This window comes from Glandiceps talaboti, chromosome 3, assembly GCF_964340395.1.
Source record: "Glandiceps talaboti chromosome 3, keGlaTala1.1, whole genome shotgun sequence".
In the NCBI taxonomy this organism is placed as follows: Eukaryota; Metazoa; Hemichordata; class Enteropneusta; family Spengelidae; genus Glandiceps; species Glandiceps talaboti.
The window spans coordinates 15428375-15493587 of record NC_135551.1 but is presented as its reverse complement, the minus strand read 5'-3'; the positions used below and the strand labels follow the sequence as shown (position 1 = coordinate 15493587).

Sequence of the window (65213 nt, the reverse complement as noted above, 5' to 3'; positions counted from 1 at the left end):
GCAAAACTCTAATTTCAAGACAACACGGCTCCAAATATTGGGGTGATGTGTTTTAATTAGGTCAAAAGACAGATGGGTGAAATACGTTACCATGAACCGCGCTAAAAATCTTACTTAGTATTTCACGGGTTTGCGAATAAGTTAGTAATAATCTAAATCAATGACGTAGACTTTGTGTAACATGTAGAGACAACAACAACAATCATGACATTTCGATGATTGAAATTAAAACGTCAAAACGGTGAACGAACACTCCTGCTGGTGAACTTTACAAACGATAACTTTTAGTATTTCACAACTCACAGTGAGTTCAATAACACAGGTTGCCTGTTATGGTGAAAAACACAGTTTGACATGCACATATCCAAGATGCAGTCTTCAAATTATTGGACAAATTACAAATAATCGCAAAAAGTTCCTGACGACTGCTTCCTCCGGGAGGTCGCCATTCTTCCTCCAACGACCTTTGACCGATCTTGCTCAAGCTCACCGTTTCAGCAACAGAGGGCGCACTATTAAAAAAGAGGTAAAATAAAAGAGTACGCATTTTCTTTGAATGTGTAGCTTCTTTTTATTATCCTTTGTTCAGGGAAGTATTTAACGTTTATATACGTCCCTGGTATGTTCGACATAGCGCCCCTCTATCGCGCATGTGGCACATATAAGTGATTATCATACGAATCCTGCTGCTACAAATGTATCAATCTCTATAATAGTAGATAGGAAATTATAGTCAGATGTTAGGGAGCCTTCAGTATTTACAAGGGGGAGGAGTCGGGGGGGGGGGTCACATTTTACAAACCTGTTCTTGGGGGAGGGTCATATTTTGTATTACAATGTTTGGGAGAGGGTCACAATTTACAATCCGTAGTTTTGTGATCAAATTGAAGATTCAATTATTGTAAATTGGTTTTGTGTGTTTTGAGATTTAAAAGTGAGATTAGCACTCAACATTTATTTTTACAAGTACTTTGCATGCCAAAATACAAAAATAAAAATATATGTAGTGTAAGAAGATTGTTTTATAAAAGCATTTTGTTGAGTGTACCATATATCACCTTTGATATCACTCACACTGTCCATGAATGTTGTTGTTAAAATACGATGATGATGATGGTGAAGGTGATATCAGTGATGATGATGATGATGATGGTGGTGGTGGTGGTGGTGGTGGTGGTGGTGGTGGTGGTGGTGGTGGTGGTGGTGGTGGTGGTGGTGGTGGTGGTGGTGGTGGTGGTGGTGGTGGTGGTGGTGGTGGTGGTGGTGGTGGTGGTGGTGGTGGTGGTGGTGGTGGTGATGATGATGATGATGATGATGATGATGATGATGATGATGATGATGATGATGATGATGATGATGATGATGATGATGATGATGATGATGATGATGATGATGATTTAGTTTTGAATGTCATAGAGAACACGGACAGTGATACATGTACTGACTCAAGTAGTACCAGTTAGTCAGATTAGAGTGACACTGATAATGCAATACTGAAGATGAACGTGATAACAATGATATCATGGAACCTTTACAAGTGACCAGATCAGGCAGAGTATATATGGACAACATGAAAAACACGTTTTAGATACTAACTAGATTATGTATGATTATACGAGAAATGTAGCTAGACAGTCTTTTACTGTTTGTCACTTTATATGTACACATATTGCTTTCTAATAGCTTGAGAGTCAAAATGATTTAATTTGTATGCATACATATTATGGGAATATTGATTAACGTTCAGTATATGCAATTGTCATGGGGAGGGTCATGTTTTACAAAATGGGGCAAAGGGGAGGGTCACTTTTTACAAATGGAGAATGGGGGGGGGGTCGTGTTTTATGTAACAGACCATGTGTGATTTCCTCCGGCCCTCCCCCTTATAAATGCTGAAGGTTCCCTTACCGTTATATTTATAACCCGTAGACAAGGAAAACAACAATCTATTAAACACTATATACGCCCATAGTGCTTTCACAGTCACAGGAACGAGCAGTTCTGTTTTATATTTATTGATTTTTTTGTCACACAAAAGGCTTTTATGCGTATCTATATATATAGTATGAATTATGAGTGAAATGGTTTTTTACTAGCTCTGGATGTATACGGGTTTAAACAGGTCTCCCCCCCCCACCCACAGCGTATCCACAGCTAGGTGTTTACGATTTAGGACGTACGATAACACCATACCAGCCACTTTATACCAGCTAAGACTCGTTTATTCAACAAGTTAAGCTTGTATGTGGCATTTGTAACGTCATCCGAAACCACATTGAAATCAAATGGGGTTTGGTGAAAAAGAAACAGAGTACTCTAACTTGAAATTCAACTAAAAGTGTTCAAATACAACGGCAGAGGTTTTAGATTTTGAAGGATGCAATTAAAAGACTATGAACTGCATGCGACGAATTCAAACCTTAGGAGAACACATGTATTAATCTAGCGCTGTGAAGAAGTTATAAGGAGCTTAGATATCTACTGTGGACTTACGGAGGGCGCTCAAATCCGTCAAAGGGTTAAACTGAGAAATCAAATTTAAAGGGGGAAAAGTATTTCTTGTCAGTTGAAAAGTTGAATGCCGATAAAAAGAAAACCGGCCGGGGTCAGTTTTTAATCTGCATGGTACACGTCTGATTGGTACGTAGGTAAGATCCTGTGTGTGCGAAAATGCGATTTTAATTTCATTTGTATGGGGAATTTAACCAAAATGTAGACGGTCTTCTGTTTGAGCAGATCGAAGAATCATTTCGAAAGGAGGGCTAGAAATGGAAAAGGATACGTCGTAGCTCGGCTGAGAAGTATGTCCAAAAAGTTTATAATTCCCAAAGGTTCTAATGGATTGACAGCATTTTGACTTTTTCTTTTGTCTTAGTGTTTGTCATCTAAACGCGCTTTAATTTGAGATGTCATAAACTGTCACCGTCTCAGCGACGTGGAACACACACACACACACACACACGCACGCACACGCACACACACACACACACACACACACACACACACACACACACACACTCTCTCTCTCTCTATCTGTCTCCCCCCCCCTCTCTCTCTCTCTCTCTCTCTCTCTCTCTCTCTCTCTCTCTCTCTCTCTCTCTCTCTCTCTCTCTCTCTCTCTCTCTCTCTCTCTCTCTCTCTCTCCTGTTCAAAAAGAGAAACAGATTTGGTAGCAATATCAGTTACAGCTATAAACAATGGATTGAAATGCTTTGCAATCACTTCCTCGCATGGATGCCGCTCTAGTTTCTATATTAATTTGCCTACCGACATTGTATGGGCTTTATTAAAGACTTTGTATTCAGATTCAGAATAATACTAACCCTTTTTAAAATGTTGCAACAGGTTAAAGGGGCGTGGTGTGGTACTTGTGTACATGTCACTGTGTCATTGTTTTTGTGATTTAAAAACAAACAAACAAAACAGGCAAACAAACAAACAAACAAGTTACGTATGTTTTATTACCTACTGACATATGTCTAAAGATCAGCAATTATAGATATTCCTACATTGTCATTGTAGGCTAGCTAGCCCATAGGGGCGTGTAAGATTTCTAAGATTGTTGTTATCCTGGTCTACAGACTAAATATAATAACCTTTTGACTATATATTCCTGCCTGTAATGAAAAATACCGCCAATGGCGTTGTAGCACAACTGTAGTTTTTAAAAATGTTTATCCATATGCTAGTCAATGCTAACAATAGGTGTTTATTTGCTGAATAACTATCCAGTTGCCTATCCAACCACGTTGCTATCTTTACGATAAATGCTATCATTTGGCTGTTGCTATGGGCGTGGTCATGTTGTTAGATATATTTGCATACATTTGTATATGTTTTTGTTCACTTGTGTATGAATTCCTGATATTGTCTTTGCAATATACGTGATCATTTGGCTGTTGCTATGGACGTGGTCTTGTTGCTAGGAAAATTTACATACATTTTTTGAATGTTTATTCAATTGTCTATTAAACCCTGTTGTTATCTTTGTGAAATACACCACCGTTTGGCTGTTGCTATGGGCGTGGTCATGGTTACTAGGGTATTTGCATACATTTTTTGAATGTTTATTCATCTGTCTTTCTATTCCTGTTGTTATCTTTGCAATATACATGATTATTTGGCTGTTGTTATGGGCGTGGTCTTGTTGCTATGCAAATTTACATACGTTTTTAGGATGTTTATTCAATTATCTATTAAACCCTGTTGTTATTTGACCAAAATATACTGCCATTTGGTTGTTGCTAAAGGGCGTGGTCATGGTCGCTAGGGCCAATTTTGTCAAAATGTTTTTAAGAAAATCTGCAGAATAACAGTTTCAGAAACATCTCGCCAAGTTTCAGACTAATTGACCAAGTACTTTTTGAGATATACTAGTAAGTTTTTGACCAAAAATGAACATTTTTACACCTAATTTGCATATCACTCATGGAATCATGGTATGCTTAATATTTCTTCGTCCATACATCCCTAGATACATTCCCATTAAATTGCAGCCCAATCTGCTCAGTAGTTTTAGAATTATAGATTTTTAACCAAAAAGACACATTTTTAGCCCTAATTTGCATATCACTGATGGAATCATCCCGTCATGAACAAATCTTACTTTACACCCCCTTAAGAATGTTCCCACCAAATTTCGCACCAATCTGCCCAGTAGTTTCTGAGTTTAAGTTTTTTGACCAAAAATCACATTTTTTGACCCAAATCACACACCTGTGATGCGATCATTTTGATTTGAACAATTTCCCAACTAGACACCCAAAGTAATGGACCCACCAAATATCGTGGCAATCGGTTCAGCGGTTTTTGACTTTAAGTTGTTTACACACACACACACACACACACACACACACCCACACACACACACAGACAGACAGACAGACGCCGGGCGATCCCTATAGCACTACTGAACAAGTTCAGTTGTGCTAAAAAACAAAAATATATCTACTAGTATAGAGATTGATACATTTGTAGCAGCAGGATTCGTACGATATACGAAGAAAACGGCAATCCAGGGCGACAATCCCGCCCTGTGAGCTAGCCTGAATTGTATAATGCGACATTTAGATACTAAAGCTGTTCCTCACACGTCTTTTTATACGTATACGTAGCGATTGGTCCCAACTCAAATTCAATATGCTACAAGTACCGCAAAAAAAACCCGTTAATTAGAAACAGACCATCTCTACCTACAAGAGTTCAAGGTGTTCATTTCTTATTATCAGACACAAAGTTCGTGAACTTTATGTACAGTTCACTGCACTATATATAGTGATTCATTGCAGTTCTTTTGTTCCGCCCGATGTGAACTAAAAATTTGTTGTGTGGAAATAACTCGAGGACACCTATATTTGTACAATATAGAGATCATTATATATTCATCACTAGTATAGCCCATCGCACCTGGTCTAACCAGGTGCAAGTACTCATTTACTGTGACAGTTTCAATAAATTTCACTGTATTCATGTCACAGTGATGTTTTTTCGCTATAATAAACTAGAATCCACATGAAATACTTTCTACTCGGTTACCAGTGTGTCTATATGTCTTACTATTTTAGTTTGCATGTAGACTGAATGAAGATGGGAATACAATTCGATTTCTTAGATAATACAAACTGAATCACAAATGTGCTGATTACAAACTAACCATGCAAACCATTCAACTTATTACACCTTCACACACATTACACATACACAGTGATAAATAAACTCTGAAAACACCATTTCAATAATTGTGATGTTTGTTTTTATTACAAATACACTATGGATGACAACTTGGAAACGACAAAGATGTGGTTTCCCCTTCTTGGTTCAGTGTACATACAATTAGAACATAGAAAATACAATGTCACCCTACTCTTTTATAAATTACTAATGTCAAAACAAATTCTTGTAACGAAAAGTGCTTCACTAAAAATATAACAATAACTTATGGACTTTTGTTAGGGAGAAACAAGCGAACTGTCAATCGTTTGGCAGACTGTTCTAAGCTTAGGGAATGATGTTATTGCTATGTGGGGCAAACGCTGGAGATCAGTTGACACACAACACCTATCATGGCATTAGGTAACCCTAACACCTAATGTGTACTGGTTAAATCATTCAACAGTTCTATTTTGGTTGATTTTCATAACGAATCAGGTGTTACAAATCAGGGACTTTGCTGCACTCAATCCCATATTTCGGTCTGTAAGATACATGTCCATCACCACCACCTGTGAGATGGTCAACGACATGTTTCTTGCAGTCTATTCTTGGGGGTTGTTGGTGTGAAAGCAGTTACCTTGCACTCCTCTTATACAGTCTGGGTTAAAACATGTCCAGTGTCAGCTGGGTCTGATTAAAATGTAACCAGGTCTGTTTGTAAGAAGAATGATGCTCAGTTTGACCCTGCTGAAGAATACAAGTTTTCCCTGGGTACTCCGGTTTCCTCCTGTTTCAACAACACTAGGGTGCTGTTCCCTGGCAACCACCCAACAAATTTCCGATTTTTTTGAATGAATGAATAAAGATTATTATTATTATTAAATCCATGCAACAGATCTTATTTGTGTCCACTAATCTTCAGCCTTGCCCAATAACTTATAAATTCTTGTGTTGGCAAAAAACAAACCCCTAAGGCTATTCCAAGACTCAACAGCCCTCCCACCTACATACATGTTCCTCTTCAAAATATTGATTTGTGTCCCCTACGAACTATAATCAGTAAACATATTTACATATCTTTTTAAGTCTGGCGTTAATTACAAAGCTATTAAAACAAAATTTGTAATTATGAAGTATGAGTACTCTAATTAACTTACAGTGTGAGAGACATCATGGGTAACACTGAAATAAAGCACTTTCTCTGTGTACTACAAATATTTATAGCATTCATATCAAGTGTAAAAATATACAGTTTATTTACAAGCCTAGCATTTGGCCTTTCTAATGTGGTCAATTAGCAAATGAAACAGTATAGTTTTACACTTGATATGGATGCTATAAACAATTGTGATACATACAGAAAATGCTTTAGTCTGTTGTTATGGGTTTGTAGACATATGAAATGAACGCAGTCAGCTGTTTTGATTCCATCTTTGGTGAAATAGACATAGACAGCAGATACATGAAATCAACACAATCGTCCAAAAAGCTACACTGTGACTCAACCCTTGTGATATAGACTTTGGTAGCACTGTTACTCCTTGCTTTGTCAAACAGACACAAAAAGTAACACACGTGAAATCAACACAACTATCCAAAAGCTACACTATGACTCCATCCTTTGTGATGACACAGACTTGTAACTGGTAGTGCACTGTTACTCTTTCCTTGGTGAAATAAACACATAACAGGCAGGTAGGTATTTGAACCTAACAATATCGCACATGAACTAAGTAATATGTTGCTATGCCATGCCCACCCTTATTGGTGATATTCATGTGTAGGACACAGGTACTTATATATTTGAAATCAAAACTACCAAAAGTGTCAGATACCATAATACAAGTACTTTGATGGTTCTCCATAAGTTAGATTTACATCAGCTCCCTACTTTCCCAACAGTTCCCTGGTGGCTTTCATCATAACATTTATATTGTCTGCAGCAGAACTATGACTGTAATAGATCATACTCTTCTTCTGTGTTGGTGAGGTTCTGAAACCACTGCAAAGACTTGAGTTGGAATAGTATACCAGATAACATGGTAGAAAGCCTTGTTTTGTATTCTGCATCTTTAAATATCAGGAATGACATTATTGGTGCTAGACAATCCAGACACAGACGGAGGTGGGCTTTGGATTTGTTATATCACAAGAGAACAGAGACTGAGTGGAGACCCACTATGTTCAAAAGCAGAGAGTTATGACAACTTCACGTCTCAGAAGTTGTGTGAAAAACTTTTGTTTTTGAATCATCATGACTCCAAAGTATACACTGAATTAAGTATACAGTAAAATGCAATGAACAAAATAATACTGTTTTCACAAAACATGAGCTCCTCATACATGCATATCTTAATAAACGAGAAGAGTAACATGTGAATTCACTAATTTTTAATAAAAACTTGAATGTTAAATGAGATACAATGTATTGGTTTCATTTACTTTCACTTATCAGTACAGAGTTGGCTTAGATCTGAAGAGTGGAAGTGACATGGCTTGGTTGGGGTTGGGAACTGCCTTTACAACCTGTAACACCAAAGTAAAGCATTTTCTGTATGTACCACAATGTTTATAACATCCACATCAAGTGTAAATGTATACCGTTTCATTTGCTAATTGACAACATTAGAAAGGCCACATGGCTAGGTTTGTAATAAACCAATTGAAACAATATACTTTTACACTTGATATGAATGTTATAAATGAGTGTAGCACATACAGAAAGTGCTTTACTTCAGTGTTACTTGTTGTAAATGTATACAATAACAGTGGAAACAGTTGACAACACTTTTACTGAAAGTTGCCAAACAACAAAGCAGCCAAGGAAGGCCAACACATGAGGTCTGCCGAAGTTCCGAGTGATTTTCATTATTTCATTTTAACATCCAAGTTTTTATCTAACATAGTAAATTTCCCTGTAAGATCCCAAACACTGCTTGACTAATTCTGCTTAGGAGAGTCTCTCTCTCTGTTGTTGGTTTTGTAATTTGTCTACTTTGCAGTACCAGTTGTGTGATATTGAAACAGTATGTATCATACACTATAAACAATGCGCAATGAAACTTTTTTGGTCCACTGGATGTTGACATCATCAAGTAAGCTCCAAAGGCTCACTGATGTGCTACAGGGGGTGTCTGTCTAGGCACTGCATATGGGGGTCCGAGGAATTGGTCAGCAATTCGTCCTGCCTCTCTGAGACCACTGAGGAGGGCTCCATGAACTGTAGCAGGATAGTTTCTTATTGTGTGTTCACCAGCGAAAAAGACCCTAGGTAGGTTATTGGGTTGGGGCATTGCTCCTGGTACAACTGGTGCTGGGGTAACTGGTATTGCTAGTAAGTCATAGTCATTGCCTGAGGAGCCTGCAGCAACATAGGAGTAAGACCCCCGGGACCAAGGATCTGCTCTCCACCGAGTAACAACAGTTTCTTTGGGCTGCAACGAATACAGAACTAAAATTGTATCTTTTGTATGACAATGAATGTACACATGGTTGGTTTACCTGTTTGATCAGGAAAATAGTTTTGGTGCCTAGAAAACAGATTTTGACAATTAACTAGATAGACAAGTATACATAATTTTACTGACATTATAGAATTAACAGGTTTTGGCCAATTTACTTTTCTAACTACATCCCCCATCTTCTCACCAAGCCATGTTGACCTCAGTGGCAGAGAATGTACAATGGTTTACCCTCCTTTTATCAAAGCAGACTATTTCAAAATTTAAGGTTAATGACTGTCTAGATATCGACAGAGGCATTAGGGTTAAAAATGCTGTCATCATAACAGGTTTTTTCCAGTAAATATCTGCAGGAAATCCCCAAAATGACTGAATTTGGTCAGGTTCTATAAGACTTCTATACAAGATTTCAAAGTTGAGTAAATTACAAAGGTGCTATTTTATCACTCAAAATCATATTTAAAGTTGATGGCAGTAATCAAATATAAGTATTCGAAAGATAGAAATATAATAAGTTTGACTAGGCTTTTCATCAAATTTTCACTGTTCACCTGAATACATGTACTTTACCTGTGGGACAGCATTATTGCCAAAGATTCCCTTGAGTACAGCTAACGTTCTACCAACGATGACATCATCGCTGACATTCTCCATGATCTGGGCAGCTTCTCCAGCCACCAGTGCTATGAGTACGGGAGCTCTGTACAGGTTCCAGAACAAGAACAATTCCCCTCTACTGGCTGTAGTACTGCCAACATGACCAAATAAATTAACAGTCTGATCCCAGAATATTCTATCAAAACATAAGACAACCTGGAAAGAAAGAACAAGCCTCAGTAAGTCATAACTGTTGATATATTTCACTGTTATGAATCTGGTAACAGGTAGGATAAAATCTCATGAAATTTCATTGTTCAAATATACATTACTTACTATATTTTGGAAGGGAATATATTATATTTACAAACGCCTGGAGAAGTTAAACTTTCACTATTAACAAAGACACTCGCATGACATAGCCAATGGTGTATTCACGATGAATCTAAAATGATTGCATTTATTATCATATAAAAAATTGAAGAGTAAACATGTTTATTAGATGGTCCAATTAAGATGATTATATGTATATCTATTGGGTTGGTACTACGTAAGTTGTGTTGCCTTTGCCAGCTGCACCAGTATACATCAAATGTAAACTGACAGTACAAACCAAATGATATAGGACATATTACAAAAACAAAGTAAGCATTCACTACTGCCACTAGAGGGCATGATTGCAAAGTCAATGTCAAGTTTTCTAAGACAAAGGAAACTTCTAATTTTGTCAATAGAGGGCACTTTTTACACACGAGGTTTATATCTGGATAATTTTAAATGAGGTTACAACTCACTTTGTTGAGATTGCCAAATCCTAATCTTTGTATGGCAGCCATCTTCCAATCAGGTAATGGTGGTACAAAAGTAACAGCTGGTGGTGACTGTTTCAAGACTCCTAGTGGTAACGTCACTAGGACAGCATCAGCTTTGTAAGTATAGTTACCACCCTGAGATTTAGTATTGGTAGTCACTACTTCAACACCTGCAAAGATAAACATAAATTTTCTTTCTTAAAGCATCCAGCTTCCACTTTTAGACTGACAGATCAGTCGTTGATGGCGCTGTCTAATCTCCCTTTCCGGCTGATAAGATCAGACTGTTGATATCATTACAGTATATTTCCACTTTAAAAAAAGATTGATATAGAGTGGCACAAGCAGAGTTTATCAGTTTTTTTACTCAAGTGAAAATACTGACATAAAAGCTGAGTTTTTCAGTTTTTACTCAAGTGAAAATACTCGCATGACACCTAGATTAAACTATTATAGTATAATATGATGAAAATCACAAACCCTGAAACAAAACGTTGCCTGGTTCAACAAAAATCTCACTAACATTGCCACAGGTTTTATCTGGCTATACCTGTGCTTTGATGTTGTAAACGTTCTCGTCTGGCTCGACAAAAAATCTAATTAATATTTCCACATGTTATCGTCTGGCACGACAAGAACTGAACTACAATTGATACAGTTTAGTCAATTGACTGTCTCAAAAATATCAAAGAACATGCCAAACCTTAGGTTTACCAGGCAGAGACATATGAATTTGGAGTTGATCTCCTAAGATAATGGTAGCCCACACAAAGAAAGTGTAACAATATCAGTAAAGATGTTTGTCTTGCCAGACGATTGACAAAATGCTGTTGGTAAGATTTTTGTCTAGACAGCCGATAGAATGTAGCTTTGTTAATGAGATTTTTGCCATTTTTTAATGTCGACACATGTCTTCTATGACATCTCATATTATCCTTAATCAAATCCCAAGATCTCTCTTTGAGATGATTCGATACCACGTTGGCATCCAGACTATCTATAACATTCCAATCATCTTCTGGCATTGTTAGAATAATTGACTGCATAGTAGTAAGGATATATCCTTGACATTTTTTCATACATACAAAAGATTACATCATTGAATCATTCTTATATCAGGTTTGTAGTCAGTCAATTTCAAGTAGTGGTTAAAAATGTAATTCAGTAAATAAAATACTGCAAGTATCTTTCAATATCATATATGCTCAGCTTGTGAACTTCCAATTTTATTTAAAACACCCTTTGAAGGATTGAAACACTGATACTAACTAATGGCTGACTTCTAAGTCAGTTAGACTTCGATAAGAGAGTTTGGCTCTGCTGAATTCCATCCATCCAAACTCATCCATGAAGGTCTCTCTCTTACTGAGCTCTAACCTATACTTTAAAGTAAGTGATGACATCAGACCTGAATCTAAGTCTTTCACAGTTGCTTTCTCACAAGGTCAAAAAAAAAAAGTTGTTTGGTTCCGGTAACCCGACCCAACCTAGATTTTTACTGCCACCCTAACCTTTTTTTAAGTAATTCAATTTTTAAAAAAAAAAAATTGAAAAGTTGCGTGAGAAATAGTGAGATTTGAAGACATCATTGCCTTGTGTAATCAAAAAAACATGGTGGAATACAGCTTATCACATGATGTCTTCTGTGAATAGTATAGAAAGTGTGATTATATTGATGAGAAATCTGTTGACCTCTGTAAATATGAAGAGAACATTTGAACAGATTCTCAAAGATAAAAAAAAAAAAATCCTACCTACCTACACACATTCCTTTGAAATTAGCGGTTATCAGAACCACACAATTTTTTCCCCCTAAAGGTATGCATATATAACATGTGTATATATCATATTATGACATATTTACAAACATATAAAATGAGTAAATAATGAAACCTTACCTGAATGGCTGTACCTGATTTGTCTTACAGCTGTGTAGAGTTTGATGTCTAGTCCCTCTGACAGTGCAACTGGTACACAAGAGTAACCATTACGAACTGTCAAATGATGTCCTGAGAATTCAAAATCATCGTCTTGGTCCCAATGTTTAAGTGACAGTGTTGATAGTGGTGTGGCGTTGGCAAACTCTAAATTAGCAAAGTGCCAGTCTAAGATTTGTCTATCTCTTGAAGACAGGTAAACATCGCTGTCGAGAAAGGACACAAAAAACACTTTACATCACATTATCAGAACTGATAGAGAATTTGCCAGTCAAGTTCTTCCTTTACACTTTTTTTTTTCAAACTAAGCACACCTGCACTTAAAGTGTGCAAAAGTTGTAGAAAACACAGTCCCTACACAAAGATCTATCACATGTACTCAAAAAAGAAACCCAAACAAGTGCATCTAAGAGACAGAATTAAGTGGTAAGTTGTTAGGGAATGATATGCTAGTTATATACCATTGCCCTACACTGGTCTAACCATACACTGTACGGCTGGGTACTTACTGTTTGCTTACACATATGGTTAAGGAACCCCTGAACACAAGTGGTCCATTATAATGCAAATCTCTCCCTCATTCCCATGCCAAACTTTTGATAACATATTGTTCTATACTGCTCACTTTCAAGGTCATTGTTTTGCTAGGGACAAGACAAACCACAGTGTACACGATACAAAGAACATATTTTGATTGTAATCTCACCTTGGTGGATTGTTTTCAAGTTCTGTAACTTTCTCTTCTGATTCTTTTAATTTTTCTTTATGTTCTTCATAGTCCTGTACACAGAAATTGGAATGAAAACACATTAATGTCAGTACTGATGGTGGGGATATTTGTTTCGTATTCCAATACACTTTCAGTTACTCTTACTCTTATTCCTTTGGACATATCAATAACATTTCAACAGGTTCAAGAACAATGAACAATGTTTGGGCACTGAAATTGAGTCTGTATGTGAAAGATTAATAAGTAATAATATATGGGGTGGGGGGGGGGGGGGCTTCAAGTTCAAGTGTTTGCACTATCTTGATAACAAGGTGATAAAATTGACATAACTGATATAACTCATTCCTGTAATCTCCCATACACACCACTAACAGTTTAAGTTTGTGTCTGCCTTAGGTTGTCCAAAACAACTGCACTGTCACTCTAACTCTCAATACCTGAAATAGAGCTTACAACTTACTTTGATTGCTTGCTGTAAATCTCTCTGTTTAGCTTTGACAACAAACTCTGATGTGATGTCTCTTGGTGTCTTCACTTCACTGGCTTCTTTGTATTGCTTTTGGAGCATTAAGATGCTGTCTTTCAGACCGACAAGCTGTAGAGATTGATCAAGGATTTACCAAACTTGTTATAACTTTGGTTGCAACAGAATATTTAAGAAATGGAACCCTGATACACTTGTACTATCTATCTCCTTCCACCAAAAATCACATACATGTACATCTGATGCCAATGAAAATTAGTATTCAGAAACTCATCATTGGAAATTCCAAATTCCACAATTTGACAACGTTGAAAATGTTTTCACAAAACAATACATGACGTACATATATATACAAATAACATATGTGAACAAATAATGTTGACATACACATATATATATATACATACATACACACACATTACATGTACATACACATATACATATGTAGACATACATACACACACATTACATGTACATACACATATACATATGTAGATATACATATATACACCCACACATACATACACTTTTACACACATACATAAACACACACACACACACAAACATACACATATACACACACAGGTACATACACATATACACAGGTACATACACATATACACATGTACATACACATATACACAGGTACATACACATATACACACATATACACAGGTACATACACATATACACATGTACATACATATATACACAGGTACATACACATATACACACATATACACAGGTACATACACATATACACATGTACATACACATATACACAGGTACATACACATATACACATGTACATACATATATACACAGGTACATACACATATACACAGGTACATACACATATACACATGTACATACACATATACACAGGTACATACACAGCCAGTTATGTATATCCAGAAAATGTGTGTGCGATGTATGACTTACTCTGGGTTCAGAGACTCGTCTTCTCCTTTATTTAAAAAGCTGGGTCTTCTTAATATTTATAAACTTCATAAACTTGGTATAGGAAATTTTATTTTTGATTTGTATAATAAGAACCTTCCTCATGATTTAAGCGATTATTTCCAGGAGATCGATCATAGCCGAGATACAAGATTTAAACTTAGGCGAAATTTGGCAATTCCGAAAATACGCACAGCTGCCGGTCAATTTTCCATCAGGTTTTCAGGCACAAAATTGTGGAACAGTTTGCCAACAGAAATGAAATGTCTCACATCAAAACATCTGTTCAGGAAAGCTTTTAAAGAGTATCTACTTGACGAAATTTAAACTAGTGAATATAATACATATTCTTGCATTGTTAGCTCGTTTTTGAAATTTTCTCCCATTATATTTTTTATTCTAGTTCTGTGTAGCCCTTATTGTTATTGATGCATATGAACTCTGAGGTGGAGCCAAACTTGATTAGCGAAAAGCTATTTTTTTGACTCCAAATTGCCAATCTGTTTATTTATTTCCTGTCATTTTGTAATTGTAACTTACTTTAAAAATTGGCAATAAAATGAATGAATGAATGAATGAATATACACAGGTACATACACATATACACAGGTACATACACATATACACAGGTACATACACATATACACAGGTACATACACATATACACAGGTACATACACATATACACAGGTACATACACATATATACACAGGTACATACACATATATACACATATACATACACATATACACATGTACATACACATATACACATATACATACACATATATACACAGGTACATACACATACATATACACATGTACATACACATATACACACACATACATATACACAGGTACATACACATACACACCGGTACATACACATACTGAAATAGACAGTATTAACATGTCCCTTGACCTACCTTGTTCTGAATGGTTTTCATTTCTTCTTGTAACTCAATAATTCTTCTAACATGTTTACATTTCTGTTCTTTCACCTGCTTTTCTTGAAGTCTGCAACAGAAAAAAACAAACAAATATTCATACATACAAACACACACAGATAAAAATGTGAGACTAACATGAGCCTAATGCTAGTCCAAAGATAGCTAAATATCTCTTGACCTGTACTAAAATATAAGCATTTGTGTTTACATTTGTACTTGAAAAACAAAAGATTACAGAGTTTGGCCACCAGAGTGCTATTTAGTCAGTAGCAAGATTTGGATTGGACGCAGGGTCAATGATAAGTTTTAGCTTCCTTTAACAAATGTCATCTCCAAGTATTTCACAGCTGAAGTCCAGTGAAACATTAAAAGATTGAGGCCTACTTACTTTATGACTAATTCCAATGCCTGGCCAAGAGACACTGGTTTTGTTTGCATGTAATTAAAGTCCATTTGATGTGAGAGAAATGATGTAGCTTCCAGTAACCTGTTAAATTCTCTCTCCACCATTTCATCTTTCTCCTTGGGTACCTGTAACATGACAACCGGTATGACATTCAGTGTATTCTCCAAGTCAATTGAACACACCATTGATTGATACACACACCAATTATGTATGAAACACCAATTAAGTCTTCTCTTATCCCTATTATCCTAACACAAAACATTCCCTCCTAAAGTGGTATTGGGCAATGTCTGTTGGATGGTTTATATATAAATAGTTTTTTTTTTTTTTTTAAATGAGGTGATTTGCAAGAAAACTCAGTTTTAGCAAAATGTTGTCTTTTACCAGAGGACATACTGACATGTTTGTATGTAGATTTTGTCAAAGAGCTGGTTTTCTAGACAGAGAGTCAGTAAGTATACCTTCACATTGTTCTTTTTTCTAATTTGAGAAAAGGTGGCAACCAGATTAAACCTATTAAAGGCATACTTCAGACGATGATTAAAACGGGAAAGTTGGTGTTTGGCAAAGCTACACAAAAAGTTGGTCCAGTACAAAAGAATGGTCGTATCTTATCCTTGTATGACTGCTGTGGTGAGATAACACTAAATTCAATTGCCCTGGGATTGAAACATAGCCATTTAAATTACAGTGTACCGGTACTTGGGAAAAATTGGGACATAGTATTTAGTGTGGGTGCCAGGTGTCTGGGATTCTCTGGGATTCTCTGAAATCTGAAATTTTAGAGAGACAAAAACTGTGGTAACTCAAAAGATGAACTCTGTCTGACGGGAACACTGGCTATGTCCTGTGTCACAAGCTGAAGTTTACATAACTTTGAGAAAAACGGCCAATATATTATGGGAGTGGATTAATTACATAGGGAATATGACAGGACTTGTTAGAGCTGACTAGGGAAGCATTAGGAATTGGGAATGTACAGTGGTATCAAGATACAGATCAGTGACTGAAAATAATAGGTACATTTTTGTATAATTGTCACCTTTGATTCTCATGGGGCTGAATGTAAAGAACTGAAATCCTGAAATAAACATGGTCCTAGACTAACACTGGTGATTGCCCGAAAGACTTACTACTATGAAAAAACCTTGAACTTTGGTATGTACTGATCTCATGGCTCTAATAATATCACTATCACACCATATATATATACAGGTAGTTATACATTATTACATAAACATACATGGCACATATGGCTGTTTTGTGTGTATCAATCATCAGTATGCAGAACTTGTTTCTGCGACAGAATTGTGTTATAAAGTTCATAGTTGAAAGGTTGAGAGAAATAGATGAGAAAGCTATATAAATAATGTACCCTTTACACCAAACACCCATTACTGTGTATAAGATAGATGGTAAATAGAGTGTGTTGTGATTGTGCTACACTTATTAAGAAATGTTCACTGCAGATTCAAGAACATCCTTGACAACTGATAAGCCACTTTAAAGTTGTAGATTTGTGTGTCTGTCACACCAACTTGTGATGGTGTGTGTGTGTGTGTGTGTAATAGGTATGTAAGTACATGTATGTATGTATGTATGTATGTATGTATGTATGTATGTATGTATGTATGTATGTATGTATGTATGTGTGTGTGTGTGTGTGTGTGTATGTATGTATGTATGTATGTATGTATGTATGTATGTGTGTATGTGTGTGTGTATGTATGTATGTATGTATGTATGTATGTGTGTGTGTGTGTGTGTGTGTGTGTGTGTGTGTGTGTGTGTGTGTGTTTGTGCATGATATTCTCCACACTGTGTTTATAGTAATTAACCAAATTTCTTGTGGCAGACACACAAAGCCTGCAACTTAATAACTGTGCACCATATGGTGTTCCTGAACCTATTGTAAATCAACAAAGAAAGTGTGCAAGCATTCAAACAATCTGCATAAAGGATCGTATGTGTAGACAAAATAACATAAAAAGAGTGAAATGATATAACACTAAAAGGGCAAAAATACTACAAAACATATACCAATTACATATGAAAATTATAAATACCATACCAAACTGTTATTTACTATCAACCACCACCAAGACTTTATGAAATGATTTGACTAAAATAGTCATTAAAAAAAATACTACTGCTGTTGCTGCTACTACTACTACTACTACTACTACTACTACTACTACTACTACTACTACTACTACTACTACTACTACTACTACTGCCACTACTACCACCACCACCACTATTACTATTACTACTACTACTACTACTACTACTACTACTACTACCACCACTACTACTACTACTACTACTACTACTACTACTACTACTACTACTACTACTACTACTACTACTACTAAAATCACACTACAGGCAAACTAAGATAGACACAAACTAAAACTATTGACTGTGTTAGGTTATGTTAAGGGATGAAAGCAGGCTGTTATGGAGATACAAAACTAGCAGTATAAACACTAAATATGGAGTTGAGTGTGTGACCACAGGAGGAAAACATGCTATCACAGACATCACTCTACTGTGAGTGTAATTACATCAATGTCAATGGAGAGCTTTCATATATCAACATGTTTTATTAGTGTCTATCTCAGTTTGCCTATAGCTTGATTTTGGTAATATTAAATTATACTAATACACTACATTTGATGACATCACTATTAATGACAACAGAGAAAAGATGAAAGTCAAGAACACAGACAACAAGAAAGTGTACAGTTTGCGTCTAGGTTTACAATATAAGGCCAAAAAAAAATAAAAATCTGGTTCTGGTCAGGGTAAACTTTCTAAAGTGGTGCGACGACGCGCGTTTTTTTTTTTTTTTTCCTAATTTTTTTTTTTTTTGGCAAATTAGTAAATACACATTTTTGACACTTTACATGCTCTCGGAAGATGTCATACAACTCTGGAAGTTGGCACTGTTGTATGGCAAGTTTTATACGATGCGGATCAATCATCCATCAGGGCATCACTAGTCACATTTACAAATTTATCTTATCGCCCAGTGATTTGCAGTTATAATCCCGATTTGCAGTTATAATCCCATCCAAGATAATGAGTCTTGCCTTGCAACCACTGTATAATGTCATTGTGCAACTTGCAACGTTAAATAACGAGAAATAGGTCTGTCCAACGGACGTAGAGGAGGCAGTGTTTTCTTTCGAGCACCGTCCATCATCAGTCTGATACGCAGTCTGTATACGGTACGATGTTTGACACGTCTTTCCAACTCATCGCAGATGGAAAGACGTGTCGAACATCGTAGCGCATACATCCAGAGCTAACTGCTTACGCTACAGGAAAATCTTTGTATTCAGAAGGCAGAACGAAACGATCACCAGAACTAAGAACACCTCGAAAGTCAGCTGAATTGATATCAACATTTCGATTGCTCACGACGTACTCAAACTTCTGACATTTTCGAAACATGTGAGCGGTTTACCACCTAGCACAGTGAACACACTATTTCCCGTGATTGCCATCAACCACGCTCATCGTACATATTACGTACACATATCGTACGGGGGATTATGGGTATGCAACAGTACTAGAAGAAAAGGGTACCCGTTACCAAATAGAAGTGCGCCATCACACGAGTTAAATTTTTTCCGCTAGCCTTGCATACAGTGTTGATCGACGGGGAATTGTAAATAAGGAACGGGAAAGCAAAAATTATCGGAAAAAAAGGATCGACGCGGGGGTATTCAGGGCACGCGCGCGCTGACCAGAACCAGACATATTTTTTTTTTTGGCCTAACATAGGAAACTTAAATGTCTTTTTGAACTTTTTTGCAATTCTCTTAAGAACTGAATATTCAATATTTGTTATCAAAGATTCTATTCCTTCCATTCAAAAGCGTTGCCTAGATAGAGCTCTTTAAAATACATTTATACGTATGTTTCACCAGCTGTACTACAACCCACTTTCCTAAATGAATAATCATGTTTCTAATACTGCAGAATATTTCACTGTTTCCTGCAAAATTGCGACATATCAGACCTAGGGATATTCAGAATATAGGAGAAGAAGGGTGGAACTATCAGATCATAAGGGGAACAAACTTTACAATGGCAGGCTGACTATGTCTAGCCGCTATTTTTTTATGCCTAGGGACCCAGACAAGTAGTTTTTACAATTTTTTTTTTACAAATCATGCGACCTTCCTATTAAAACCTAGCTTACAATATGCCTTCTGTACACTGGGTGAGGCATTCTGGGAAATTTGAGGCATTCTGGGAAACTAACAAAGTTAAGAGCTCATGATCTCTTTATAAAAGAACAGCCTAGATATTGTTCATCAAATCTATTTACTTCCTGTAATCTAAATGGTTCTATATTTGACTTCAATTCCAGTATAGAGTTTGTACATTTTGTATCTACATATACTTATGAACAAGACATGATTATTAGACAAACTTAGCACAAAGATGTTGTTTTGTTATGTGTGTGCATAGTAACTATCCAGCTGTCTAACATATATTTTTGAGAATACAGTGGAAAGTCCAGACAACATTACAATGAAATGATATGTATGTACATGTGAAAACACCATGAATATTAGTATTATTGAAATCTGGAAATAAAGATGATATTTGTTAGTATGAATATCTACAGATTTCTGTCATACGACTTATATATAAAATATACAGAAAGAGTGCCAGTGTTATATAATTGGAGTGTAATGTGAAAATATGTACATGATATAAAGTGGATACATACTAGAACACTTAGGCCACTCTTCAATGTTGTCCAACAGCAAGTTACAGGTATTAGATGAATAGAACAGCAGAAACAGCAATTTACATGAAATACAAACAACAACACAGTCATGTGATTATCAATCAATAAAGGTTAAAGTTCATTGGAGATATACTAAACAAGCAACGGGCAGGCCAATTAATAGTAGTAGTAGGTACATGGCAAACATTGCTTGAGAATGAAATGCAATGACCATAAACAACCAATGTTCTTAATTTAGGTACTATACATGTACTCAGATAGTGTGATACCTCACATACATATACAGGTACATTACATCATATTAGCTATGTTTTACACTCATGGAAGTTGATCCAGAGAAGCAGCAGTGTTCAATACTTGTGTACATGTACACTATGTTCCTACTCACAAGTGAATCTAGAAGAGAAGTACAAAGTAGCATCTAATACTTGTGTTGATAAAATGCTCTTGCTCTGTGTTCGTCTGTACATAACATCTGGTAACGTGGTATAATATAATGTACAATGTAACACTGATAACTAATTAAAAAATAGCAGTCACAAATATGGACCAGCGCAGAATAGTCAGGCAATTTCACAAATTTAGGCAGGAGTACCACTGCTACAAAATACTCCCCTTCATTTTCACATTGTCCATTTGAGCTGTATTAACACTGTCTCTAAAAGTTGTAACGCAAACATGGCTATGGACATATGGCACAGCACATCCTATAGCATGATTTTGATACTGAATTTGGCAAATAGTTTGATTTGAACAAGACAACATCCGTAGAACTTGTAAGCAAACATGTTCTGTATTTGTACTATAACGATGTACTTTCATTACTGACAGGGGTTACCTAAAACACCTTTACAAATGTTTGAGACAAAATCTTCTACTGATTTCCATTTACTACACTCAGAATTTGACCACAAAACTGACATCAAAAAAGTGGTAAAAATGTGTTGATTGTGATAGTAAGACAATTATTATCCAGGGCTTGGACTGAAAATCAATCTGATATGTTTCATTCTGAGATACAGTACATATTAAGAACATTGGTGTACATGTAGGAACATTTACTGTAGTAATTTAGTTCATGCAGTCGTTAAAATATGAATGACAGCAGGCCAAACACACAAACTCATTCACTTTTCCAAATTCTGAGTCAAAACTTGAGATATACAAGTTTTGTATTTCTGATAGTGTTGTTGCTTGCTTAGTATACATGACTTCAAACCAAGTTTCAGTGTTAAAACTTACAACTGTACATGTTTGATTATTCTGTAAGTTCTAAAACAAAAAGATGAAAAATTATATTTTCATGAACTGAAATAATAAATCTCAAATTACAAAATATGTGTAAATATTATATAATATAAATACTATATAGGAAACAAAATCTTAAGAGGTACTCAAAAAATATTCAAAAGTTACACAGTGACTATGCCTCTGTACATATACAAGAATACTAACAACAACAGCCTGACTACAGGTAAACTTTGTATACGCTATTACTCTGGTAATTGAGCCTTCAGTTTACAAAGATAGACACAAACTAAAATTTGATACAACAGTGATAAGCTACTGCATGGACGTTGATTTAATTATTATACTCTCAGAATAGGGAGGCATCCATAGAATTTTATTGATGGAGTTCCATAAACTTGCAGTGTACTGTTTTAGTACTTCCAATGTTTACACTATCTTGATCACAGGGTGATTAGAATCACACAAAAGAGGAACCGCTATCACCCACTCGTATAATTTACCACATCGAAGAACAGTAGATTTAGTTTGCGCCTAGTATCTTAGTAAACTGATGGCTGGATTACCAGAGTTGTAACATGTTTAAACATCACTATCTCACTCTGACTTTACATGTATACATTATAGATCACTCACTACCTCATCTTTCTTATCAGCAAAGTTACATAAACAGTAATCGATAACATGCAAACTAGCTAGAAATCTTAAAACATTATTACATACAGATGTACAGACATCACAAGTACTGGGTGTGAGTGGTCAGTGTTTTTGTTAAGGACAGTAAGTAGCTCAAGTCTAACTGACTTCCTCAAGTTTTTGTTGAGTTTTTGACACAAAATTGAGGGTACAAGGTATGGATTGGTTATGTCATGTGAGTTGTACCAGACATTTCAGATGATTGCCATACCTTACCAAAAACACTGGTGGTGTTTGGGTCATGGTGTTTGGGTCATTGGTTTATAGTACAATAGAAGATATGCAGTATCCAAGGGATACGTTCAGGGGAAAGTGGACAGTTTTGATACAAAGAAATATATCAGGTATAATCTATGAAGGAATAGGAAAACAAGACAAACAAAGCTCACCTCTAAATATCACAATACTGATATTTACATGTAAACTACTAATTTTCTACACTTTATCAAGCATCATAGCAGAAAAAACATTATGAAAATCATTTACACATAAAAATAGTTCTAGTAGTATAGGTTATACCATATGTGAACATGTGTTGCTCTTTAGACTTTAAGTATTCACCAAAACTCAAAACACTTAATTTCTTCCAAATGAAAAAATTGCATTTGTCAATATGTGCTTCAGACATTCTACGTGTATACACAGGAGAAGTAGTTACATTCATGGGAAATATACATTACATGTATATGAATGAACTTGTCATTAATCACAGTGTGGTTGATGATAGGTCTGAATAGGATACAGAATTAGAACTCCTGAGGTATTTCCAGCAGGATTAGATTCAGATTAGACTATAAAATACGTTGTGACGTTCCGCCCTCAGCGGCCTCCTCTCACCGGAGGGGTTGGCCGATGTGTGAGGGCGCCCCATCGCGGCGTACCTTACATTACAGACTAGATTCAGATCATCATTGTAAAATACTTTATACTCTGAGAAATGTCCATTTGTTTGGAGAATTTTGAGTGGAAAAGTGGAAAAATAGGTTACAGGATTATCTTGTACATGTATAAATAAGAGACATGAGATTAATTGCCTTACCGTGTTGCCATTACTTTCATACAGTGGACATTTTTGTTTTATCTTGTGTAGTTCCATGTTGACCTGTTTACTGATTATTGTCAATGGGTTGCCACCTGTTATCAAAACAACATATACTGTAGCAATTGCACAAGTAGTAACATAGGTATCAGTCTAACAGCTAGACCATTGGGCTTCTTTAGTTATTAAGTGACTGAATGTTGCATTGCACCAAAGGTGCTGAAACAGTTCACCAGAGGTATTGTCATCTCTGCTTTTGCTCAGCAACCTTCTGAGCGCAGATTTGAGGTCTTGTTACAAGACTACATCATGGATATCTGAAGTTTTATAATATTCTGGTTCTCCCTAAAGATGAAAGATTGTACAGTTTTGCCACCGGGGCACTTTTAAAGATTTTGGTCAGAAGTGTTGGCCAGAATTGTTCAGTGTAATGGGAAAGGAGTTTATCATCCTTTCCCAACATTTCATGATAAATTTTGATAACATTCTTAGACAACTGAAATAGGTATGTTTTTGCAAATGCATGAATTTCATTTAAACCCCACTTTTTTCCCACATTGGTACTACCACTGACAGACATTTGAAATACAAGTGCATACATGTAATGGAAAGTTTAACCTAGTAAGTTTCCTTAATCTGTTGTGCACATTAAAGTGCTACATTCTTTGTTTCAGTTTGTACGACAATTCCATTTCTATGATTCATCACTTTACATTAAATTCTTCTATTCACTCTTAATCAGTAATATAACAAGCAATCATCTTACCTAGTCCAGTGACAACCATAGCGCCAAGATCTGCAACATAGTTGTTTTTCCGGAATGTTGCTACTCTACCACCTACACGGTCCTACAAACCAAGTAACGACAACGTGTCAGTGGTCTTTACAACACACTCACTTTTTATACTTGTATACTTGTGTCTTTCAACTATTGTCAAACCAACTACACGTATCAAACATCTACTACCGCTACATGCACAAATACAAAATGTCAACATAAAGAGATTGTGGTATTAAATGTGATGTCATCAACAGCTGTTTTCCCCTAAACCATTGCAGGAAATGCTCAAAATTGTTGAACACATGTCAGGTGCAGTAGAGCTTGTTTATGAGACTTCAAAGTTTGGTAAGTATTGGTGGTACTATTCCATCACCCCAATTCATAATGTAATTTGATAGCAATAATCAATACAAAATAATGTACTAAAGGTAGAAATAAGACTGACTGGACTCTTCCTTTAATGAGTGTTTCTGGTTTGTATGTTGCACACAGTGTATAGAATATGTGTCTAAATGTTGATATACATGTAACATGGTAAGTGTATATGGCATACAATATCTTTCATATACATGTACTATGTAGAGTGTCAGTGATAGTTTTCACAACTTGTGACATTTGCATAATCTTGTTAGTTGTATATTCCTTGACAACAAATGAAAATAATTGTCTTTGACAATCAGACCTCTCTACTTTTCAACATCAATTCCTATGGAAACTTAGGTTAAAATAATACAACATCTGTGAACAACTTGTTTAACTTACTCTTGCTTCTAGTACTGTGACATCCATACCAAATGTTTGGAGTTGTCTGGCAGCAGCAAGGCCTGATATCCCTGCTCCTATCACAAGCACCTTGCCAAACTTCTTAGCTGGGGATCAAGACATACAGCATAGAAAACGTGATGAGAGGTTAACAAAAATTTTGTGCTGTAAATATATCTAACAAACTGTTCCCATATTATATTTTGCTTGGACAGAATTAATCAGGAAAGCATCAACCTTTCACATTATAATCTCACACAGTATTCAGTGGCCATTTACAATTCTAAAATCTAACATCATTTTGAGTTTACTTTAAAAATTTGCATGGCGTCCCATCAGGGTTTTTTCCCTTTGATTTTAACTAAAGAATGCTTTGGCATTTTCTTTAAATAAGTACAACATGTAACTAAACACCAAAGTTTTTAAAACTTTTAATTCTACTCTATATACCTTGTTACATCAGAATATTTGAAGAAAAAAGTTAAGATCATAAAGAACCAGAGAAATAGTTGCTCACATACATAGGATTTAAATACTAAAACTGTGTATTACCTGGAAGGGGCTTTAACCTTTTGTGTACACCAAAACTGATGTAACCATGTCTTTCCAAATATGCATGGACACGCATTACCAGTGGGCCATCACCTACAAGATAAATTTTACTGGAGGATAAATTTACTGTCTGAAGAATGATGAGAAGCAATTCAAAGATGACTTAGAGTTCAATGTTAGGAATAAAAGAGAAATAAATTGATATGTGATTTGGGTCTGAAAAGAGTACAACAATCTAAATGAATATTTTATTACAGTAAACAAGCTTGAATGATATTTACCCCCTACCCCTGTCCCCTATGTCCCCTCCTGTTGTCAATAAAATACATGCTTGTCAAAAGGAAACGCTTGATGAAACAATCCTACATACATGTAGTACAGGTTAAGAATTCCTTTCTGTGATATGCTACCAGGTCAAGTGTCTGCCTGCAGCAAACACTAAGCTACTGCAGGTTACAATTAACCCTTTCACTTCCTTCCACATACTTAGGTGTTAGTACCAGCTCAGTGTTAGAACAAAGCTCACCAAATGTGGGCCCAGTCAGCAAGCAATGATTGAGCTGTACTATAATATAAATTCAAAGTGACTTTGAAATAGCAAGTACATGTGCATACTTTATCAAAAACTGACCCGCACATTGCGAAAGTCAAGAAAAGCTATTCTACACGCAACTACTGAGTGTATTTGTAATATGCAGTGTTCTCTCCCATAATAGGGAAAGCAATGCCCTCACACCCCAACTGTCACGCTTTGCAGTACTCTGCCACACTTCACAGGTACATTTGTCCTCTACCATCCATTAGCTAAAATGTTAGTCATAACTCTCTCTTTAAATGACAGTACTTTATCATAAAAAGAAACAGCTACTCCCATGTGTGTACAATGACTTACAAGCAAGAAATAGTGCCATGTTAAAGGATTACAGAAAAATGAAATGGATAAAAATTCACGACACTTATGGTTTTACAAAATATTACATACAAACTAAGAAAGATAATTCAGCTAAGGATGATATATACAGATACTTACTGTTGTACGGTGCTTCAATCTGAGGTAATGCATTTTCAAAAGTTAGCTGAACTTTAGGGTTTTCATACCATAGTTGTAACTTGAGAAAAGAAAATCACAGAATATATTTAATCTTTATAAATTATAAATTACATAGATCAACATATTTTGTATTCAGGAGTGTATACTGGGTACAAGAAGCCGTGGTAAATATACATATTACATAGAGCTGTAAATGAAATTTCCATTCATTCATGTTCATACTGTTTAATATGTTCACTTCTATCATGTCACTTATTACCAATCTTGTAAATGCTGATTTGTTGTGTTGACAGACTAGCACATGTGTCACGGTATTTTTCACCGAATCAATATTTTTGGCTTGTTTTATCATGTTATCACTGCAATTCCCTTGTCAATAAATCTCAGAAACAATCAAAATTACAGTTACAACCCAGTATTTCAAGTCCCAAATATACGAGTATACGTACCCTATAAAAATTCATTGTTATGTACATAGTAACAACATTTTGAATCATATTTCATTTCACATGATGGAGATGGCTCAATGTACGAGGAAGTGATTTAATTTGAAATAGACCTATTTTCGGATATTCAATAATGAAACTGAAGCTGCAGGTGGCATAAAAATATGTTATTTACTAAACACTATTCCACATCTTGCTAAATGAGATTTTTCCCCTGGTATAACAGTGGTTGTTCTATTTTGACCATATCTCATTCAAGATGTAAAAATATTACAGGTACTCAGAATTTACTTTGGAGCCAACAAAGCCTAAGGCCAAATATAACATATCCATGACATATTCCTTATAACTTACCAATCTGTTCCTAATATACAAAAACAACTTTTGAGTTTGTGGTGGACTTTGCACTATATCTGGAAAACAGGCAGCCTCCTGTGAAGTCATCTTATCTGCAGGCAGTCTTGCAGAGAAAGCAGCCCCATCTAGACCAACTAGAAAGGTGAAAATAAACACCTATGTTTAATGCATGTACATGTATATGTCACTCAACTAGACACCAATATGATGCCATATTCCACATAACTAGCCTGCAGTCATGTTTTGAAAGGTAGTAGTATGTCAACAAGATCAAAGGTGCACCCCACATGAGGAAAACTGAGGGCTAAAATCACACGGTAATACATGAAGCAATCAACAAAACATGGCTAAATCACGTATATGATATAGTGAGTGTCTAAAAGTTCTGTGATCTGAAATGACATGAAAAGAATGTTTTCACTGATTGAGAATGCAACCAATTTTTGCCATGAAATACAAGGAAATTATGATATTTATTCAAAGAACAGCCACACTGGCTGAAATACATTGATATCTTTTTTATCAACTACCCAATACTATTTTGCTGTTTGTATTTTGAATTCATGTGATAATTGGAAGGTTTTTTTTGATGAGATTTTAATTTTTTTTGTTCTCTGGAGTCTGTAATAAAGTGTTAATGATATACATATGTGTAGTACTTAACTACAGTCCTCATTTAACTACAGTCCTCAATTCTGGTTGAAAGTCTGATTCTGTTAGTGCTCCTAATGGCCAGACTACAGTATTTGTACTATACTGTATTATTTGAGAATGAATGCTCATAGACTCTGGGTTCATACATGTACTTTTAGTAATGAAATTTCTTCTCACAGCCTCAAAATCTTTGTTGGAAACGAATTCCAAATTTTGCCGACATCTCATCATTTACTCATACACTGACGAAATGTTGGCAAAAATTTGAGATTCTCTTCCAAGAAATATTTTGACTCAGCGAGTTAAAATTTCATTACTAATGTATACAATTTGTTTTTCCAATACATTAGCCAAAATATGGTATATTTGGACACTCTTCAACTAGAATAGTGGACTGACAACAACACAGAATGATACATATTAGTATCCAAGCATGTTATGAGTACATCAGTTAAGATAAAGGTTAAGGTTTGGATTTCTTTGTACATAAATGTTGGGAAAAACAGGATTCATATTGATGTATAAATTCTGTTGAAGTTTTCTTAGATCAAGAAAAGAAAACATGAATGAAACTGGAGCCTTGTCATTCACAGTCTAAGAAACTTTCTCTCTCCACTTTAACTTATTAACTGTTGATTTTATCAAGATCAATTCTCGCTACCTGCAATACAATTCTACACATCACTGTGGAGTCAAATGGAACGAAGTCGCGCGACAACGCGTTCTAATGTCGACAACTACACTTCCGGATGGCTATGCTAATACACAGGAATGTTTCTTTCCCATTTTCAGTTGTAGACATCTCTTGTAATTTTGCTCTGGAAAGATACTGTACATATTTAAATTTCCCACCTTCATAATTATATGAGCTTAAAACTTGCGTTTATCTTATTTGTTACAAATTAAACTGTTTGGAAGGACATTCACGTGTATTGACATAGGCGACCGGAAGTGTAGGTGTCGACAAATGCAAGCTCGGTCGCGAGACCGCGTTCCATTTGACTCCTTAGCGATGCATAGAATTGTATTGCAGATAGCGAGAATTGAAAATGAAGAAGCAACAGTGGGACAAATAATAAGGCCATTACCTTGTATAAATTCAATGTGGGAGGGCTGAAGGATTTGCGAATTGTAAAACAACTAATTTTATTTTCACACAATTTGCAAAAAAAAAAAACCAACAACAAAAAAACATTGTATACCCTTTGTTTTATACATGTAGATAATTACATCAACTTACCAAAGTATGCTTCATGCAAATTAGAAGAGAAGAAAAATGATTGTTCATGACAACTAGATGTACAAATGAAAAAATTCTTCAAAGACCACACATTTTATTACACATTACAGAAGTAATTTGATTCCCGTCTCTATTCCATTGCTTGTAAATAAAACCTATGGTGGTAACTAACATGTGTTTTCAGACAGCCACATTCAGCCAAGCATGACCAACTAAAACTGACTGTGACTTGCATATTATTCAAGTTGATAGATTTAATATTTTCAGTGAAAAAAATACTGAAAAAAGATCATAAATCAAGACTCTATGAGTCAGTTTGAAGTACTGCTCATTGTTTTGAGAGTAATTTGTTAGGGTAAAGTTACTGAACATACTATAACCTAGATTTTTTCCCTATTTGAAAATTTTGTGATTTTACAGTCTTCAGCTAGTTCTAGAGGACTAATTTTTACCGATAACCAGACTGGTACACTGTGTTCATGTACGAAAATATATTTTCGCTACTATATGTATATATTTTTTTTAGAGAAATTAGCAAAAATAAGCCTTAAGCAAAAATGTCCAGGTTTTACAGTATACAAATTTGCTGTTATTGTTAAACAGACCATGAATATTTGTATTGATTCTATGCAATTATATAATCATTTAATCTGTCAACTAGTTGTAAGGATTCTATACTTTAATACCCTTAGTCTGAAAAAAAAATCACAGCAGGAAGATACCTAGATGTGATGCTCTAATACCCTATTCCTGTATATCTCTCTCTCTCCCCTGTGTGTGTGCTAGTGCTGCTACAAGTTAGTCAAGTAGTCATGTACAAAAGTACTAAACATCGAGTGGACATGTAGGGCATCATGTGTCCAGTCACAAATGGTGATCAAGCATACACATGTATGCAAGCAACACCTTAATTTCAAATAAAAAACATTGTGAACAATAGGATTAAGTGGATTTTAAGATATCACAATCAAGGGATTTTAGGCACACCTTCATACATGTAAGAGTAAATGGTGCCGTGATATGATTTATACATTGATACATATATTGAGGTCATTTATTAGAATTTTTACTGATTTTATTCAGCTGAATGTGCCTATCTTCTAACATGTTTGATAATAAAACAGCAACACACTTCTTCCAATCAATGTCAGCAACCTGCAGTGTACATAGGAAACCACTCTAACACAGAACAACAACAACAACAACAACAACAACAACAACAACAACAACAACAACAACAACAATGTCAACCATTTGCCCTCTAATCCAATGTCTTTCAGCACTCACAGACAGAAATTTCTTGTCCATGATGTAACCTGCTAAAAGTTGGCTTTCCCCATTTCCCTGATTCAAAAGAAAACCCAGGCTTTATCATTTTGACCGGAATTCCCCAAGGAGGAAGGAGGTCACCTGATGTATACCTTGTAAACAACAAACAAGACAAACACAGTACACTGTGAAACAAGGTAAATAAATCAAATCAAGCCTTCCCCTTGATTAGATTTTAATCAGATTGAACAAACAAATATTTGTCTTTGATAAAGAGGGCACACAGTTAAGGACTGTGTCCAAGGTTGTCCATACATGTAGGTCTGTATAGACTAGTCAAGTTCCAAAGTTCTTGAAACTGCAGAAACATATTATTTACATAATTAATAATACATTCTTTTCATATGTAAATTTACTGTATTATGATTCTTGAGGGAGAACAGTGGTAAGATGACAAACCTGTTGGTTCTTCTGGTTCACTTTCTACTTCCTCTTCCTCAACAGGTTTTGGTGGTTCGGGTGCAGGGGGAGGAGGTGGTTGTTTGGACATTTTCTCCTCTTCAGAGAAATACTCATCTTCAGATAAATTAGCTAGTTTATCATCCATTTCTTTGTACTCCACCTGAACAGACACAGCAAGTGTGATAGATTCATTATAATACCATACATAAGCCAGGTTCCAACAAAAAATATGGGTTGTATATCCTGGTTGTACAACATGATGACTACATGCGTGTATGTCATTGGTTTGTGGTACTCTAGGTGTGCGTTAAAATGATCCAAACTGTCATTAATTTTGCTCATTTTTTCATAAATTATGCTGGAGGAGGTATAGTTATATTATTCCTCAATATTTTCCTTCATTTAGCAAGACAATATTTGTGACTTGATACAGGCCTGGGCACTGATTTAGTAGGATAAATCTATATATTGTATGAATGGTAACTTATGTGAGCAAAATGTATTTTCACTGGGAGTTTAATTTTGTGCAACATACACACCAGCCAAACATCTGAAAATAACTCCTGCATGAAAATTTTGTATTTCACTGTAATTCACATACACAAGGTGACATGTACCACAATTATTATTGTGCACCCTAGTTAAAAATCAAACACATTCAAATCTTCTTACTTTACTATAGTAATAACCTTTCAACAAAAACAGTAATACTGCACACTGTGCTGTACTACATTGTGTTGTACTGAACGGTACTGTAATGTAATGTACTGACCGATACTATATACTAGGAAATAGTAATATATTCATTTGAGGGCTTTTTTAAAAATAACATATGCCTTACTTTCTATCAAAATGTGTATTTGTAGTAGGGGATCTCTTTTTAAGACATGCGAGCAAGAGTAATGAAATACAATTTCAGCAAAATGCAAATTATTACACACAGCCGACAAAACAAAACAACATGGAACAGAGAACAGAAAATTGAACACCTCACTAGTCACAATACAATGAATCTAGGTCAGTGGAAGAAACCACACAACATTACACTAGGAATAAAATGTAACTTTTTGCATGAAAATTCACTTATGATCATAAAATAAAGAAGGTTTTTGGAATAAAGGATAGAGGCTGCATTTGTAGGTCATTGATTTAAAGCACATTCTACATTCTACTCCAGTATAACTTTGTCACTACACATGTTAAGTTGGAAGACATTTACATGTAGCTAGTAACAACTAGTACAATTCATATGTATTTTCATGTTTGGTTTCTTTGCAATCTTCAAATGTGCCTAACTCTTGTTGTCTACATCCCTAACTCTCATATACATGCCAGTCCTTTTCAATTTATATTTATAGAAATGTTTATGATCATGTATAAATTAGCCTAAATGTCTCATCGTCAACATCCCTAACTCTCATATACATGCCAGTCCTTTTCAATTTATATTTATAGAAATGTTTATGATCATGTATAAATTAGCCTAAAGTAAATGTCTCATCTTGCAGGTACTTCATGCAGTAATGTCAACGACATCACAACATCTTGGCACTGAGCCAACTAACAGTATAATTGTGTATTATAACCTTGACATTTTGGACTCTCTGTGCTGATTTCATTTTGACCTGAAGGTCAAACTTTCACAATGTTTTTCATTTTTACTGCCCTCCTACTAACTACAGGAAATCTCATTCGATTCATCATATTTCTTATCATGAACTTTTTCACTATGATTAGTTTCCTACCCTGGTTTTCTCCCTCAATGCTCTCATTAAGGCTTATCTGCATACATCATGTAAATTAGCTTTTAATATTCTTGTCCAAAATGGCATAAATGGCTAACTCCATGACATATTTGGGACCACTGTCACAACTTGTAACTTTTTAATTGGTGGCAGACTTCACCTTGTTGATATAAACTTCAGCATTCATGTTGTCAACATTTCTATGTACAGTACAGTAGGCCACTAGGGCAATGATCAAGTAATATATACTAAGCAGAAGTATACATGTAAACTCGAATTTCACTGTTTCATACACATACATGTAGTAATTAAAATTAGTATACATACATGTAAGTTGTGTTCACTTTTGATTCTACTATATATTATTACATATACATTTGTTGCTACATGTATTATATCCCTTAATTTAGAAGGTTAACATGCAAGATGGATGAGAATGGCATATATTTTCTTGTTTTGTTATTGTTATGGAGTCCATACAATGATACATGTGTCTTGTTAAGTTATTTTGCCATGCTGTAGTCTAGCCATGCTGTTCACTGAAAAACAGTATCCGTAAAGACAAGAAGTTGTATTCAGTGCTCACAGTACTACTATTATGACTGAATACAATACAAGGGTATACTATTATTTATCTTAATACACTCTATACTGTATACCTCTCAAGTTACATAAAATCATACGTACATGTACTAGCAATAATAGCTTTTGATAACTGAAAATTCTTTCTACTTTCCTTCTTTCAAATAACTACATTATTTCCTGAGTTAAATTTCGCTATGTCCTTGTTTAGAAGTTGATCACCAATCTGACCAACATGGTTGTTAAAGATAATTTTGGTACTATGTTTAGAATGGACAAAATATAAACAACTACAAACTGAGACTAAGTTTAACTGTTTTGTACTATTTGTAGCCGTGCATCTAAAATGAGAAATCAAGAAATAGCTTTTTAGACTTGATAAAGTAACTTTGATTATTGCACACAAGAGCTACATCTATAATATGAAGAAAAAAAAATGTATAATCAAGGCATCACACAATGAATTTCCCCAAATTAAACAAACACCATAACCAGCTGATGCTAACAAAAAAAAATGAATTGTATGTATTTGCATTTTGAAAATATTACGCTCACATGATATGGACGTCTAGTGTGTAGAGACACCAAGTTTCTTGTGTCTGTTCCAGGTAAGTTTGTCTGAAAGTGGGTCTGAAAGAACAAGTTGTATAAAGTTGTGACTTCGAAATAAGAAGCATGAATTTTCCATGTTGCCATGGTAATTTGTCGAAACATCAAAGAAACCCTATACTATTAGTAATAGTTGAATAGTTGTAAAATACTGTTTTCAAGTGAACAACTTACTATTTTGCCTTGATAGTCTGGTGAATATTAAAGGTTTTTTTTTTTGGAGATCAGTGTTGTATATCTAGGACTTGACATTACAGGTCTAAGTCTGTACCAAAACTACTTCAATTTTCAAGTCCAAATACTAAAATTAAATTTGCAAAAAAGTATGATTCACTATCTTATGGACCTTATGCAAAGCACAAACACAAGTACACCACACAGACTTGTACTTCAGTGCTACGAACAATAGCAGGCATAATTTCCTAATGCTAATGCACAAATAACTTTTATACACAATGTAAGTTCTAATTTCTAAAAACACTGCCAGCTGTTCACAGTGGTGCTAAATATACATACAAAATATAAAAATTTAGCAGGTCAACAAGCATATTGCTGTGTTTGAGTACAATCTCTAAACAAGCCATTCTCATCCATGTCACTCTACATAGAAATAAATTAATATAAACATAAATGATAAACATGTCAGCTGATTAATTGAGTCAATATATCCATGTACATGATGACATTAATACACAGGACAGTACATATAAAATACCAACATTAATAATATGCATGCGCTGGATAGGTGAAGAAGTCAGTTTTATTCCTGGTTGAGCATTGAAATTGATACAATCTTGCTCAAATTGTTGGAATATTATTATTTAGCTTCACAAAATATAAAAATGTAGTGCAGTGTGCTCTAATTTTATTGTATCAAATATTCTCTATACTGGGAGATAATATCGGCCGAGTAATAATCTTGTCGAAATGACTAAAATGAACATATGAAAATCACAAACATATACGCAAATGTGAAATAATAAAAAACCAACTTATTTAAGAATTTGTAATCAAAAATTCCATATTGGATGTTAGCCTACATTGATATTGTATCATGTCAGTCACGTGTGTAGGTAGAGGAGTTCTTGAAACAGTTACATACATGTGTAACAATATTTCGATATCTCTCTGGTATAAATGACTTTTTACGTTTCAAATTCATTCAAATTAAAGTGCACTACTGTGTTTGTTCACTGTGAACTTCTGACGACAACAACAACGAGTTTGGTCAGTCACGTCGTCACTGGAATGCTGACCTCAACACCAATGTGTCCCCCCTAACCGTTACAACATTGTTCATCTCACAAAATGCACGTAACAGACGAACACTAAAATCTACATACCCTTGGCCTTTTTCTCCTGCTCTGTCTCCTTTCTGGTAAATTTTCATTGTTACTCGATCCGTTAGACTGATCGCTATGTACTGATTCTCTCGACACATGCGACGACACACCTGATGGTATATTCAACAACATAGGCATCCCTTCCTGCTTCACGTCTTTGTCCCTGGGACTGCTGCGATCACGTTCTCGTTTAATTCTGATGCCCTCATCTCCGCTTGAATTTGCCGAACTTGCGTTATCCCTTTCTTTCTTCTCCATCGTCGTTAACTTACTTTTGTTATCCCTTTCTCAGATCCTATGCGTAAAATTATTTTGATGATAATTTTCGTGTTTCCACGAACTTCAGTGCTTTAGACAAGATGACGACTCTCAACAACAAAGAGCATTTTACGTCTGATTTGGCGAACTGCGCATGCATGTACGCATCCCCTTCCCAGAATAAAATATGGCCAAAAATCGGTGGGTTTAGATGCAAATCACAATGTTTTGTAGCAAAAAGATGCGATACATTAATTTCATACACAAACCGGTGAAGATACAGTTCAAGCAATAACCGAAGCAAATAAAAAAAGTCTTCAAATGAGGGGTGTTTTGTAAGTCGTCGAACTGCATTGTGGGTAATTGACATGATTTGAATGATCAGATCAAAATCAATCCGCCATCTTGTCTTTTCTCGTCTAATCCCGAGATTTCATGATTTGGATTCTTTAGCAAAGCTTCAACATTTCAACCTATCTGAACCCATACCAGATGAATCTTGACCTTCAAGATAATTTTGGAGTTGTCCGTTTTGAGGACAGCCCCTTCGGCTTTGTGAGAAAGGTAAGACAAAAGTGTTGTTACTGAAATGGCAAATGGTTAATGAGGTGTGTTGACATCGCCTGTACTTAGTTCAATGCGTGCATCGTACAAAACTATACGCCGTCGATTTTCGTCGTATAGGTAACCACAAATTAGAAAACTATGGCCACCCTTTCCTTTTCGGTGTGAAGACCGACTTCGACACTTCCCAACGAGATGATTGGAGAGAAAGTAGCGTAAAAGTTAATACAGACTGAAATATGTAAATTTTCAATGAAAATATTCACTAATTCGTGACTGAAAAATGAAGAAAAAGAAATTCTCTGGTAGTTCGTGCAACTTGAACGTCAAAGTGACTGTGCACTAAACTAGTCGCCGTAGACGATAGTTTGCGAATTCACATGCTTTATTTAGTGACCTTTCAAAGAAGCCCTACGGAGTCATTCCACCACGTAGGGCGCCATCTAGAGTTTATGATTTTTTAATTTTTTTAATTTTTAGTGAAACTTTGAAAGCAAGGAGCTTCGAGATGCATATGAAAAACTGAAAAATAGCTTCAATAGCTTGATGAAAATATATTTATTACATCATATTTCCATTTGGTAATATGATTTGTTTTAACAACTAAATGTCAAAAAAAAAAACGAGTATGGGGATCAGTGTCATTGACATTGTTGAAGAGTTAATATATTTTAAATTCTTGTATTTGTTGCAAAGTGAATCATAGAATTTTTTTTCAGATCAATCAGAAACTATCATTCATTTCAGACTTTTGCAATAAATCCATACTAATGCACCAACTGCCATGCAAAAATATTTTTATATTTCTATTGAAAACAATATGTATTTGGCATTTGATAAATGATTTGAAATATTAAGCTATACTACCCTGTTTCCATGGCAATGGTGCTATAGGGAATTGTTGGAAAATCTCATCTGGTTGTATATATAAAGCAATCAAAATAATTATTTTGACGACTGCCATATTATATAAAACTAAAGCATGAATGATTATTTATCAGGTGTGAAATCAGAAAATTTTTGTATAATCCATGCAATTATCAATATAATGTATTGATATGCTACCATAGCAACACTTCATGCTACCATAACAACACTTTTCAACCAAAAACTTGAAACATAGCAAACCAAAGCAAGTGAATGATGACATAACCTTTTTAAATTTTATATAATAAAATTCACATTATTTACATTTTCAACTATGTTTCATCGTGAATTTAAATGTATATTGAATTTCATGGCAAATATCTTTGTTTTACGCTAGGGCTAGAGCGATTTATGTCCACAGATGTGCAGGGGAAAGAAAATATTGTTGAAGTCCATATAATTACAGGTAACCTAGGGGGTCCTAAAATCTGTAGCTGAAGATTTTTATCAATACACACACAATACTGTGTGTGTTTTCAGAGTCCATTGATGTGGAGAAAGACATGAAACAAGAGATGGATGAATGGATGGGTTCACTAAGGGTAAGAGATAAGCCAACCAATGTACATATTATTCAGATGCAGTTTCTCTCTCAGAATCAAAAAATTCACTGAAAAAAAAAGCCTGCATGTGTATAAGACATGTGTTACTGTATCATGTTTTCTGTTTATGATTCCTACAGGTTCAACAACGGTATTCCTTCACTCCCAAGCAAAAAGAAGTCTTGATGAAGCATTTTAACCTAAATGGTATGACTGGACAGAGTCAGGCATATCATGAAAAAATCATGACTTGTGCCAGGGAAGCCGAGGTCGATTTTGACATTGTTAGGGTATGTAATTTAATAAAGCTATTCAGTAACTGTAACTAGAGTATTTTTTAAGAACTGTTTTAATTCATTGGAGTGTCTAAATCTTGTAATATTAAATACTAGTACTTCTGTTATACACCCAGAAGTATACTGAATCATTATCATGTAAGTAAACATTAAATGTATTGTGTGTATGTATACATGGAAAACAGTCTAAATCTGACCAAATGAGTTTTCAAGTGCAGACACAAATCTCATCTAGACTCAGTCTCAAAACCAAGAACACAGTAGAAATGGGCAAAAGGTAATCATTGAATTGAATGTTATTTAACCAGAAATGCAAATAAAAACATGATTATAAGTAAATGAGAACAATTTTCTGTCAATGCTTTTTTATTTTTTTATTATCATTTTTTTATTAATTTTTGAAACAAATACTCCAGTTACAGTTAGTGCAGGTCTTAGTAGGATAAAAACACTGGTTTTGAATTTTAAGGCAATCAGCACGTGTGAAAGTGTCCAATGAGTTGATATACATCCAGAAATTGCACAATACATGATTAAAAAAAATAGTCTATGGATACTTCTCAGGTGGAAATTTTTTTTTATGTGTTTCCGATAACATGGCCTCAGAAAATGGGGTAGGTAGTTTGGGATTATATTTTATTTTATCTTTTTAATAATATTGCTTCGACCCGAAAACCGACAAAATGTCAGTCAGAATTCCCCTTTTGTGATAATTTTTGATGTACAGCCATCACTGAAGATCAAGAAGACAAAGAAATTCTTATCTTTTTGTTTTTAAGTGCTTAAAAATTGTTTAGGGTCAGCGGCTTCAACTCGGGTTATCTGAAACACACAGTCATTTTTTTAATTTTGCCTCATCATTTTTGTTTGTTACCTGAGTTGCCCAGTCACTTTACGAGAGTTCCCGGACAAAATTTTGATACAATGCATTTTAAACTATACCATTTTTACCTGATTTCTCACTTTCTGTTACCATGGGATTCTCCCATTTATAGCCAATCTGATTAAAATCTGATGTAGATGTAGGCTAATCATTCATTGTTATTTTACCTCAGTATTTTTGCTTGAATTGACCTTCGTGACACATGACGAAAACATAAACATGTATCACAAAGGTCAATTGAAGCAAAAATACTGAGGTAAAATACTAATGAAGGATTAGCCGACATGTGCATCAGATTTTAATCAGATTGAGCTATAGCAAAAACCCTGTACTTACAAATGACTTGATATAAAACCTATATAACACACGAGCATGATTAGAAGGCTGTATTTTTGCACAAAAAGTATCATGTGATATATTTTATTTCCTTTTCAAATTTTAGTTTACTGTTTGTAGATTATTTAAATTTTAATGAGAAATGAGGGGAAAATGTTGCCTTTGCTGGGCTTCAGAAAAATATAGTAGTCCAGGGCACATAGACTACTAAATGTCATACCTGTTCTGGCCTACCAAGATTGATAAGGTCAGTTAGACCAGTGGAAATCAATAGAAAACTGTTGCTGGAACAGATCACTGGGCTAAATGTGCCTAGCAAATAAAGAAGTGTAGATCACTTGGCTACATGTACCTACCAAACATAGAAGTATAGATCACTTGGCTACATGTACCTACCAAACATAGAAGTATAGATCACTTGGCTAAATGTACCTACCAAACATAGAAGTATAGATCACTTGGCTAAATGTACCTACCAGATCACCTGGCTAAATGTCCCTACCAAACATAGAAGTATAGATCACTTGGTTAAATGTATCTACCAGATCACTTGGCTAAATGTACCTACCAAACATAGAAGTATAGATCACTTGGCTAAATGTACTTACCAAACATAGAAGTATAGATCACTTGGCTAAATGTACTTACCAAACATAGAAGTATAGATCACTTGGCTAAATGTACCTACCAAGCATAGAAGTATAGATCACTTGGCTAAATGTACCTACCAAGCATAGAAGTATAGATCACTTGGCTAAATGTACCTACCAAACATAGAAGTATAGATCACTTGGCTAAATGTACCTACCAAACATAGAAGTATAGATCACTTGGCTAAATGTACCTACCAAGCATAGAAGTATAGATCACTTGGCTAAATGTACTTACCAAACATAGAAGTATAGATCACTTGGCTAAATGTACCTACCAATCATAGAAGTATAGATCACTGGGCTAAATGTACCTACCAAACATAGTAATATAGTAAAAATTGAGTCCTGTTCATTTCTTTGTACTTCCCTTTTCCTAGAATTGGATTGGCAATGTTCGGAGAAAGAAAAGGATAGAATCTTCTAGATTCCCAAGTGCCAATGGTGTGTTCATCATGGATAACTCATTACCTAGTCATGAACCAAAGATACCCAGAATGGAGGGAGCCCACCTTGGGTACCCATCACCACCCCAGCCTCCTGTACCAACCACACTTGTAAGACAACCTACAGGTATAATGCATCCACTCAGCAGCTCAATGGGTCCACAGGCACCACAGTTTAACATCCCACCAACAATGACACAGGCAGTTATGAGCAATCAGCCATCACAATTAGCCACCAGTGTTCAAAGGAGTGCAGCTCCGATACCATCTACAAGCAACAGTAGTACAAACAGACAGCCACCGTTACAAATCACAAAAGTAGAGTCAATACCAGGACAACAAAGCAGCTGTGCTGTAAATGCAGCTGCTGCAGCAGTGGCAGCAGCAGCAACAACACCACCACATGCAGCACAAGCAGTACCCAGCACATCAGTAGGACCATCTGCTAATGATAGAACAATCTTTTTGTCAAAAGAGAGACAGTGGAAAGAACATGAAATAAGAAGAATGATGGGGTCTATTCAACAATCTGTAAGTATAATCTCTAAGTATTATATAGAACATAGCCCAGAGACTTGTATCGGTGTTACTATCTCAAGAACTCTCTACATCAAGCCAAGGCCTAAATCCTTGGTAGCATAGGAACGTGTTTTGAGTTTGAAATTACAACCAACAGTTATGCTAAATCTGAAAGGATCTTCTGGCACTTGTAATTGGCACCCCCCCCCCCCCCCCCCCCCAGTTTAAGTCTAGTGTTAATAGGTTGACATATCCACTGATGTTTATGGCAATGCACAAATCTGAATAAATCAAGGCTGTGTTACATCCAGAATCATTACAGTAGTGGTTAGGTATGTTTTCATTACTGGTAGTTGCTATAAAATTAGAATAGTGGGAACACCACTGTTCGAAATGAAAAGGAAAATTCATATCTGTTTGCTGTATGCTACAATACTGGCTATATATATATACCAGTTATTCTAGCCATCAGTTCTGCCAGTAAAACTCTGCAAACAGTGCTCCTAGTGGCTAAACTATGACATTTTTTCTGATAACCAGAATATGTTGAACTGAAAAATACGAATTTATTTTGCATTTGGAAAGCTTTCAACTTGAAGTTACTGCAAGTCTTGTTCATTTGCTGCCACTAGAGGGCGTAGTGGCAGATTGCGACTGAACTTAGGCCTAAGACAAAAAAATTGTATGGTTCCGATTATGCTCAATTTTAGAACAGGTGGGGTAGGTAGATTTTTTTTTTTTTTTTTTTAATATCTTTTTTTTTTTCATATGTCAAGTCAAGTTCATGTAAGTTATGTTTTCCGTTGTTTTTAATATGGTCTCTGTGTTATTGGTTTCTTCTCGTCAGATGTACAACCATTACAGATTAGAAGAACAGTTTTATATTGCCTTTTTAAGTTGATGTCAGTTTCCGCACCCACTATTTCTTGTGAGACTTCACAAATTTTCATGATTTTATTATTTTTTCTTGAATGCTTAAAAAAAAGTTTAGGGTAGGCGTGAAAAAACTAGGTGGGGGTCGGGTAACCGTCATTACAGAATCAAGCCATTAGGTAAGGAAGTGGGGTTTCTTATCTTTCTTATCACTGAATAATGTTTGTTGGCAATATTTACAAATGTGATAAAGCACTATTACATAACACATCAGGCAAAGCTAAGCTCAATATCTAAGTGTGAAGCCCCTAATGTCATATCAGTTGTTATCATTTTTAATGACCCATTATCAGTGACATTGCAAATAGCTTTAGAGATGCAAACAATTTTTATGACACCCGACTTGCTGGCTCACCAAGTTGGGAAAGTAGCACTTGAACTGCTAATGCAAAGAATCCGTCATGTAACCAAACATTTTTTTTTCTTAGGCCTTATAATGTTTGTTTTGTGTCTTATAGATGCAATATCTTGAACGACTTGGCTGTGAGAGCATAGTAGTGTCCCACTTTGAGGGTAAGACTTTTGTCTCAGGTACAGAGAAAGGAGTAAATTACTTTGCTGAAATGCAAGAAATCAAACCCATATCAGAGCATATGAAAAGAAGTGCTATCGATGTAAGTGTGTTCTCACCCTCGGGAACAGACAGCAATGGCAGCGTACCAGAGGATGCAACGCAGGAACAGAAAAATGAAAACAACAAAACGGCCGGCGAAGAAGACCAAGGTGGGCAAGCCAGGGAAAAGAGTAATCAACCACAGAGTGATGATATGGAGAAGACGGCACAGGAACAGCAGGAGGAGGAAGAAGACATGGAAGATGAAGAAGAGGGAGATGATGAGGGAGATGTTACTGGGAATAAAAAAGAATCTAGTCAAGTACAAGCTGGTATGTCAAGAAGGGACCGTTTATCATTTATGGGGTGGGGGTGGGGGGGTGACAAATTGCTAAACCCCGCCACTATAACATTTGCATAATTTAATGTAATGAATATATATGAATATATATTATGGTTGATGCAGTCATTGATCTTACCCTAGAGGCCATACAATAAAATACAATTTTTTTTTACCATATTATGTGACACATACAAGTTTCAAGTTTACCTATAGATGAATTAATCAATTCACCTCATACTCATAGTGTATATTGAGAGAAAGATCTAACAAACATTTTCCAAGAAATGTTCCAGTTGCCATTAATAATAATAATAATAATAATAATAATAATAATAATAATAAGATAATTTGTAATGGGCCTCATCTCCGAAGAGCTCGAAGCGCTGAGGGCACATTAGTACATCTTTTAAGTTAAGTTTTACTGACATATTATATTTAAAAAAAATGAAAACCATCAAATGTTTTATTATTAAATTTGTTGTCATAACTATTGTTTATTACTAACAGTTTCTTATGATGTAAACTTTCTTTGCTTTGCAGGTCAAGAAGTCTACATTGTGGATAAAAATCACTTTGTAATCGGTATCGGTAATATTCTTCCTACTCCTCATCAGAGAATAGAACTGAAAAATGCGCCACCACCAGAAGATTACTTTGACTAATGTAAGATAACTTTGATTCAAAAATGGGCGTACTAATTAAACAGTTGAGTTTTATGGAGAATGTCAGGTTTGTATGCTATCCTTAAATCATCAAATATAGAGATGGCATATCAGTGGTTGAAATCAGAAGTAGTCAAGGGCACATAGACTGCTAAAATTGCAGTAGTCTAGGGCACATAGATTACTAAAATTGCAGTAGTCCAGGGCACATAGACGGCTAAAATTGCAGTAGTCCAGGGCACATATACTACTAAAATTGCAGGGCAAATAGATTATTAAAATTGCATCTAGACTACCAAATTTATAATGTGGTAGTCTGTTAGACCAGTGGAAACTAATAGAAAAGTGTAGCTGAAATAATTTATTTTGCAAAATCTAACCCAAAGCGTAGATGTTAGATATATTTCATAACTAACTCTGTAAGTATGTGAGTTACAATTTACACACACACACACACACACACACACACACACACACACACACACACAGACAAACAAACAAACAAACAAACAAACACACATACATACACACACACACACACACGTATGTACGTACGCACATACACACATACACACACACATACATACATACATACATACATACAGGTACTTCAAGTTTAGTTTAGTGTCAGTTATACTTTGTAGTGTGTATTGGTCGATAATACTCTTCTGAAGAAGAGAACAGGACATATCAAAAGTTATTTAAACAGAATATATTATGATAAATTTTGTGACTCAAGATTTTAACAAATGAATACTTTATGTCTGTAAACTATTATGTAATGTGACTGGGATGCATATTGTGATGGTGGAAGCCAATCTTTCAGTTTACTAAAGAATAAGATAGACACAAACTAAAACTATTGTTGTGACCATTGGTATTATTATACTCACAGTAGGGTGGCATTTCTAATGACTTCCATGATCTTGCAGTGTATATATTTTGTGGGAACTTCTAGTTCCTGTAATCGAGATAGTTTACAGTATCTTGATTACAGCGATTTCTGCACAAGGTACTGCTGTTATCTACTTTCTTGTTATGTTTTCTGCTTTGGTAAATGCATAAAAAAGACACCTTGGATGTAATCTCTGTCTTGAAATCTAGAATCACTTCTGCATGTGCCATGTGCACATTGTTTTACTCCCATAATCGATTGACGAGAACTTTTCAGGGATTTTGAAACTTCAGCTGATGGTGCACAATGTACAGTGAACACACTTACATACGAGAACAATGCCACTAACACTTTGACAGTTCTGCTTTGCACCATTATTATATATATGGTTGCTATGGAGCGTCATGCACGATCTCATGCGATCTTGCATGACAGAATACGGCTTATGATCTACAGAACAACAAAGGCTTTAGTTTGTGTCTATCTTAGTAAGCTGAAAGCTCAGTTTCTGTAGTATAATATTACTAAAAGTTGGTTAATTCTTACAACTGTGATTATTACACATTATCACTTAGACATCACATCATTCACTGTATAAATACAACAAGTCTGATTTCGTCACAAATGGCACTTCAAGGTTTTCCAAATCAATCTTTTGGTTGAATATAGGGGAAACAATAGTTTTATCAGACTTCCCTCTTTCTGTTAGTTTGGTCTAGAACCTTATCAGAAAATACTGTATGCAATTGACATGTACAGGATATATAAAGTACTTAAAAGACCCCATGTTGGATTCGAATTAAAGTTTAGTGAGAAAAGTGGTTCTCTGACATTCTTTGCAGAAATGTAGAACAAAATTGGTCCAGAACTAAGCAGTAAATTTAATGTATCTAGTCCTTGTCGCTCCACAGGCTCCACTGATAATAATACAGCTTCAATACACATGACATAATCAGTGTGCTAGGAGAAAAACAGTGCTATATGCCCTGTTATCAGGGGTTGGTGTAGATTCTCTCACAGTCCTCGAAGCTTTGCATAAATAGCTAAAACTTTGGTTGTTTTGTATGTATCTACTGCATAATTGTACTCATATACTAGTATCCTGGTATCCCTAACCCTGTACTGTGCGCCCTCATCGATCACATAGCGCTAACATTTTGTTGATGGGACTAGTATATGAGTACAATTATGCAGTAGATACATACAAAACAACCCAAGTTTTAGCTCTTTATGCGAAGCTTCGAGGACTGTGAGAGAGTCTAGGTTTGGTGGGGCTAATTATTAATGGACCACAAATGTTGCCAATGTACACAATGTAATCACAGTTTACAGATTATTGAGTTGACATATAGTTTTAAACATCCTCAATCAACTGGCTGTAACTTCAGTTTGATCACTGTTGACATAAGAAGAGATTTGTTTGGTCATCAATAGGGAAATAACTGATATGCATGTTGATTGTTATCATAAGGTTGTTAAATTTCCTGCATATATAATGATAATTACTAATGAAGAATCAGGGATAGAATCGTTGACAAACCAGTTCAATATGATTCTGAACAGTTTGTGTGCGTACGTGTGTGCATGTGTGTCACGTGATAGACCAACTCATCATTTTTAACAGTGTGTATGTCTATATTTGTGTTATACAGTACTTTAACTTTAGACAGACCAACTCATGATACCTAGCAGTTTGTGTATGTGTGAGGATTCTTAATAGGCTGTGTGTGTGTGTGTGTGTGTGTGTGTGTGTGTGTGTGTGTGTGTGTGTGTGTGTGCGTGCGCGCGCGTGTGTGTGCGTGTGTGTGTGTGTGTGTGTGTGTCGTATGCTGAACTGTAGATAACCAACTCATCATTTTTAGCAGTTTGTGTGTGTGCTGATTCTTTGCAGTATGTGTGTTTTTGCATTGTGTACGTCAAACTTTAGTTGTCACATTATTATGGATGAAAACAAAGCTATAGCTTGTGTGTGATATTAGTGTCAAAAGTGTTTACATTTTATATGAATTAGTTTGATGACAACAAGGTCTTTATATAGGTTTTGTTACTAAAAAACAGAAACTGCATCGTGCAACTAATTTTTGGTGGTGAGGTCTAATGATCACTATTGTTACAAAGTATCCAAGCAAAACTTTGCAGGTATATAGATATCATTCCCAATATTTTTCTTCATTCAACCCAGGAAAATATGAGTAACCTAAGGGGCCTTTGCCTAACGAGTACTGACAAAACCCTTAGGTCATGAGTATTTTCTGGCTGAATGAAGAAAATATTTGAGAATAACATAATTATACCAGAGCCAGTAATATCACAGAAAAATCAGAGAATAAAATGAAAAATTTGAACGTTTTTTGACTCATATTTTGAACATAGCAGATCAGTGATGTAGACACGTCACATGTTGTCATGATGTAGAATGACAAGACTATAAATACCATATTTTTCATTTATGTATGGTGTAATACATTCAACGGTTATTAGTCTGTTTACATTGTACACAGGCTAACATGTTGGAGACCAATATACCCTATTCCAGTTACCTATCTTGCAGTCATTTCTGTCACAAGAGGGCACCCTACATGAAAAATTGGGCTAAAATCACGTGGCAGTTCATGAACTTGATAAAGCAGTCATCAAAATGTGGCTAAACAATTCTGTTCCTAAAACTTACACAAACTGAAAATAAACATTACATTAGAATTATTTTCCTGGTTGAGAATGCAACCATTAAACACTGGAAATAATGTTAATTTTGTTTTTATAAAAAAAAAAAAGAAGCGGCTACTGTACTCCAACTGTAATAGCCCTCGCATCTGGTCCAAAATTAACTTCTGAACAGCACTCCTAGTGTTCAAACTATACAATCTTTTGTCTTTCTGATAACAGGCCTATGATAGTCATTTGTGAATGGAAACAAAATTTCAAATTCAAAACAGATCGGTTCTTGTACATGTTATATTTGGATATTTAGCAGCAACCAAACAATCATTGAACTCTTCTAATTAGAGCACTATCACTGAATGTATTAACGATAGTTTGTATATGACTTGAATATGAGATTCGTAGACAACCATGGATACTTGTGCCTGAGCCAAGATACAGATTATATCAATCTGATTACAATCCGATGTATTGTACTCTTTGCTATTTCTTTTTGGCTGTTACATTTACTGTCGTTTTTTTTGGGTTTTTTTTAGCACTTGTTACATACATCTGACACAACACCATAGGCGTTCCTCTACCAAATCTCGTACTTACGATTAGCTAATCAGAATCCGTTTTACAATATATACTCTCAGTGTTCGAAAGTGAAAGAAAGAGAACCACCAAACAATAATGATAACATCATTGTCTACACTCTGTGCTCGTGCTCTTTTTTGAACAGCGCGCTCTGAAGAACTGTACCCGTATGTTTCGGTGCATTACGCATTCTCATTCATGGAGTGAATTTACTCAGTGCTGAGATTTGGTGCGGAAACACCTATGGTGTCATGTCAGATGTATGTAACAAGTGCTCACAAAAGAACAAACGACAGTAGACATAGCCAAAAAGGAAATCGCGAAGTGTACAGTACATCGAGCTTTAATCAGATTGAGATTATATTTCTGTTGTAGAGTCACACAGGCATGTGACTTCAGGTGTATGATAACATTCATTCAAAGTTTATTTTTACATAGGTCTAGGTCTAGTATGTACAAACGACTGATCAATTTTTGACCAAAAGGTATCAAGAAATCAGAGAGAGAAATGTCAAGAAAGTGTGATTTTAAACTATGTATTTCAATATGAAAGTGAAAGTAGCCTGTCTACAGCACTTAATCTGTTGGTTTACATACTGACATCTAAATTATCACATTTCATTTGTGGCAGTAATGTTTTACAACTCCTGCATTCATTCAAGCTGTACGTGTTCATTTACATAATAACTTCATTTGAATAATCATAGTCTTACGCATGTAATCATTCCCCTCTGCGACGTAATTAACTGCCTTGGGGAATGTTTTAAAATCGTAATACCGATTTGATACAGAAAGTAGAATGAGTGGGAAAGTAAACAAGAATGAGTGAAGTTAGAGATTCAGTACTGTAGACAGGCATCACTATAGACTGGGCTCGATTATAAACATCTTATCCTATACAGCCCAATGATGTATTTTAACGTATAAGCAAAACTGCAGAATCAGGGAACGGGACGATACAAAAACGTGTGTTTTGTTTTCAAGTTAAGGTGTTAGAATTAGAGGATTCTAGGGTTAGTTTAAAGGATACAAATCATGTCAGACCCCCTAAGATGTAGCTGATTATATCACAGATCATGAATGGTTCATTTAAACAAAAGTGCAGGTCATAAATTTGAATGTATTATTGAGATATCGGTAACTGTAAAAATTATGACTATGGAAAACATACTAGTTTGTATCTTATGTTACTGGTAGTCCATCTGCCATGTATTGTTGTATCTATCACTGAAAATAGCTCAACTGCTTGTTTTATGTTGCGTTACTTTTTGAGGGGATGGTGGGGGAAGGGGGGGGGGGAAGTCATTTCACGTGTTTATATGTAACAAATCGTACTCGATGTCATCATGCTGCATACAAAGTTTCAATCCAGTGACATCAAATGTTTTTAGTAAAAAAAATGCAAAAGCTATTTTATCCCCAAAATATTTATGTAAATTTCTCTCTATAACAATAGTATATTTATGTCTTCAGTTTTTCAGATAAAAAAAAAAAAACTTTTCAAAAGTAGTGTATTCTTGTCGTAAGCTACTGTTATTGTGATGTGATATTAAAGTATAAATATGATATAGCGATTAAGTTATACATGTTGCTATAGCGATAGTAGGAATATTTTGGGAACAGTTTTCATTCAGTTTATGATTATTATTCATCCTTTTCCATGTGGTTTATGTTAGGATTCACATATAGGTGAATGTGTTTGTGTAACTGTACACATTATTGCATATGTAGTATCATTGGACATGGTTACACTGGTACACATATGCATACTAGTGGTATTTGCATTGCAATGTAATACAGTAAACATTACTGCAGATATGTATGCAAATGTATGCAAATGTATGCAAATAAGTGTGCCATTGTTCCTTGTACATGAATGTGGTTGCACAGTGCGATTTTTTTTATGGATTTTTTTTTGCTGTTCCGGATAAATGTAATATGTGTAATAATAGCAAAACCACATGAAGCAACATGAGTTCCAGTGTTGTCTATATTTATAATACTCAGGAGTATTTGCACTTGTGCTTGCAGCGTTTTCTGCTGCACACTACATTTGCTACAGATGTGAATGTTTGACCACAGAGAATATTGTGCAAGTATGCCACACTTGCACTCACACACATCATGGAGGTTCTGTCATACTATGTACAGTGTGCTGAACGACGATTTCCAATACTACTCTAACAAAATAACACAAAAACTGTTTCCCAAAATGTTCCTGTTTTATAGTTTATTGTATCTTTTCAAAGTTGTCTTATTATAGTGTACTGTACTAATGTGATACAACTCAGTTTTTTGTCAAACACTTGTATTTTAAATCTTTGAGCCTTGCTTTCCCAGATCTTAAAGATGTGTTCATTATTGATTATACAATAAAAGTCAAGGGTCACAACTGAGAATTCTGTCTTCAAACCTTTTTTTTCCTTCTTCTTCATATTTTCCTGAGTATTATGATCAACATTAATTAGTTGGGTCGAAACAACATCTCAAAAAATGAAAGAAAGAAAAATTACTTGCACGTCTTGTTTTTCTGATGGCATGTCTATTTGAAACTAGTCTGGAGACCATAACTTAATTATTCTGTTGATGTAAATCTTGATTTTAATGAGTAATTTGCATAATTAATGATTTGTGGTGATTAGGCAAAATCTTAAGACTGCATTCCTCATATCTTTGTCAGATACATAATTTGGTATATTATGTTGGTGACAAAGGATATAGGAACAACAATCCCTTCGGAAGGTATTTGGTTTGATTTGGGATATTCATACTGCATACCTAACAAAAGAACACGTACGTTATCAGTTTGATGAATGAAATGAACAGATGGTTTTGGTCAAAAACTAAATTGATAGGCGATTTTTATATAAAATAATTTTAAATATATAGGACGCATTTTAATGACTTCATTCAACGGATGGCAACCAATCTGATTAAAATCTGATGTGATGAAAGCGGCTAGATGCCTCTATTTCCATACTTTTGTGTCGTTTGTTTTGTTCCCGGTGATTGGATTGCCACCTCCCCGTGGCGATCACCCGGAACAAAACAAACGACACAAAAATAGAGGTACGGAAATAGAGACAGCTAGCCGCTTTCACCACATCAGAATTTAATCAGATTGGGTGGCAGTTAGATCTGGATATGTGCTCTGAGAACTCCGAAACGTCTGCCTTGCACAGAGTTCTCTGAGCTCATACTTCTAGAGCTAGGGAGGCAACAACAGAAGCAGCCTGTGCCATCCAGGACGCAGAGAACTCGTCCTCTGGTCCATGCATTGTAAACGTAGTTGATGGGGCGCCCTCAATAATGACTGAAAGTTAACTTTTGTTTTTCATGGCATTGTCGCAGAGAACTCTAAACGACGTTTGTTGTAATTGTACCGCGTCATCAATATCAGTACATATATCTGGGCTTTTCAGATGATCAGTCAAGTGATATCTGTGTGGATACACTTTATTGCACTCCAAGACTAAGAAAATTTAAAGACTTTGTCCATAGACCAATCACGAACAGTTTTATCAAGGCCAACTACGGAGGACAATCGAGTGGCCAATCACAGCCTTTGTTATTGAGATTTGTGACCTTCGTAAGAACCCGGATGTCAGCTGTTGCAGCATTTGAACGTAAAAATCAGAAGGCATAGAACTGCAGGTTTTTCTGTCTGAAATAAGGATTTTAATTGTCGCAGTAGCTGTTGTCAGTAAGCTACTATGGATACGATGTACTCGGTAAGTAGTTTAATGTCACGATTTTTGTAAAATCGTATGTTGTCTGAACTTTCGCTATGGGCCGCAAAACGATAGCGCTGTGTTTGTAACGAGAGAAATCTTGAAAGAGTAAAAAAAGCCTTGTTTGTAACACGATCTAGAACAACCTTTCACCGTACAATTACTTAGTTTCGTACAATGTGATCTTTGTTTTCAACGGGAGGTTTAAAAAGCATGCCGTTCCCTGTGTGATTTAAATCACATCTCCGGGACACCAGAACGAACTGTAGATATTCACGTAAACAGTATTAAACGGTAAAGGGCAGAGCGAAACAAAACATGTAAATCGTAAACGTTCGTTATTTACTTTCTGACTTACTTCCTCCAGCATGCCAAAACTGATGATTTTCTAGTAATCTAACAAACGATCCAAAACAAATTGGATATGTTTCTAATTCAGTATGTCATGAGTAAAAGTGTGCTTTAAATAACCCCTTTTACAGTTTTGGCAACCAGAAGCCCCTGGTGGGTGTGTGTGTACAGAAATTCAATAATCTTTAGTCGTTAGAAATGAATAGGTGTACGTGTTACAACTTGTGGTGTGCATTAACTGTCAAATACCGCCGTTGACTCGAACACTCCGAATCAAAATTCAGTCTCAACACCCAAACCTCTTTTAATCTATAAATTCAGCAAGTTTAGTATAAATATGTATTTAGTTATTGTTTGTACGATTACTGGAGTGTTTTGGAGTTATGCATTTTCGAAATGAATATGGCTTGATATCGGAACGATGAAGTACATGTAACAGTTTCAGACCATCCAAGTGTAACCAGTGATAACCGAAAAAAAACTTGGCAGTGTGTCAAATCAGTAATTGAATCTATATTTTGTAACAAGAGAAAGCTGCAAATAGTAATACGATCATTTTGATTCTTGTGTTAGACTAACTCACTGTTTTAACTTTACAAGCATGTCTTGAACAATGTATGTAAGATTTGGTTTTAAGGACCCCTAGAGAGAGGTTGACCAATACATATATATATAATATGAGTACATGAGATTATTATTAAAGTGGCCATATGATGAGGAATGGGTATTTATTTTGGATTTTTAATTCATAAAACAATTTTAAATTATCATGGCTTCCTACTTGACAAATCAGTGTGAAACAACATATGATTAGTTCTTGTCTGTAACACAATAAATGACAAAGATTACATGATTTGTAAATGTATAAAATGTTTGTTACTGATACAACAGCAAACTTATAGATTTTTTGTAAGCTTTTTGCAATGTAATGATTTACGCAAACTTGGTCAATGTTGTTTCACATTGATTTTTCAAATAGGAATCCATGATAACATTGTTTTATGAATTAAAAATCCGAATTAATAACCCAATCCTCATCTACATATGTCCATTTTGAAAACATAGAGGAATGATGCATCTAATGTAATTTTCAGTCAACAAATGAAATGAACATAAATAATACCAAAATATAAATTAGAAAAAAATAATAATGAAGTGAGCACACATCATGCACACAGTAACCCAAACACTAATACATATTAATATTACAACAGTGTCTCATTCTTGCAAATCACAGCTGATATTTCCTCCATAATACTGTAGAGGATAGTGCACTGTCGTAAAAGAGACTGGGGTTTACAACAATGCAGTGTCTTTCTAGTAGCTGGCTTTTCCAAATTTGTGTCCCAGAGACACTTGTTGTTTTTGGCTCACTGCACTTGCAAGCGTTGTGTCTCTGGGTTACCAAATTTGGTTATACCGTAATGGTGAAAATACGGCAATATGGCATTAAAATTGTAGTTTGCTTTCTTCCACTTTCCATTGAGTCCACAGGCACTTGTTTCCCAAGATATGTTTCAGAATACAATAAAATATCACTGATTTTGAGATACTTGGCAAATAATATATGAAAGAGGTAAAATAACACAGGTTTCTAGGATTGCGTACATGTAAGTCCACACACCAACTAAAATAGTGGTATTTTGTGATGTGTGGACTTTTGCGATCCTAGAAACCCTCGTTATTTTACCCCTTTCATATATAATATTTCCCAAGTATTTCAATATTATCGATATTTTATTGTATTCAGGAGCATATATCTCAAGGAAACAAGTGCCTGTGGTTGAGCCCCCCCCCCCCAGTCTTGAGTTATATGCAAATGACAGATCCCATGAAATTAAAAATTTCTATAATTAATTATTATGTATGGTGTGTATATCAATAGAATGTCTAAAGGTAGTTTACAATAATGTTAGTTTTTCAATTTGTAGTGCCCATATTTCAATTATAAATCAGTCATTACTATATTTAGTATGAATATAGTGAGAATTTATTCATAAAAATTGTATGTAAATTGAATTACTGAACATACGTTAACAACTTATCATATGTAATAGTTTTTGGTGGTTGTTAAAATTTTCAGAATAAAAATTGAAGTATTTTTAGTTTCTAAATGACTAGTAACTGACAGCCTGTCCCCCAGTTCTACTACAACTGATCTTTTAATCATACCCACAGCTGAGAAAACACACTACTCTATTGTGTTTCTGAATCACTTGTGGAATTTGAGTAGTTTTCACTTGGAATGTTGTATTGACTTGTGGAATTATTTTTTAAATATGGAAGTGTAGCTACTAGTTATATTTAATATCGAGTGAAAAAAATGTGAAAAGGCTTTCATCTTATGATCTGGGAAAATGATTTTTTTTACTCTGTTGTAGTTTAAAGTGTGTTATTACATTTAATAGTTAGTAGGTGTAGGGGAAAAACTGATAGCAGGAATAGAAGTAGGCAGTGATGTATTGTATATTGTCAAATTTGTTATCTTCATTTCATAGCATATATAGATAGTAACTGTTGTGGTGACTGCACTGACAGGTGGAAATAATAGTATGTCCCATTGAAATGTATTGCATCCTAGATGCACATTTCCATGCTAATGCTAACCCTGAGTGGAGAGAAAAAATTACCTGGGGTCCTAAGCAAAATGCTAGTAAAGTGTATGTGAAACTATGCCTTAGTTTAAAGGGTTCTATGACCTTAGCAACAACACTGATGCACATATTCTTGTGGTATGTATACATGTACATGTATATATTGTAAGTAAGTTGTAACTATAGAGTAATGTGTTCACACTCACAGTTAGCTTACCCCGCCTTGTTACTAAAGAATGTTAATTAGAAAAGTCTGTGACTTTCCTTTTTTGAGGGACTATGTTATCTAATTTTTGTTTGTACATTGTAATGTTTGTTACAGCCTGCAAGTACAAGATCTCCATATCGGAGTAATCTGCGTTCACCGTATAAACCCAGTACATATAGTCATCTATATGATGGCATGACATCATCACCAGCTACTACACATCAAGAGTCTTTAGATTCCTACAGAGACTATCCCAGTGCTAGACCATTACTAGATGACCAAGTCTTTCCACCACATACCACTACACCAACCAGAGTACCTATGAAAACCACCACTGTAACCAAATCACCAGCTAAAGCTGGAATTCCTGAAAGCAACAGTAGAGGTGAGTACAATGGTACTGCCAATTCGGATTAGGATAAAAGTTAGGTGTGAAAAAAAAACAGACAAGTGCTTTTCACACCTAAATTTTGTCTGGCACAGCTATATAGAAAAGATTGACAAAGCTAAAGAGAAGTTGGTCCAAAACAAAGAAAGTAGACAGTTTATTTATAAGTTGTTTAGAAATGGATGTCAAGTCAGTGTACTTTGTGTCAATGACATTTAGACAGGTGGTGATGGATCATTTCTTCCCAAGTTCAACTTCTCCCATTCAACTCCATCCAATTTCAGTTCATCATATTTCTGAGCTGATTGTTATATTTTGCAGTATCTGTCAAAGGTCTGGTTTTCCTACCAAAGCGAGGGATGTTAAATGAAACTGAAAAGTCAGTGTATTGGATGGTGTTACGTCTTAGTATCGAGACGGCTTTTATAACTAACATACATTATACTTGCACACAGAAATCATGTTGCAAAGATCTGTAAATTACTTTACTACTTGATTTTGAAAGAGTGGGAAGAGTTGAAAATGGGACGGGTTGAAATTGAGGCAAGTTGAAATGGGATGAAGTGAATCGCAATCAAACAGGCAGTACTTTACATCTAAATTAGGTGGATTGAACCATTCCCAGTGAAAATACTGGTGTATTTTGCACACGTAAAATATGTAGAAAATGACAACCATTGGTTCTTGGATATACTGGTAATTGAATTATATGCAAAACTGATAATCTATTGGTTCTCCTTTCTCCATGTTTGAGTTTCACTCTTTTTAATTTAATTACTGGAATTCCCTCAGCACCAACAACTGACTACATGTATATGTGTATGAAGTTTTGTGTAAGGCCAACACATCCTGCAAACAGGAAATTAACAAACCTTTAATAGTCTCAAACAAAAATGACACCTCAAGGCAATATATTTATATATAACATTGTCTATTATAATTCAGTGAAAGATGGAAAATATTTCAGACATGTTCATCCACAAATTTTAAACTGTTTGTGTGACAATTACTTTTTATTAGTGTGCATTTATTAATATTTCAGTTAGTATGAATATCAGTTTGCAATATTTCCTGACAAAGAGTGACAGCTATTGTTGTACAAAGTGTCCAGATTGAAAACCTATACAAGTATTCAATCAGCTGTTCTAAGATTCGTATGCCTGCCTCTAGTACAATTTCCGTTTGTCAAATTTCAGAACGAGGACATGAATAATGCACAGGATATAGCATGTACATGTATTGTCTAGGAATAGAATTTAGTTTATGAAAGACTATATCCTGTACTGAGTACATTTTGTACATGGATTGTATATACAAATGTAATGTTAGTGATATGTAGTTCCTCATTCATCATAGCTATTTTACTGTACAGTGTTCTTACAAATTATGAAATCCAGATAATTTTAATTTTTTTTTTTCGACATTCTCTGCAGTTATATTTTTCCAATATTGGTCATATTTCTTATAACTTCTCAATGCCTGATCATTTTACAGTGCAACAATCTACATTTTAGACTAAAATAATGACATGTCATGTATGAAAATATAGTAATTTTATGAGCAAGATGAATTTTCAATTGCCAAAGGAATGAAGTGAGACTTTTATTGAGTCTGACGATGTTCTATTTATAGTGACATAGTTTTCATCGTATTGAGTTATGATTGGTCCATAATAGTTTTCTAGGAGTTTTTGGAATATTTTTTTAAAGTGCATAAACTGCTTTCAGATTGATAGATTCCAGGCATTTAGTATTGAAATGCAGTCCATGCATGCAGCAATGGTCATTTGAAATGAATAAGTAACGTTCTTGTCCATAATTGGATTGTCATGTTTGCAGCTGTCATTTCTGCATTGAGAGGTCTACAGGAAAAGATAAGGAAATTGGAGTCAGAACGCACCATGGCAGAGGAAAACCTACGCACATTGGCAACTGAGACTACGCAGTATAAAGAAATATTACAAAAAGAAAATACAGTAACAGAAGCATCACAGACAGAGATGTCTAAACATTCACAGGGTAAGAATTGTAAAATATAAACATGGTACCAAAAGAACCGATAATTTATACAACTGTACACACATACATTAACTTTGCAATTTTTTACTGTCTTACTAGTACTACAACTTAGTACAAGTACCTACCGCAAAACCCATATCTGGGCCATAAAGGTTTTATCATATACACGATGTAGTGACAGGGAAACATCATTCGAATCACATATATTGGCACTGATATATTTTATTCACAGAAACATCAAAATAGTTAGAAAATCAACAAAGCCAAATCACTGATTGAACATATATCGATGAGCACATCACTTGCCATATTTGGGAAAAGGGCCCCAGGCCGTGATACCGGAAATTATCACCAGTGTTTGATGCTTGTGCTCTCCATTGAATTGCATTGGAGTCGATACTGGGCCCCGGTATATGATAAAAGCTGTTGTTCAGACTGAAAATACAAATTTTTGATTATATGTTCACAGAACTAGAGAGTCAGCTGAGGGCAGCAGACAGTCGATGTAATCTTTTAGAAAAACAACTGGAGTACATGAGAAAGATGGTTCAGAACGCCGAGGTGGATAGGAACAATGCTATGAGGAAAAGTCATGTCCTGGAAAAGCAAGCATCAGACTGGCATAGTGATGAGGTCAAAGGTCAAATTGATAAAGTGGAACAGTTGGAGAGGGACCATGCAAGACTTACAGCAACTCAGACTGTGGCAGAGGTTAGTGCGTTTTATTGATCTGCGAATGGTTTTACCTTCTTTTTCTGGTGAGAAATTGTAGTGTCCATCGCATTGCATATTGCACTACAAGTACTTGTTTGACTGACTCAGTGACTGATTGGTATAGGTTTATTGACACATTACTATAGGGGAAACTTTGTCAAGTGCCACACTTTCCTGTGTTGAAATGTGACAAAGAAATCAGACACACGAAACATTCTCTTTTCGTCTTCCATCCCACAAAATATATGTCATTTTTCTTTGAAAGTTTCTCAATCTAAACAACTACATGTATGACTGAATATCAAGGGCCCATGGAGCAACTTGTGTGTTTAACAAATTAAAGGTTAATGTCAGATTAGGAGTAATATTTGGAAAAACAGTTGTTTGGCAGAGTTATAGACAAGTAAAGTTGGTCCTAAGTAAAAGATTGGCCCTACTGGACACCCCCTCCCCTCTCCTGTCTCCACTGATAGTAATCCAAGGCTGGGATATTAGGGTGTAAAGTAGCATCTTTTGATTTATCTTGTCAGAGTAAAATCAGGGAATTAGAAGACCAAGTCAAAGAGGAAAGACATCATAGGAGATTAATGCAAGACAAAGCAGCCGAGGTAAGCTGCATGTTGTTGTCATAGTGATATTGTACATTTATATGTCTGTCTGTCTGTCTGTCTGTCTGTAGCCGAGGTAAGCTGTGTGTTGTTGTCATAGTGATATTGTACATTTATATGTCTGTCTGTCTGTTTGTCTGTCTGTCTGTAGCTGAGGTAAACCACATGTTGTTGTTGTAGTTTTATTGTACATTTATGTCTGTCTGTGTGTCCATAGCCAAGGTTGTTGTCTTTGTTTTATTGTACATGTCTGTCTGTATACGTACTGTCATATTTTGTTTTTTTCATGTTATATGTCCCACACCTCCACAATAGTCCAATCCAGTAGATTTTTAAGTACAATTGTGGTATTATGTACTTGGCAATACAAGCATGAAATAGTTGAACAGAGGTAGTATTTACCTGATGAATATTGTTAACCATAGGGCCATAGGAGTACTAGTCAGTTAATCCACTTCCCCTTGTCTGTCTCTGTCTGTCTCAGTCCTGGCTATTCGTTTGGCCATATCATTTTTCCTACCATTTGTATGTGTGCCTTGAGTCTCTCAGTACCCACCCCCATCTACCCCTCTTTTGTATGTCAGATGGTACATGTACTAGCTATTTGATCTGTTTGTTGTCTTATACCCTCAGTACATGTACATGTATGTCTGTAAGTATTGTCTACTCAAGATGTCCTGTTTTTAATCACCCCTTCCATGCCCATTGTGTCTTTAGATGTGCAGTCAAACCCAATTATTTCCCACCACCCACAACTACCCTCTTTTGTATGTTACTTAGTATTAGCTACACATGTTTGATAACATTAATTGTTGTATACTAGTAGTTGTACCCCTTGTATGTATGTATGTATGTATGTATGTATGTATGTATGTATGTATGTATGTATGAGTGTGTGTATGAGTGTGTGTGTCTGTATGTATGTATGTATGTATGTATGTATGTATGTATGTCTGTCTGTATGTATGTATGTATGTATGTATGTATGTATGTATGTCTGTCTGTATTGTCTCCTCAATCCCCTCCCCAGGGTGTTTGTCAGAATCCTCTTTTATAGCTAAAATGATGTAGGCTTGGTGTTTCAGTCATTGAACACTACATTTTTAACACAAGGATAGATCTAGACAAATTTCAACTCTAGACTAACAATAACAGAGACACAATAAACACAGCAGGATCCTTTGCCCAATCACATTGAACAGTGATAAGCATTGTCATTCTTTCACAGTGCAGTAAAAACAGGTTTCTCTAATGAAAACAATACACATGGATTTGACGATTTTAATGGCTTCATTTGTTTATTTCTAACCGATAATCTAACTGATAATAATTTTCCTTTCCAGCTTCAAACAGTTGCCGAGGCCAACCGAATATTACTAGAAACAGGGAATTCACCCTGTGATGTGAAAACCAAGAAAACAAAAAAGAAGAAGAAGAAACAAAAGACATGTCCTAAGAAAATGGAAACTCACCATCATCACCATGTAGAACCTAAGAAACATTACAGACTTAACTTGGCAGATATACCATTTATTGCTGGCAAGGTGAGTGTTACCGAGTAGAACCTAAGAAACATTACAGTTAACTTGGCAGATATACCATTTATTGCTGGCAAGGTGAGTGTTACCAAGTAGAACCTAAGAAACATTACAGTTAATTTGGCAGATATACCATTTATTGCTGGCAAGGTGGGTAGTTATGCAATTCACAACTTACTACAGCCAAATAAACTTAAAATGCCATGACAACACACTATAAAATGTATATTTGAAGCATGAACTGTCAGCATGAACATATCATGCTGAAATCAAACATAAGTTATAAGTCTGTGTTTATAACTTAATAAGTTTAAAAAAGAAACTGGAAAAAAATGATGTGTAAAAAGTGACTATAATTTATTGAGTAAAAAACACAGACTTGGTCTGTGCTGCTTCACATTCTACTGGTACATAGAAAAATACTCATCCATGTTGCAATATTAAATTTCAGGTGCCAACACTACGCTTTGATTTGAGCCTGGCTTTACTGAAGGCATTACTCATTTGTTTATTGAATTCTTCACAAACACACAAACCAGTGTCTCAATGTGTTTTCAACTTTTTTTAAAGTTCAGTCTGTTAGGCATGTAAGTGTTTTGTATGTTAACAATTACGATGTGTTATGTCACAATCACTATATACAATGTATGTAAGCGCTTACCAATCTCTAGTTTCAAACAGCACATTGAATTTTGCTTATGACACTAGTGATCATATGGGGGAGGGGGGGGGGGGTCTTTGCGCCTGTAAATTTGCTCAGAAACAAAGTGTTCTTAGTTACTGACTAGGAATTTGTAGCATGTGATCGTAAGATATACATGTGTGAATCAGACAGCACTTTAGCAACTTTTTACATGATAGAACGATAAGAAGGAAGAAATAAACAAAACTCTTGATTCTTTTTTCCTTTATCTTTTCACAGTCAACAACTCCAAGCCATAACATTGGATCCAACTTTCAGAATGTGTTAGCTATGATGAAACTACATAACCCAGCCTGGTGCAATGGTTCAACTCAACACTATAGTTCCAAAACACCGCGATCAAGTCGTTCGGCACCTCGTAGACGTGCCTCGGTATCCTCAACTAGTACAACAGATAGTGACTTATCAGAACTACTCCTTGGTTTACAAGATGAATTTGGTCAGATGGGATTGTAAGTTTTATAGTTTGTGTGTTTTATCTTTTAATATACCACACCAATACTTGCCACAGGATAGCTAATTTCTTACAAAAAGTCAAATAAATAGACAAATGAGCTGTAGGGTTATTAGACCTCTTACAAATAATGTCATATCCACATTCAGTGGTTATCTATGCAAATTGAGGTCACTGTGGTTCAATAGTCCATTCCATGTGATATGATCTAAGCCAATCACATGTGAAAACAATATCTTATGAATTGTGATATGGCCCTTGTTGTTACTTAAATAATGATGTTTGATTTGGTTATATTATAATCTTCCCAGTGAGCATCAAGAACTAGCTAAACAAATCCAGGAATGTGAAGATCATAGGATACGGGATGACCTGGAAAGAGAACTGGATCACCTTGTTTCCAGGATGGAGGGCAAAGGTCACCAAATATCCAAACTGAAAAGATACAGGGAAACTGTAAGTAGCAAAGGACTCTCAGTATTTTCTTACAGCCTCTTGTCTCCATATTCTATACATACATGTATATGCTACACATTTGTGTGCCCTCAAGTGGAAGACAAACTGTTTTTGATAGTGGGCCAGAATGATTATAACTGGGTTTCTTGTTGGTCACAACACATTAGGAGATAGGGACACCATTGTGGTTTGTTCAAGAGAATTTGGTGTGTGTTAGTGGTACATGTATGTCAAATTGGCTTAGATGGCACACTGTGGCATGTAAATGCTGCATTTGTAAGTTGTACACACCAACAAATTAAGAAGAGAAAATGCCATTGTAAAACCTGCCTTCTTTACATCTCACAGTTATCAGAAAAAAAGAAAAAGCGGCCTCGATCTGGAAGTAGACCAAGAAGTGGCCACAGGAGGGCAGCATCCGCATCATTACCAGCAAGCAATGGAGAAAGCACAAATGGTGAAGTTCAAGTGATAACTACCGTCAAGACAAGGGGACGCATTGCACAACCGATATCCGTACAAGAAGGTGACCCTAAGCAGAGTTTAAGGATGCTGAAAGACATACAGACACTACAAACATCACTTAGAAAGGACGATGTCAAGTGGGAATAAAAGTATGCTTCCACCCCTCTCTTTGTGATATGTAGTAGACTTCTTTTGTCATAATCGGGGGTCAGCAGGGATTTAGGGGAGGGGAGAATGCAAACCGGAGGGGCATGGCATGACAAATATGTAGTACTCATCAAATATCTACCTTTGTGCACGTGGATGTATTTATTTTGAGTTGTATATCTGATTTTATTTTCTATCTTTTCACATCTCTGTGTGTCTGTCCATTCTTATTTCTGACTTGTGATTATGTATTTTTTATATAAGATATTTAGTGTAAAAGTTTTTGTTGATATTTTTGTGTATGAGTATTTGTCTGCCCAAGTTGTCCATTTATGACTTGCCACGTATATATATTCACAGCATTGAGTTGTTTCTGTGTACCTTTCCCACTATCTACCTATTATTAAAAAAGTGACTTTATTTGATTCAGTATTTTCTCGAAAATTGATTTTTCTTAAAATGAGGCCCATTCAGTAAATATAAGGTCTAGCCATGGCATTGACATAGACAGTTTGGTGGAGGGTGGTCAATGCACAGTCTGTAAGGTATGACGTGACGGGGCGCCCTCACACATCGGTCAATCAAAGGCCAGTGAGGGTGGAACCACACGATGTAATTTGCAGTCTATGGTTACGCACTGATTGATAAACCACATGGGACATACCGTAATCTAGTAAATACAATGTTTTGTCCCATTTTAATAGAAAACAATCACCTTTCAAGTTTCTTAACATACATGTAGTTGTGATTATAATACTAATACATACACGTTTATTACTCAGAATATTTCAAAGAAATTGACATTTTTGTCAATACCTCTAACACAAGATCACACGTCACCATACATTTATAAGGCTTTCAGTGTACTGTCCGTTTCTTGTTACCGTTCACCAACTCTGCTTGATGGTACAACCATGCAGAAAACAGTCAGAAACTGCACATTCTACACTTACAAGACTCAATGAACATCGTTTCTTGCAACTTTTGGTCGAAATAAAATGAACTAATGTGCCACCATCCAAATATCAAAAGCTAACCTCAAAACATTGGTGCCTGCTTGTGTGTGTGTGTAGTTGCCGTACATTTAAATGGTTTATTTCATTTTGACAAAAATGTAGCAAGAAATTGTGATCTTCCTCTAAAAATGCATCATGTGCACTCTTTCTTATTGGTTTCTGCATGGTTGTATCAAATAGAGCCCTGGGGACGAGCATAAACCAGGCATTACATGTACTTATGTCCTTGTCTTTAAGTTATACCATGATTCAATTCATTATTGATTATTGAACATAACTAACATGTAACATTATTCAGTCAAAAAAAAAACTTATAAAATTAGGCGTACTTAAAGAATGGGAAATGAAAACATACTTAATATACAAAACAGTACAGTATATACAAATTCTGAACACTTATAAGATATGAAATATGATGATTTGTATAGTCAAGAAATCATTTAATTTGACATTTTCAAGTGGCACTGCCTGTAAGCGATGTCTTCTATCTGCTTTATAAAATTATATCCGTGCACAAAATACAACTATACAATTCATACTCGGATATTATTAATTTACCCCATACTTTTTTCTTTGTTCGGTCAAGGAAAATATGAGTAACCTAAGGGGCCTTTTCATTACAAGTCACTTGATACTTGATGAGTTTTAATTTACTGGTAACCCCCAAAATTTTGTCATATGACATTTTTTGTATCTGTGCACATAAACTCATTATGAGAGCTCTACCAGTAAATTAGTCTAATGATGCAAGACAGTATTTGGAATGAAATAGAAGTAACCACCAAAAACTACCAAGTTACAGACTGTAGCCCTTTAAACAAAAATAACCACCAAAGACCATAAAGTTACAGACCATGTCCCTTTCAACAAAAGTATACCACCAAAACCTACAAAGTTACAGACTGTCCTTTTAATTTAAAGTAATCACCAAAAATTACACAGGTATGGACTGTGTCACCTTAATCCAAAATCCCCAAAGACCACAAAGTTACAGACTGTGTCACTTTAATCAATTCTATGGAATATTATTTCAATACATGTACATGCATACTTGTTTATACAGATTGACTCTACTGTAAACTTTTCAATTATACTTTAGACATTCCAAGTAAAATCTTTTTAATTTATGTGACTCGTACTTCAGTTATCCAACATGCAACATAATTTGGTAAAGTTAGTTTGTGTTTTTTTGTGTGTTTGCAAGAGAGCCATGACATTTTATGTGATACAGAAAGTTGTAAGTTAATAACGTAACACGTTAAATGAATTCTTTATGTCAATTATTTGTAAAAAAAAAAAAAAAAAATCCTGTTTTTGGTCGTTTTGCTATTATCCCAACTCATTTCTATTGTGTAACATTTTTGTAGGTTCAGAATTATTGGAAAGGGAGGAAATATGTTGTATTATTGCAGCATATGTGACAGTGAGATTAATTTATATTAACTGGCTGCTGTGTTGGAACAGCCATATTGCAGTCCAAACAGGGCATGCTCAAATGCAATGGACAATGGGATTACATTGTGTATTTGTAGTCATGGTAACACCTTGGGAGATTGGAGGGATAGCCCTCTCACAACAGTTGAAGTAACTACGAGTATGGATGTAATGTGGCAGGTTTGTTTACACAACTTTACTTTATGGTTGTCAGTGTGGTGATTCATCTCCCACAATGCATCATTCAAGATGGCAGATATTCAAGTGGTCTATTATGCAAATGAGGAGTGTTACCCAGTAGAATGCACAATTTGAGGTTTTAGTAAACATGCTGTTTGACTATATCAATCTCTTGCCTGTAGTAGTTCCCAGTATCTTTCATATTTTCAATTATTTTCAATATTTGTGACATATTCATGAAATGGATCTTGAATCTAGAGGTATTAATTTTCATGATTATTATCTGTGCCATGAATTGTATGTATTTTTATTTAAATATTTCCTGTATTATAAGAAAGGGTTTATGGCAAAATTTTCTTTAAATATTATTATATAATAAAGTAAAGTAGTAAAGATGGTGTCGAGTTGTACAGTGTATATTTATTAGCATTGTCTTTCTGCTTCTATCCCATACTTACCTGTCACTCAGTACAATTAGGCTAAATCTCACTCTTTTCTCATACGAGGCAATACAAATTAACGCTCTCGTCTACCCGCTCTCACAGCCCACGAGACTATACCCCAATA

The 65213-nt window shown here is 35.3% G+C and overlaps 2 protein-coding genes across 2 annotated transcripts; one reads left to right on the top strand and one right to left on the bottom strand.

Moving 5' to 3' along the window:
- Positions 1-8337: 8337 nt before the first annotated feature.
- On the bottom strand, positions 8338-35870 carry LOC144453918 (lysine-specific histone demethylase 1A-like). Its single transcript, XM_078145275.1, has 16 exons — positions 35595-35870; positions 31313-31475; positions 27688-27824; positions 26867-26945; positions 25837-25929; positions 25285-25391; positions 24508-24589; positions 23742-23836; positions 15970-16112; positions 15558-15648; positions 13650-13784; positions 13166-13239; positions 12421-12665; positions 10505-10692; positions 9684-9926; positions 8338-9086 (listed from the first exon to the last, which is right to left on the bottom strand). The coding sequence occupies exons 1-16, from the start codon at positions 35850-35852 to the stop codon at positions 8763-8765; spliced, it is 2457 nt and encodes an 818-aa protein (XP_078001401.1). The 5' UTR covers positions 35853-35870; the 3' UTR covers positions 8338-8762.
- Positions 35871-51257: 15387 nt separating this feature from the next.
- On the top strand, positions 51258-62024 carry LOC144432777 (centrosomal protein of 57 kDa-like). The gene is made up of 9 exons (XM_078121058.1): positions 51258-51372; positions 54640-54910; positions 56752-56931; positions 57401-57642; positions 58176-58253; positions 59597-59797; positions 60714-60946; positions 61260-61404; positions 61753-62024. Exons 1-9 carry the CDS (start codon positions 51355-51357, stop codon positions 62014-62016), a joined length of 1632 nt encoding a protein of 543 aa, XP_077977184.1. The 5' UTR covers positions 51258-51354; the 3' UTR covers positions 62017-62024.
- The last annotated feature ends 3189 nt before the right edge of the window (positions 62025-65213 follow it).

Bases quoted from the DNA above. Each gene is read 5' to 3' on its own strand.
- LOC144432777 (XM_078121058.1), top strand. The intron at 58,254-59,596 runs GTAAGCTGCATG...TTTCCTTTCCAG, and splicing joins TGCAAGACAAAGCAGCCGAG to CTTCAAACAGTTGCCGAGGC. The intron at 61,405-61,752 runs GTAAGTAGCAAA...TACATCTCACAG, and splicing joins TGAAAAGATACAGGGAAACT to TTATCAGAAAAAAAGAAAAA.
- LOC144453918 (XM_078145275.1), bottom strand. From the start codon at position 35,852: ATGGAGAAGAAAGAAAGGGATAACGCAAGTTCGGCAAATTCAAGCGGA. The intron at 27,825-31,312 runs GTTTGTCATCTT...TCACCTTTCTAG, and splicing joins TGAACCAGAAGAACCAACAG to TTGGTCTAGATGGGGCTGCT. The intron at 16,113-23,741 runs GTAAGGCAATTA...GTCATGTTACAG, and splicing joins ATGAAAGTAATGGCAACACG to GTACCCAAGGAGAAAGATGA.